Genomic DNA, 72,089 nt, shown 5'->3' on the forward strand with positions numbered 1-72,089 from the left:
TTCTGGAGTCCATTTAAGCTCACGCCTACTGCTTCAGTGACTCCATCCAGCCACCTCATTCTCTGTCGTCCCCTTCTTCTCTTGCCCTCAATCTTTCCCAGCATTAGGCTCTTCTCCAGTGAGTCCTTCCTTCCCATTAGGTGGCCAAAGTATGATTTACTAAACATGTTAAGATTGTTACAAAAACATATTTTAATAATTAGGGACTGAATTCAGTAGCTGCAATTTTGTAGGCTTTACATATATTAACTACCACCTAATATTTCACTCTGAAGTTTCTTTGGTAGTTTCCAGGCAGAGCAGCCTCACAAAAATATGGAAGATTATGTTTCAATTTTTCAGATTCTAAATAAAGACAGCTTCAGAATTAGCCCAATCTGGCCCTGCAGACAGTACAATGGAAGATCTCTTCAACAGAAGTTGAGATGTACAGGAAAGCTACTGAGAAAATAGTTGAAAAGTCCATTCATAAAACTTTTATTCCACTTACATCAACTTAATACACATGTTCTTAACAGTTATGTTTAGATTGTTCATGAAAATTTTCAGGAGACATTAAACAAAGCTAGCCATCATCTCAAGTTATTTCCCTGTTAACTATTTTTACAGCACATGCATGTTAGGCAAAGTATCAAAAAAAATCACAAAAGCAAAACCCTAAAAAAGTTAAATACATGGGTTTGTTTTACTGCTGTGCTCGATATACAGTGTAATTATGGATATCAAGCATTTCATTTTTTACTGCATCTTTACTTGTACATTTGTTCTTAGGTTGCCTAAACCATTTAAATACAAATAAATTGTGTAGCAAAAATAATGAAAGCAACAGCAGGTAACTTTACAAGTAATGGAATGTGAACCGTTTCTGCCCTTCTCTAGAGAAAGTTCATTTGGTTAGCAAGCCACTTTAAGGAACATCTTTCAGCTTTAATCGAAGATGTATTCTTGGACTGTAGATTCCACAGATTCACATGATTGACATGTAATATCCATGGGACATTAATTTTTCTTTGCTGTGCGTTCCAACGTTGAAGTACCCACATTCACTACACCTATGTGGTTGCAACCATCATCCCTTTTTTTTAACCACTGTGAAGACCAATATGCAAGCACTTTTTCATTGCTCAACATAGGAAGTTGTTTAACATTGGCTTTTGTGGGAAGCCACAAAGTACCAAGAGTACTATGCCAAACATGTAAAACTTTTATAAAAATTCCACATCCCTATATTGGCCACCTTGGATGAAACAAAAGTTCCCCAAATGTTAACTGGCTCTATTCCCCTAATATTAAACATAAACCACATGGGAAATATAGAAATCCAAATAGAAGTAACATAAACCTGTCATAAATCGTAAACAAAAACTATTTGTGGGACAGCATGGATGACAAATGGTCTACTGTGTAAATTTTTGAATGAGGCAGACAAAAATTGGAAGGCTGGTTAATTCTCCCCTCCTTCTCCTGCTTCAGCTTCATCTCCTTGGGTATCTGATGTCCACAACTGTTTTAAAAAAAAATGCAGACATGTGTTACTGTTTAACATTTTAGTCATACAAAGCATTCAGCAGGATTATCTCCTAGAAAGCTATGCTTTTAAGAAAAGAGACTCAAGAGTTAAAACAACTAAGTAAAATAAATCCAGGCCACAAATTTTTACCAATTAGACTTCAGTTTTTATTAGCAATGCCTATTTGATAACTTAGCATTAATCTCCTTATTCTTACTTGTATAAAGTATTTAAAATGTCTAAATACTTACTGTCAAATTGTCTCTCAGTAACTGCATTATTAGTGTGCTGTCTTTATATGACTCTTCACTTAACGTATCAAGTTCAGCAATGGCTTCATCAAAAGCCTATGGTTAAAAAAAAGTACATTTGTACATGGAAATCCTGTTTAAAATACTAAATGCAACGCAATAGTTAGATTATCAACTCACAGTCTTCGCAAGGGAACAAGCTTTTTCCGGTGAATTCAGGATCTCATAATAGAACACGGAGAAATTTAAAGCCAGTCCTAATCTGATAGGATGTGTTGGTTGCATCTCTTTTTTGCTGATTTCAAAAGCTTCTTGGTATGCTTGTTGCGACTGCTCCACTATCCCTGAAAAAACAGAGTAAACATCACACTAGCAATTTTATTTGGAGTTCAAAAGCACAAGCATCGATTAAATTTATTCATCACCTACACATACAAGATAATTTAGTTTCAGAAAGTGATTCTTTTTTACAGAAGTAAAAGAAGTATATTTACAGAAGTACGCTACTTCTTGGAATTTTTATATTGTTAAATTTATGTAATCTAGATGAAATTAATTTACCTACATTTTCAGATTAAAATCTTAAAAAAAAAAAACCAAAAATGTGACTTTCACAAGTTTGTTACTTCTATAGTTTTTTTGTGTGCCAAAAAAGCTACCAGCTACTCAACTATCTGAAAATGCTGTCAAAAGTAATAGTATTTAGGCTAAAGAATACCAAGAATCTTGCTCTACCTATTTCTTGCTTATACCAAGATGGTTCTTACCATCACAGCAATAGTACTTTTCCAATAGTACTTTTCAAGTGATATATTAAATCTAAATATAGAAACCTTGGTTCCATTGGTTCTAGAAAATACGGTAATTTTAAAACAAAATTTAATTTTAAAACAACACACAAAGAAAAAAAAAGTCCAAGTTTTAAAAAGGGTAAAACTGGTTAGCAAATAGTTTATTTAATTTTGCTTACTGGCCTGTTTATGCTTGGGCAGTCTTTTGAAATCCAAGGGCAGGCATCTAGATGGAATACATCACATCATATGTGGGTAGGGGGCTACAAGAGCCTTTTTAAAATTGTAATATTTTGGGATCAAACAATTTTTGTTTTATATTTTTATCCTGCCTTTCCCCCCATATATAACTCAAGCTGGTGAACATTCCCAATAATCCTTCCTCCTCCTATTTTTCTCGCAACTTGTGAGGGGCTGAGGAAGTGACTGGCTCAAAGCCACCCAGCTGGCTTTCATGCTTAAGGTGGGACTATTACCTTCATCTGTTTCTCCCTTCAAAATATAAATGATGCTGAAACTTTATGCAATCCTAATCAGTGGGGAAAGGGCTACAAAGGGCAAAGGAGTTGCTTGCAGCTCTGAACTACCTGCTGCAAGTCTTGGGCCAAGAGTTAAGGAGTTTTGTGACAAGATTTAAGTCTTGCAGTTTTAATACAGCAACATTTATTAGATAAAAAGTGTTCTAGTGCAGAAGAGGCAGATGCTATAGAGGCTAATTATACTAATTTTAAAAAATGACCTTGTGGCACAACCAGTATGGAATGATGGAATGAATGATCTAGATCAGAACATCTATTTTTAAAACAATGACAGGCACAACTTACTTCAGCCTTCCTGAGCTTGATGCCCTTCAGACTGTTGGATTACAATTCCCAGCCAGCAAAAAAATACAACAATAAAGGCCTTGTTCTAAATAGGCAGCAAATGATTAAGAACTGTATTTTATGCTGGCAAATTCTGATAGTCAAACGTATGTAGTGTAAAGCATATTTGGGATAACTATCTTATTAATACCCAGAATAAATGGTTTGCTACTCACAACAAGGAGCAACTATATTTTCATGTTATTATTGTGTCAAGTTGCACCCAAGGAAAACTTGCCTTGCATTCTATAACCCGAGAGCACAGTAGAAGAAAGCCTTTTCCTGAATAGAAGATAGATAGGCATCATGGATTTTAGGGCTTAGTCATATTTGTACAGAAATGAGTACTTGTTCATACAATCAGATCCTAAATATTTAAAATTGAAAAAACAACCATTTGAATTATGTTTAAGACACCATATGATTCCACTACAGTACTGTTAACTGACACATTTTGCAGAAACTGAAATTTCATGATTCTCCAAACCTGTTGTAACCGATTGCCCAAGTTAACATTTGTTAACTCTCCATCTCTAGAAGCAAAAGAAATTGGTAGGAAGCAATTCAAATGGTCTTAATTCTTTCATGCTTACTGTACAACTTGAGGAAACCATGTATTATCTTCACATTCTTTGTTACTCAATAATCCTGTGTGAGGGGTACAGTTATACCTGTGCTATTAATCTGAATACTCCTTAATGAACTGAGAACATCGAATCAGGTAGTTCTCAACTTACGACCACAATTGGGACTGGAATTTTGGTTACTGAGCAAAGCATGATTGCTTTGCTCAATATGGCAATCCCAATTCTCCCAGCTGTGGTTGTTAAGTGGAAGGAGTGAAAAAGTTGTGTGTTGGAGGGCACGCAGCTCCTCTCTGTGCAGTAGAGAAACAAGGTGGGTATTGTGAAGATCCCCACATCATCTTCCAGCCTGGTACACAAGTTCCTTTTCCCTCCATTTGGAAGGGAACTCATGCCTTGGGCTGGAAAGATGAGTGGGAATCAGAGAGATACAAGCTTCATTTCTGCAGCCTGATGAAGATTCCCCCCTACCACACACACACACACACACACACACACACACACACACACACACACACGTGCAGAGGGGAAATCCTTTGGCAAGCAGTAGCATGACTTTCTGGTGAATCTGGCAGAAAAGATTACAAATGACAATCACATGATCGCAGGGAACTCAGCAACCAGTTATAAGCGTGAATAGGCTGCCAAGCACTCAGATCACGATCACTTGATCACCGGGGGGGGGGGGGGGAGGGAAAGAAACCACAATATTTTATGAAGTTCCAGAAATACTTTATGGATCCTAAAGCACCTTTTCAAAGCCGCCATAACTTTGAACAGTCATTAAGTGACTGGTCATAAGTCAAGAACTACCTGTATTGTTTTAATGCATTCACCATCAGCACTTGGATCCTTATAGGTAGATTTTCAACAGGAAAACCTCTTTCTTGCCCATCAGGCATGTGTGGAGTACAATGTGTGTGTAACTGGGCTGGGGCTTCTCTAGGACATAGGAGCCATCTGCTATACAGCTCCTAGCATTTTTTTAAACACAGGAGCAGTTACTTCCTTTCTGGATAGCCACAGAAACACAAAGCATCAGAAATTCCAGTCAGTTCTATCAGAAGTATTATTTTAAAATAAACACGCTTTGTTTCAAGGTGCACCCCTCGGCCCAGATAACAAACAAACAAAAGTTGAGGTTACAGTGACTGGTTACTTTGTGGCAAACTTTTTGATAGTGCTCTCAACATTCTACCTGTGGTCACTGGTCCAGAAGAATTAAGAGACCTCTGCTCTCTACATGCAAATCTCATATAGAGTCCCCCCCCCCAGTACTGGTTACATAACCACTCTTACTTGGGCTTGCCTTCTTCTGCATCTACAAGATCCTGCAGTCTAGTCATGCAACAAGATCGGCTACATTCATCACATCATGTCATCATTACCTCGCCATTTGTCATGTAGCTCTCAAAATCTCCGATGATGTAATTCAGTAAAAGCTGGTGATTTGGCCAGTATTTGTACTAAGGAGATTTATCCCTCTATACTGTTATTCGCTCTATCAGTATTTAGGACACAACCGGAAGGTATTACAGATACACTATAGTGATACAGCAGGCTCCAATAGCCATTAGTTCTTTTTGCTCTTTTTTTCCCGTGATCTGAAAGAAGAAATCTTAATAAAAACTTTGCTTTCTGAAAGCTGTATTTCCATCCCTGAGGAACAGATTTTGGTCTCTCCTCCCATAAGCTCTGAGGCAATTATCTCAGGAAGCTCTAATTGCCTATGTATTTATCAATAAATACTACTCATTTGCACAATTATTTGGTTCACTTTTTTTACAAAAAATTTGGTGAACACACATTAGACGATGCTGTGCATAAGAAATCTAATCACACGACACAACCTAAATAACTTCAAGGTTTCATCCATCCCAGTATCTCTGCGTTCATGTGATCATTATTGGGGGTGCTTGGCAACTGGCCAACACTTATGACAGCTGCAGTATCATGCAGTCATGTGACTGCCCTTTGCAACATTCCCTGCTGGCTTTCCACAAGAAAAGTCAATGAGGAAGCTGGCAGGGAAGGTCACAAATCACTCCCATCCATTTTTCTTAAGGAACCCAGCTATGGAGCATGAGATCCCTTGTGCACACTCTTACACTTCACAGGAGCCATTCCCTGCTGGCCATGATTGTGCCATGGCAGCCACTGCCCATCCAACCATCAACCTGCTTGAAAGCTGCCCACTATTTGTAACTTTGTGGTGGATGTCCGACTTTGCTTCTTGGAAGCTGGTAGGAAGTCACAGTGACATGAGGTCCTTGCCTAACATGATGTCGTGCTTTATGGCTGCATTGCTTAGCCTTGTACATTCCGGTTCCAGTTACTGTACTTAAGCAAGGACTATGGCCATTCATTTAACAATGGTTCAAAATTACAATGGCTTTGGAAAATGACCTGTATTTGCTCAGGTTTGTTGCATGCCAAGGGAGATGCTGCAATTGTTGTAAGTGTGAAGAACGGCCATAAGTCACTTTTCTTCAGTGGTGCTGTAACTTCAAAAAGTGACTAAATGAATGGCTGTAAGTTGAGGACTACCTGTAAAGTTTTCTGATAGAATAGCCATCCATTAAATATCCCAAATCAATGTTTAAAGTTATGAAGAGACATATTATAGTAATTCAGCAATTGAACAAACCATAGAATCAGTTTGACCAGAAAGGATGGTTTAAAATTTAGGTAATTATTTCTTGTGACAAGAGCAGAATCAGATCTGTCTATAATTTCTGTCTCTCCTTCTGAGAGAGATACACGTAGTTACATACAGATACACACTCCATCATGTCTAATTGGCAGCACATGAAGACAATAATAGTTTGCAGTGGCAGGAACTAGGAAATAAAAGTTTTTATTGCCCAGTATGAACAGAAGATGAAAGCAGGGGTAGTATTTATAGATTTGTGCCCTGCCTCCCTCAAAAATCCATTTTTTCCCCTTTCTAAAGAAGTTTATTCATTCAGCTGGGAGTTGCACTGCATCCACAGTCTACAAGATATAAGGGAGCAAGAATGCTATGAATCACCAATAATTTGCCTAGTATATGATGCAGATAATCCTATTTCCAAATTCCAGCTTAAACTAGCAGCTTCTTCTTAGCCTTTTGTTCAAAAAGATGAGCAAAAAGAGACAAATCTTTGGGGAGGCGTTGCTTATGCATTTTGTATTTATTAAGAATATGTAAAATGAGGAGCTGCCGACCATAGAAGAATGGACTTTAAAGGTTTCCGACCTGGCAGAGATGGCGAAGATATCGGCTTATTTGAAAGATCACTCGCAAGAACGTTATATTATGGAATGGAGAAAGTGGATTGAGTTTATCCAGAATAAGTATAGGGTTAAGAAGTTTTATCTAGCATTCGAATAAGTCTTCTTTCGTGTTTTTTCTTTTCTTTTCCTATTTTTTTTATATATATTTAATAATGTTAAGTTTTGTTTGTTCTTATATAAGTTAGAGAGTGATGGATTTTAGAATTTATGGTTGTTAGTATATGGTTGCTTATGATTGCTTTTATATATATATACCTTGTATTTAGCTCTGGGAAGTCCGGGGGGGGGAGGGGGGTGGGGGGGAGGTAGGGGAGGGAAGAGGGAGGGGGGAAGGGGGGAGGTAAGGGGGGAGGGAAGAGGTAGGGGGGAGGTAGGGAGGGGAGGGTGGAGGGGGATGGGGGTTTTTAATGGAAAATTGTATTGTAAAACTTTTCAATAAAAAAAAAAAGAATATGTAAAATGGAGAAATTCATTTCCTGAATGTTCCATTTTCTCCTTCGGAATGGGTTGATCCAAGCATATTGGGATGATTATTTATATATATATATATATATATATATATATATATATATATATATATATATATATATATATATATATATATATATATATATATATATATATATATATATATATAAGATGCTTGGATTGGCCTGTTGTGCAGAAGAAATGGAACATCCCGGGGGTGGGGGAGGAGGGAATAATGTTCCAGAAACAAATAGCACAGTGTTTCTTAGGTCTGTGCAACACTTTGTATTTGAAGGCAAAAAGAGTTAACTTCCACTGTTTAAACCAAACGTATCTTCTCTCATAGGATAACCATGTCACCCTGGAAAAAGGAATATTTTGTTTAAGGAATATCATGTGATTAGTAAAAGTATGCCCCCAATCATATGAAAACCTTTTGAGCTTTAAATCCAAATCATTATATTTGGTAATTTTTTCAGAATTAATGATCACAATGAAGATACCACCTTGTACTTGATTTTAAGCAAAAATAATACCCTCAGTGGCTAAGCAAGACTATTAAACACCCTGGAATAGAGCTTTGAAAAAGTATTGATTCTCCAGATCTGAACGTCTGACATATCCCTTTCCTTCTCTTTTTAGAAATACTACTGAAGAGGTGGCTGTCCCATTTTCAGTCTCCCTTAAAGTTGCTCAGTTCTGCACTTTAGTTTCAGCTCTATTTGCAAAACAAATCCTTCTTTTCAACATTTTCTTCTAGATTTATACCTTTCTCATTTAGAAGAAGAAATGGTCTTGACAGTATATTTCTTCCAAATATCTTCCAACTCCTACCACTTCACCCCAATTTCAAGCAACCATAAGATCAGAAAATTTTACCTTCTGAAATAATTGAAGAGGAAAGCAGAAAAGAATTTTCTATCTCTATTTTAATTTTTTCACCAGCTCTATTTGCAACTGGCTTCTATCACAATGTCTCTGAACTGACACAGTTTTCTCTGGCTTCTGTCTGTCATCTTTCCCCTCTCCTTTCTGATCATTAAGTCTTCATTCTTCCTTTATCTTGCTATCCCACTTCAAAAATTCTGGATTAGAAATCAGCCACATTTTCTCACTGACAAAATTGTCCTGATCACATTTGATTGATCTTCTCAAGTTCTTAGTGAACACATCTCAAGTCAAAAGAAACAACCCATACCTGTACCCATTCCAGCTTAATGTATATTCATACCTGACATCTGAATTTCAGATATAATCAGCAGTTGCCATAATTTTAATAAAATATTGATAACTTTTTAAAAAAATTAAATGGTATCTATTTTCATTCAGGTGCCAAAGTCCTGCTATTATATCATTTTATGAAATGTACCTTAAAGAACACATACTGGAAAACAATATATATCTTTTGTTCATGTATAAACATAGTTCAGTTAGAGAGGACAATGAAAATGTTGCCTAAATATATCGCCTTGCAACAATTAACTGTATGTATTCATAAATCAACAAGAACATGTTTAAATCTGTATCCTTGAAGCAACTGGTACCCTCACTTTCATGTGCTGGGAATTGTATTCCAATATGTCTCCAGGAAACCAGTTTGGAGAATATTACCATAAAGCAACATTCCATTGCTGCAAAATTCAGGTATATGTTGCCATTGCTGAAAATGTTTAAAATATTTCCTTTACTGACTTTTATCAACCGCCTCACCCACAGCTATTATTCTATTAAAGATGAATCTATGAAAATGCAATGTAAAAAAATATAACACACTGTACCTTTCTTGTCATCACCAGCAGCAACCTCAGCCAAATAACGATAGTAGTCCCCTTTCATTTTCAAATAGAAAACTTTGCTTTCTGCTTGGGAAGCATTAGGAATCAAAAACTTTTCCAACAGAGACTGCAATTAAGTAAAAAAAATAGAAGGGTTTACATACAGAGAACTTTTAATATGTTATCAACTATTACAAATGGCTAAACTCTTATTAAAAAGTTTTTTATTAGTGCTACAGAAATCAAACTACTGTATTTATATACTGTAGTAATGTTAGAAATAAACTTAAAATGTCTAGTCTTTTTAAAATTAGCTCATCTGAATATGCATATTGATGTTTAGCATATTTGGCTCCAAATAAAATAGAATCAAATTAAATTTGGCTCCATTTGCTTTTGAAAGTTATAGAAAGTAAATAGTAACTAGAAGATTCAATAGCTCTATGTCTGTAGCATCTCACTGTTCTAATAAGGCATAAAGTAACTGACTGATGTTTATACAAAGCATTTAAGTGTTGCTAATCTTTCAGCAATAAAGATATCTTCAAAATGAATAACTACTTTTAATGATTTCAACTGCTTACTGTTCTCCATATTTAGATGGATTTTTATAACTTTTAAAACATCCAAATAAGCCAGTTAGTACTCTTATTTTAGAAACTTTATATGCAAGTATTTATTCAGAGGTTTTAGGATAGCTTATAATATCGTAAAATAAAATGCAACAAGCTGCATGCATGCATGTATTGTTTGGATACATCATTTCACGTTTCCCACCTTGAGTAACTTATGAAATAACAACTGTGAGGTAAAAAAAATCAAATAAACAAACAAGCAACCCTCTTATCGATTCCATTAGCAAAATAAACTATATGAAAATGAACCTGCTCAGTTTTTCTAATAATGATTTCAACCTAAGGCTAATGCTGAATTCAACTAGAGAAACAGATCTCTGGCTGCTAAACCTGCAATTTGGTCTGCTTATATGAGCAAGTTATTTAACTATTACCCCATACAGAGATATTCTAGCAGAAAAACGAGCTCCCATGTGGCCACCGTAGGGTTATGTATCAATAAATTAAGATTAAAAAATACAATAGTAACAAATATATTGATGAAAAGTCTCCCAATTTAATAGTTATTACAACTCCGTGTCATAATAATAATAGACCAACTGTTTCTGCCTTATTTTTACATATAAGTCAAGGTTGTGAACATATCCAACACAACTTACTATTTTTCCCACAACAACAGAGGGAGGTGGGTTGGGCTGCAAAAGAGTGTTTGACTGGCCACATCATCCAGCTGGCTGTCATGGCTAAGGTGGGACTTAAACTCACAGTCCTTCACTTTCTAGCTTGGTGCCTTAACTACTAGGCCAAACTGGATCAAATCAACATATACCAAAACTACTATATATAGATTTTTCCTTAAACAATAATAAACAAGCTATTATGCATTCCTCCAGATGTTTAGCATTAAAACAGAAGAAATTTTACATTAATCCTGGTCAGCAACAAAGTAATGAATTTTTAAAAAAAAACATGTTTCAATACCAACAACAGATTAACATCATACTGTACTTCCAAAAGAATGTCACTGAACTACAAGTTGTAAAAATTAGGGTATAATTAAATATAATTTTAATTGATATACTGGATATCCACCAAAACTGGGAAGTTACTCTTAATAGCTGTTGCAAAAGGTTCCAAACAGTTTGCAGGGTATACTCACAAAAATATTGCAACAGAAGGAGCCTCAGTAAAGATTTTATCCAAATTGTGCTAGCAAATCAGAAAAATGATATAATGATCAAGAGATAGGAAGAGGTCAATCTGCATTCCAATACAAAAAAAAGAGACTTAATATAATGTGAACTATTGCACAATATACTTAATATTACATGCTAGCCAAATAATGCTTAGGATCATCCATTGCAGTTCAGAGCCTAGAGTAGAAAAAGAAATGCCAGATGTTCAAGTTGGCTTTAGCAAAAGCCAAGGAACACAACGTATTATTGCTGATGCACACTGGATAATTGAGAAAAGCAAAGAATAAAAAAAATGTATTGTATTGACACTGTGCTTTATTGATTATAGAAAGATATTTGATTCTGTGACGTATATCAAGCTGCAGAATGTGCTAGAAAAATGGGAATCCCAGAATATCCTATTGTTCTCTTCTGAAATCTAGCCAGAACATGGAGAAATAGGATGACTCTAGGTTGTTGAAGGAGTAAGGTAGAGCTGATAGTCTCCCTTTGTTTTTTTTTAACTATCTGCTGAATATATATTAAGGGAAGGTAGTTTGGAAGATGTTGAATTTGTTTTTAAACTGGAGGAAGAAACATTAATAACCTGACTATACAGATGATATTTCTCTTGAGAGCTGAAAATGCAAAGGATCTGCAAACTCTAGTAAGAAAAATTAAATAGTACAATTAAAAACATGGGGCTAAAATTAAATACGAAGACCAAATAACAACATCAGGTACACCAAGCCTCAGAATTGACAATAAAGATACTGAAGTGGTGGATAGCTTCTGCCTTTCAGGATCAACCATAAACAGTAAAACAAAACAAAATGAACAACAACAACAACAAAACCCAAACAAAAAGTACACCAACATAGCACTTGGTAGAGCAGCAATGAAGGTCTTGGAAAAGATATTCAGCTGCCATGATGGGTCTACTTGGAAATAGCAGATTAGTGTAAGCAAAGGTACACTTTGTGGAAGCAGAAATTGAACTTTGAATAAGCAAATTAGGAAGAATATTGATGTTTATGAACTTTGGTATTGGGAAAGACTTCTGAAAATACTGTGAACAGCCAAGAAAATAAAACAAATGGATGTTTGAACAAATCAACCCAAAGTTCTCACTCAAGCCACAAATGACTAGGCTCAAATTTTCCTACTTTGGACAAAGTATGCGAAGACTTAAGTCTCTGGAAAAGATTCTAATGCTGGGAAAGATGAAAGGAAAAAGAAAGATTGACTAGGAGCAAGGTAGATACAGTTAGTTACCATTGAAAGACCAGGTTAGGAACAGATTTGTTATGTGTAAACAGAGTCAACAGTAATCTGATGGCACATGATCAGTAGTTACTTTAAAAAGAAAACAGAAATTGAACTCCACATGAGATCATTTTGGCGCCTTACTTTGAAATAATAAGCTGGAAAAAAGCAACCAGACCTTTATAAAGTAAATAAAAGTTCTGGAAAGTGCAAATTTAAAGATAAATAACCAGAACTTTCATACAAAGAATAGGACTGGTAAAGAATAGATGTTGCTTTCTACTCATCTTCTGTACAAAAATGAAGACACTGGCAGGGAAGAGAAATCTCTATTCTGCAATCATCTTGCAGCCCTAATAGGCTAGCATTTTTTTAAAAAAAAAGCCCAATAATTGTAATGTTTAAGAGAAGAAAGTTATTTAAGTTAAACTGACTAGCATTTCTAGTCAGAGAGAATAATTTGAAAGCAATATCACATTTTGTTTTTATAAAGACTGAATTTAATAGGACTTATTAATTCTATTAATAAGTTTCAGCTGAAGCTTTATAACATATCATCTGACACCAGACGAAAAACAAGCTTTATTCAGCAGCTTGACATTAAGGAGTCAGTTCTGCTTGTATCAGTTTTTAAAAAGGAAGCATGTGTGAAATAAGTGTTATTAGAATCTGGTCTATGTATCTGAAAGAGAAGAAACAGCTAGCATGGATATTGATAGAGCTAAGCTTACTTCTGGACACCACGTTCTGTCGCCTGTATTTATAAAAGCAACTCTATGCACTTTCTAGCTGCAGATCAAAACCCATGAAATTGTAATGGACATTGATCAACTCATACATAAACACTGTTAGTGAACAGCACTTCTTGCAGCTTGATGCTATTGTAAAAAAATACGTGTGGTTTTAAAAGAGATTCAGCTGATGGGCCACTTTCTTACAAATAAAGTAAAAGATAGGGAGCGGATATAATTCACAATTGCAAATAAGCCATGAAATTTGTGACTGAAGTTCAAGAATTTTCTCTCTACTATTCTCTTTGATGTTGGCAACATTAACATGTTTCGGAATCTTGTATTTTCTAATGCCAACATACTATATTTTCATGCAGTGAAGAATTTCTTTCTTATTGCTATAATATGCTCTTCTCTCAATAATTCTGTTTCCATACCTTTCCCAAAAGTTGGCACACAGCATATTACTTTACTTTTCAACTATTATATGGTCACTATAGCTACACAGATAAATCATGAAATGGCACATTATCAGCAGCTAATAGATTGGTTTTCCGCTATGTCCAAACTCCTGGCATGTTAAAAATTCTTGAACAATTAAGAATATATTCTTAATGATAGTGTAGCGTTTTTTTTTACTTTTAGCACCTTACTATATATAGTGTTATAACTAGTACAAGCTGGCAACTTTGTCCATGTATTCATCAAACCCCCAAATGCAACAACTCTGGCTGAAATGTTTGCTGTCACCATTCATGTTTTTTTCCTGAAATCTCACTATTTTCTCAAAAACCAAACCAAGCCATAGAAGGCAGAATATGTAGGCAGAGATGCATAGTACTTCAGAACCACACATAGTATCTAGAAATTTCTATAGTTACAATATTGATAGTTTCTTGTTTATATAAATCAGAAACAAAAAGTATATGTAACATATGTTAGATAATTCAGTTTTAAATACGATATCAAATAATTAAAAATGTGTGATATGTTTATTTATTTATTTATTTATTTGATTTATATACCGCCCTTCTCCTGAAGGAGGAGAACTATATATATTATATATAGTTTCACATTTGAGATTTTATTCAGAATTGAGTTCCTACCACTACTAAGTTGACCCATTATATAATTATATTGCAAGTTTAGATTTTTCCCCCCTCAGATAAATAAATTGCAGATGGCAAAATACTTTGTTCCAGTAAATTAACCTTCTATTTAAGATTCTTTGCTGGCCTATTATGATGAAGGAAGAAACCAATTTTTAGTATTCAGTTTCTCATATGCAGATGCTGATAATGAGCATTAAAATCAACTGGGATTTCAGTAATTATACTAATGATGAATTGCACTATTAATGTTCTACTTCCATTTTGATGAAATATTTCACTTAACCCAAACAATTGTGACTCACTAAGAGGAATGCAGCCATAAGTAAAAGTGAACAGTTCCCCCTTCCCTCCCCCAATACTGGTCTAACTACATCAAGCCAATTGTAATCTTTATATTATTTAGATGAATTCTTCACTTTTATTCCATTAGAGTATTCTGGAGGAGTTACACCTAAACAATTAGAATTACTGACTTCTGACAGAAAATTAGAAAGAGTATGTTAACTTTAGCAAAGGAAATCTTAAGTGTTCTGAAATATGTTCATTCTGACAAATACATTTGTTTTAAGAGTGTGACATCTTGCAACTTCCTAAGCCTTAGCACTATTGATCTCCAACTCAATGAAACTGGAAAGAGGAAGGAATCTCCATGTGCACTTGCAGATTACTGAGGTTTCTAGACTTCTGAAATGTTTTCTTCACAGAATCAGTTCTTGAAGTCAAAGCTTATCCTTCATCCTACAAATTATACTTTTAAGGCTGTGTTTTACCTTTGGGAGGAAATTCATTCCAGTGTAAGGATCCAGTTTTTTATGATGCTAAAGTTATCCTTACAATAGATCAGCAAGTCAACTGCCACCCTGACTTGCTGATCCTATTACAATTAAAAATATTATTTTCTAGGTCATAGCAATGCTTCACCATTGATACTACATGAAAAACATATTTACGAATTAGCAAATTCTATACAGTTATTCAATTGGAATATTTCTTCCACCTTTCATTTATTTATACTTACTAAAAATGAAATCACCACTACATGTAATAAAAACCTGTGGCAGAAACATCCTTTTTGTTTATCAGTTAAGAGTTTTTCATTTGGAATTCACTTCAAACAAACCATGATTCAATATTATATGGATGCTGTAATGTAGACTTGTCAATCTTTGGTGCCATTATGAATAGTATGTAGAAACTATAGTTTAATAAAATAAGATAATGGATTGAAAAACCTAGTTGATTTCTGACAATTACTTCATTCTGACAACCTCACAAGCTTATTTGCAACATTTTAGAATTTTTGCTCTCTGTATAAAGGAAAGAAACTAACCAATGGTAATGTGAACAGAGATAGTTCATACAATTTTATCTTTTTTTTTAGATGTTATCTGATATAGTTTAATTAACAGAGCTAGGCTGTCATTTTGAAATCTGGATCTAAATGCTTGGAAAAAATGTAAATGAAGTCATTTCAATGAAATTGCCTAATAATTCCAGGCTTAAAAACAAGGTGCCTCAAATTTTAACACACACATAAGCTCTCAATGATTCCGCAAGTTTCACAAGATATAAAATGGACTTTCTATCCATCTACTAAAATATTAAAAATGCTTTTATTTAAAAATTTCTAAAATCCACAATCAGTAACTATTAGCATTAACCACAAATGGTCAAAATTATAGCTGTTTTTATAATTTTCAGATGTCTTTCATCAAGCAATGTTAAAAACTACATGCTGTAAAAGGGGAAGAGGAAAAGAAAATATAAAAGATTGACAATATCCAGCCAAAGAATTGTATGATCAGTGTTTTAAGATAAGTCTTGCTATTTATTTAACAGATGCAGGCTTTAAAACAGTAAATTTCAACAGAACCTTTTCTGTATTATATTTATGATTGATTGTGCTACCAGGATGATAGAAATTGAAGTCAAAGCACCTAAAAGGCTTCAGGCTAATCCCTGGTTTCTAACCGTTCCCAAAACTAAATATGCCAAGTGCAATTAAATACATTCAATCAAGTCAAAACTCTTCACAGTATTGTTTAGCATTTTATAAAAATATGACCAGAAATTCATGAAATTTGCTCTGAAATCACAATGTCAATTACATCACTGACAAGAGGCAGATCATTCAGGCTTAATTATTCTTCTCTGTGCCAAGAAGTATTACAGCTATGTTGGAACTGTATGGAATTATTGATTGGAAGCTAACGTACTTGCCTAAACTTAATCAAGGCAAAATTTGTGGTCACCAGGATCCTAACCTTCCTTTCAGCTCAGACCTATGTATTTTACTTGAACTAAGGGGCTTCCAGATAGGCAAAATGGTTAGTAAGATGAGGTCAGAAAAAGACAAATTGAGTTACAAATAATTGAGCAAGATTCAATGTCAATGTTGTTTTCAGGTGTCTACCAATAGCTTGTGCTACATCACCAACATATACTATACAGTATTTTCCAACACTAAAAAATAAAAATAAAAACATCCCTCCTTTGTGATCCCTTAATTCAGGGGAGAGTTGGGGTGAATGGAGTATTTTCCAACGCTATCATATTAAAATTCAGCAATCTCATGCTGTTTAGGGCTGGAATAGGGATATTAACTTTTCGTAAGGTTGAGGATAATCTCTATTCCTGAGCTCCAATCTTGAAGGTGAGGCTAGGACTCTTCATCACAACATTAGTAAGCATAAAATATGGATTCCTAAACCCCATAATTCTTCACCAATTGTAATTGTGGGAACTGACATAAGTGTAGCAACATAGCCTGTGAAATAAAAGAGGAATCTGGAATTATGTTCAATTCATGCATGGTGATTTTAATCTCCCTGGTTTCCATGATACTCTCTACATCATCATCCCTAAGAGTGATCCCATTGAAAAGAATATCCATATAAAATAAGGGATGAACCATAAAATATTTTCCCCAGCCTATTTCATATTTACATAAGTGATTCTAAAAAAATTAGTTTACAATCTGGGATGCAAAAATGGACAAAACATAGTATACAGAAGGTAATTCTATAATTTCAACCACAGCTTACATGCCAGAATAAAGTCATTCAATTTTGAGAGAGAAAGTAATTTATACTTTAGGGACAATGCTAGAAGAATGGGAATTTTTCTCCACTTTTCAATCCCAAAAGGGATGCTCAAGTGGAAAAGGGAAACAACTACTCATCCTTTAGGAAGCAAAATATTAATTAACATTCCTTTTAACAAATACAAAACAAAAAATCTTGACTGGAGAGACTTTTTTTACTAAAGATCTAGAAGCTACATCCACTTCTTTTCAAACTCTTGATATAATAATTCTGCTTACTATTCATATAACAATAAAAATGCCCCAATTTCACATACACAGAAAAATTACACATAAAAATTGTTCCTCCCAGGAATAAATAATCACTGAAAGACCCTAAATCATATTAGTCATATCCACTGGGTCATATTTATAAAATGAGATTTCAAAAAGTTACAAGGCCCAGTAAATTTAATACTTAGCTGATGTTTTACAAAAAAGGAATTTTTCAACATAGTTTACACCAATTCAAATTATCCAACTCAACAGTTTCCTTCCCTAATTTATAACTAGAAATTCTAAGGTTTGCCATCAGTTGAAGTGTTGTAATAATCTGGGTGAACCAATTTTGACATCTGATGAAAACTGAGAATACAGCTTTATATTATAGCAGAAAAGTATTTTAAATATTCAGATTTATATAAGCTAATAGATACAAAATCATCTGCATAGCTTTAAAGGTTGTACTGCAATAAGCAGTGTTTTGAAAAAGGAAAATGTATTTTTTACTATACCAAAATAAAATTTACTTGGAGATTAACTGGCTAAGATGTTATTTCATATACGTTCTACCTCTCCTGTGATTATCACTCTTATTTCCTTAAGGCTTTATATGGAGAAAAGCCAAGGTAAATGAATGACCTTCAAATTAATATACTTCAAATATGGCTTTTGGACATACCTAAGCAATATATTAAGATGCACGTTAACTATGATAAAATGATTGATTCAATACATTAAAGGACAATTCTTACTGAAATATATCCAAAATAATATAAACCCAATGTCAAATATTTTAACACAAAAGCTACTAGAAGAAATTGCTGGTTCATCAAAAAATAAAACTTAAGCATATATGGTATTGCTAGATTTTTTAAATTCATACAATCACGTTTAAAGTCCAATGGTGCAGTTACAGAAAACTTGCTTGGAACTTATTCTTTAAAAGTGCTCTATAGGGGTGAGTCATTGCTAACATTACATCATCTTATTTAGGGAGGGACCTGATTTCTGTAGTGAAAATTACAACTTCTCATACAAAGCATATAACCTCTAAGTTACACAGATAATAGGTAAGATTGAAATATTTTACTTTTCCAAAGTACTATGATCAAACATACTTTCCATTTACCTTTAGTGAATTGTAAATTATTTGAACACTGACACTGTCAGCAAGACTTAACATGTTATTGCAATATCTAAACAACATGCTAATTTCCAGGTATAAGATTTTAGAAAAAAGAAAATTATTCTGATTTTCTAAATATGGCTGTACAACAGATGAGATTTTAAAAAACACATTAAAACATGGAGTTTGCTTAAACAAGTTTATCCACTCTAAAATGTTAAGAAAAAAATTAAAATGAATTCTTACCAACACATCATTACAGATGTCCCTTAGTTCAGTCTCAATTTTCTCTCTGTATTCTCGAGCCATTTGCTGCTTTTTCTCAGCACCTTCTGTCTTTTGTTCAATACTTGAGACAACTCTCCAAGATGACCTTCTTGCTCCTACAACATTTTTGTAAGCGACAGAGAGAAGATTCCTCTCCTCATTGGATAATTCTGCTCCTTGCTCAGTCACAGACTTCATGCAGGCTGCCATATCATCATATCTCTCAGCCTGCTCAGCCAGTTTGGCCTTCTGCACCAGCTCGTTTTTATCCATGCTGATTTCTCTACAGAATGAAAAATATCAAAATATTATCAAATATCTACCAAACAAAAGTATTTGGCATTGAGTTTGTCTCTTAGCAAGGGCATGGACAAATTGTTTAGGCTCCAATCTTGTATGCATGAAAAACACATGCAACTGAATATGATTATCTTTAGTCCAAAATGAGTATAGGATTGCAAACTGAGTTCCTATAATTTTGTCACAATAGGAAGAAAATGTATTTATTTTCTATTCAGTAAAACTATAGAAATAATTTTATAAGATCTCCAGACAAGGAATGCAAAGCATTCCCTTGGAAGCTTCAGCCTTCTATCCCTAGATGATCCTGACTCTTTTTGCTATTTTGAGACAACCATTTTGGAAGTTTGCAATGTTAAGAATTTCATTGGACAAGGTCTTGTGAAAGTCAATTCTTTTTCAAATGAAACTCAAGTTAGATAGTATCAGCTTCTTTACACTCTTACTTCCTTATACACAACTAAGAAAATTTTGATTATTTATCATTAAATCTAAAAGCATTAAATGTAACTACTATATAGCTAAATCAAAGAGATTCTAAAATACATGTTAACATTGTAATACATCGCTTTTACACTGGACAAAACTCAGTTCTATTTAAATTTCCTAGCATGAAGACGGAAGTGCTACAATCTACACTGCTCGGGTTGGGGGGGGAAAACTTTTTGATTGTAATCTTATCACAATCTTAGTATTTCAAAGAAGGATTACTTCTGCGTTTTCTGATCTACAATAAAATTTAACGCTAGAGAATTCTAAAACGGGAAAACAATATTTTAAACGTAAGCGGCTCCGTGCCTCACTTGCAAAGGACGATCGCGTACTTCTGCTTTTTAAGCGAAAGGGAAGAAGTTGCGGGGGAAAAAAAGAAACGGACCAATTCCCCGTCGGGCAGACGCTGCGACCCGACTGTATAAAATGGTGCTGCTCATGTGGCCGCGGGTACGTTGCTGCATTGGCACAGCTGGGAAGGAGAGCGAACGGCGAGGCTACGGCGCACAAAAACGAATCCGACCGAGATGTGGGCGAGGAGGAGGAGGAAGAGGACAAGATACGCCAGGCCAGACTTTGGTCGCTCCTCCCTGCGCGGCAACCGCCCGCCCGGCTCTCAAGACGTGAAGCGCCTTGTCTGGGCTCTTTGTCATGGCGGATTCGTGTCAGAGCCCAGCCCACTTCTGTGCACGTTAATTCCCCCTCACCTCCGCCCCGCGCCGGGAGGGAGATGCAGCATCTCCGCCCCTGCAAAGCGAAGAAAAGGGGAAGCCCAGGCGGCGCCTCACAGCGGGAGGACGAGCGGACACGCCCGCCCACCTGCCTTCCTGCCCCGCTCCTGCTCTGCCCTGCGGCGCCGTCCCGCCCCGAGGGGGCCTCTGCTACCGCCGCGAGGAGCTGCTCCAGCCCACCGCCTTCCTCCGGCGCTCCTTCTCCCCCGCCCAGAGAGGAGGAGGAGGAGGAGGAGGCGGCGGCGGCTGCTCCTTTCGCGGCGGCCCCGCGGATCTTTTATGCGGCGACGAGCCGCGGATCGCCCCGCTTGGATGCGCCTCTCCCCGCGGGAGGCCACACCCTAGAAGCCACCCCGCACTCAGTCACTCCAGGCCGGGAAGGAGAAGGCCGCCCCCCCCCCCGCCTTCCGAGGAAAGAGATGCGGGGAGGAATGGAGAAGCCACCCGACTCCCCAACATGGCGCCCTCACAGGGCACTCCCCATTTTACGCCTTCCGCCGCCCTCATGGAGAGGTTGCTCGACACCCGCCTCCCGCCCGGCACGGGGGAAGAAAGGGGAAGCCGGGCGGGCTAAGGGGAGGGAGGGAGGGAGCGGACGGGGGCCGCAGCTCCTTCCCCCTGCCCGCCTCATGCGAAGGCTTCCCGACGCCGACCCCCACCCCACCCCCCGCCCGCCCGCTCGCTCCAACGCGGTAATAACCCCAGCGCTCCGGATGCGTGGAGAAAGGGGCACCGCCCCGCGGCTTCACCTGCCACCGCCTAGCTCCGGGCAGAGGGGCTCCCTCCCAAAGCCGCGCTACTTCCTCCCGCTCCCCACAAGGGGAGGCTGCCAAGGCAGGTGGGGCCGGCCGCACCTGTGCGAGGGCTGAAGGAGAGGAGGCTTCCGCCGCCGGAGAATGAATGGCTCTCCCCCAGCAGGCCGCTCGGACGAGTCAGCCCGGCGGAGGGCCGGTAGCCGCCGCCCTTCTGCCCCAGGAAGAACGGGGCCGGCGAGCCACCGCCTAGCCCTCCGTCTTCCCCTTTCCTCCCTTGCGGTCTCCCGTGCCCACTCAGCCGGTCCTGCTGCCCCGCCTACGGTTCCGCAGCAAGAAAGGAGGGCGATCCACGAGGCGGGACGCCCAAGAGCGCCCTGTAGGCCGTTACCTGCGAGGTTGAGGGTACCAGAGTCTCTAGGCGGGGGGACCGGCGCCGACTGTGCCTCTATCGGAGCTCGCTCCGCTGCAGCCTCACTCTCGCTCTCTCAGCGCCACACACAGGGTCTCCGCCAATCACCGCGTCGCAACGCACGGGCAACACAGAGCCATGACGTCAAACGACACCATGGCAACCGCGCGCGGGCACGCGCCTGCGCCTACACTTTCCATCTCTCTCTCGCTCTCTCTCTCTCTTTCTCTCTCTCTCTCCTCTGACCCACCCCGCGGTTTTCTGTCCCTTCGCTTCTCGTTCCTGCCGAGGCGATGACTGCTCTAATCTAACCGCCGCCAGCGCGCGCTCCTTCGCGCGGCGTATCGGCCACGCCTTAACCCTGCTGTTACCCTGTCCCGACGGCGGGGTACGCGCGTCCGCGCGCTCTAGCTTCTCACCCCCGCCCCCCCCCGTCTACCGCAGAGCGTGTTCGCACGCGCATGCGAGAGGGCCGCGCCTCTTCCCAGCGCAGCCGGCAGGTCGGCTCCTGAGCGGGCGGAGAAGGGCGGTGGGGCTCTGCTCTGTCTTTTTCGGGCCCTTAATCTCTTACATTACCGGCTTTGCCCGGTCCTAATATTTTAATAGTGGAGGCAAAGTGGACCCTCGCGCCCGGAGGCGACAGAAACGCCCGACGCCTCCTTCCCTCAGACGCGCGCGCGGTCATCGCTCGACTCTTTTTTCCCCCGGGTTTCCAGTCTTGGAGGCCTTGAGCCAAGTCTCAGTCATTCAAGGCCACAGAGGAAGTTCTCTCAGGTCCCTTTTTCAGTGGTTTGCTTTATTTGCTACATGTTTGAAAGGGCGGAAAAAAATAATGTGCGGGCGTAACGGGAGGCTCAGGCCCAGCGCTGCGATCCGTTTTACTTTTTAAATTAAGCTGTGGAGCCATCTTGGGAAATGTACCGATCCCAGTACAGTATAGTGACCAAATACAAAAGGTGACCTTGGCCGCTTTCAGTTGTTTTTTTCAGTCTTTTATTATGTGTTGTATACGAACTTGCTCCGAAGGGCTTGGTGTTTATCGATGTGTATCTGAATATTAAAGTTCCGGTTTAAACTCTAGTGTTTTGAAGAAATTATTAACACTACTAAAGTGCATTTTGTGTTAACTTTTGTGATAGAAAACGAAAGGAAGTAATGCTTTTGAATTCCATAAATAAAAACACTGTATATTTGAGAAGCAATCCACATTTACATGGCACCAGACCTAAACTATTTCATGCTGCCATGTAAATGATTAAAAATTGTATGATGCACCAATCTTTTGTTAAATTACTTCAGAGGATTTTAAAATGTTGAAGTCCTGTAAATGGCAAAGATCTTAACAAAATGAAAAAAGAAAAAATGGACAGAAGTACAAATTAAACTGTTAGTTTTAATAAAGTATGGTAGCTTTAATGTTACAGCTTCCTAATGGATTCTTGTACACTTGTTGTGAGAAAGGTCTATTAAAAACCTCATAAAGCTTTGAAAGCAGATATTTGTTATTCCCTAACTTTCATTTGATGACAAAAAAGTGTATGCAAGCAAGACATAGGTTAACCAAGAATTTAAAAACTACCACATATAAAGGGCTGTCACTAAAAAAGCTGCTACACATATCAGAATAGTTGTTTGAAGTGGTCATTAAGCTTGATTGTTTGCATTTATGAAGGTATTCATACTTCTTACTGTGTACAGCAAGTACTTCAACTTGACTCAGTTCATGTTTGTTGGAATTCAGTTCCCAGATTTCCTAGCCAATGCAATCAACATGCCTGAAGACCAACAGATTGGTGAAAACTATCTTGTAGAAAGAAACCTCACAATCATTTGCATTTCTAAGTTCAGCTGGCATCCAGCTACTTTGAATACAGTAAGACCATTTTAATTTTCAAACATGTCAATATTTGATTTCCATTTCAGTCCTAGACAAAATTTTAAAAGTAAAAAATATTGATTTAACAGATTGCCAAAAAATTGTGTGAGGGATTTGGGGACTTTCAAGCCTGCATTGTATTTCTTATTCCATGAAGATAGTATTAAAATAATACTTGCTTAAAAGGTTTTTGGAACCACTCTTATTTGCTATTTATTTGCCCAAGAAGTGTAGTGTTCTTAGGCCTATTTTCTTTCATTCAGGTGTTGCTGTAAACAGAAAAGGAAAGAAGAATGTGATGTATTTCATAAAGAGTGTCTGAAATGATTCAGTTAAATGTCTTCATCAGGGACAAGAAATCCTTGTACCTTTTTTGGGCCCCTGAAAAGGAATTTAATCAAGAATGTGCTTTTAAAATGAATTGAAAATGCAAGAATTATAAAAAGAACCCTTTTATTTAAGTAAAGGTATTTGAAAAATGTTGAATACTGTATTATTTTTAAAATCTGGGCTATCTTGCATTTTCCTTAGCTTCTCTGAATGTGTGAATGTCATTTATATAAAGAGAATCCTTCTTATTTCATTTCCTTAGCACCTAACAAATTACTGAGGGAATATAGTTGTTCTTACAAAAACCAACACCATTTATTGATTTACAAAATATGTCACTGATCTCCATTGGATAATGTCAATGATGTTTTGAAAATATGTTATTTTTTCACCCTTACTGTATGACCTTTTCCTCAGGAAATTACTTTTCTCAAGTTACATTTGCTTTAAATTATCTTTTCTCATATGTTCTTGTTTGTATCTTAATGTAGAGTTGTCATACCTGGACTGCATGAATATAGATGACCACTGGGTGGAAACAAAGATACACAGGAAACTTTAATATACTGCCATCTTGTGGCTATCTGAATCTAGGTGTGGCTCTACTTAAATGTCAGTGCTGAGAGAGAATATTTATATCTCGGTTAAAATGAGGGGTCCTTGGTGTTCTCTGAGTTTGGTTCTTTTCTTGCAGACATTTCATTACCCAAACTATGTAACATAACATGGCCTAGGCCCGGGATATTTGCAGGACCGCCTGCTGCCGGGAACGACTTCCCATCGCCCAGTGCGCTGACACAGAGAGGGCCTCCTCAGGGTGCCGTCGGCTAGACAATGTTGGCTGGCGACCCCCAGGGGGAGGGCCTTCTCTGTGGGAGCACCAGCCCTGTGGAACCAACTCCCCCTTGAGCTCCGGATGGCCCCGGATCGCCGGTCCTTTCGCCGGGGCCTTAAAACTTTCTTTTTTCATCAGGCTGACCTGGACTGATGACAGGGTTTTTTAAAATGTTTTTTTTAATTTTTAATTGTTTAGTTTAACTTATTTATTGGGGCTGTTTATTTAATTTCTTTTAACTTTTGTATTGTTTTTATTGTTGTTAGCCACCCTGAGTCCTTCGGGAGATAGGGTGGCATATAAGTCCCATAAATAAATAAATAAATAAATAAATAAATAAATAAATAAATAATCAGTGCTATTGGAGAATAAGGTTTGCTTTCATTTTATATTCTAGGGTTTTGCCCTGTCAGTATTGGTGGGGGTAGTCTTGGGCTGTTGGTTGGGCTGTTTACTCTAGTTGGGCTTTGGTTGGGCTGTTTACTGTTAGCTTGTTTGATAGCATTATTTGCTTTTTGATTCTTAGTCTAATGCTAATCTTGGTGTTAATCTCTGCTCATCTGGGTATTTATTTCTGGTGAGGAGATATTTTGATCCAGCAGAGCGCAGACTATCAGAGCCCATCCATGAACACCAACTAGCAGTCAAAAGAAATAATGAAACCATAGTTTCGACTGGTAAGCTGATCATCTTAGACCAAGCCAAGTCTCAAAAACACTAGAGAATTCCTGGAAGCATAGCACCTTGACAAATCAGCCATCAACAGGCACATAGGAATAAACAATTTCTTCTTACCATTCAAAAGAGACAATCAATGCCAAAGTGAGACCAGAACACTTCCTTCCCAGCAATCATATTGTGAAGTATGCAGAATGACATGGCAGTCCATCTGGTAAACTCGTAAGATTCGTTTTTCTCGCCATACACATGTATACGGTACATAACCCTAACTAGACTTGTTTCTCTGTGTCATATAATATATGTGGGTATATGCATAATTCTGTATTTTTGTCATATTTATGTAGTATATATCGATGGTGACCCTTTACGAGCTGAATGCATTGAAATTTCATTTTAATGTATACCGATTATGTACATTCAAAGTAACAAAAGTTATTCTAGTCTAATCAACACCCAGATGACCAGAGATTAATGCCAAGATTAACAGACTAATAATCAAGAAGCAAACAGTATCCCAATCAAGGAATTGCCAAACCAGCTAATAATAAACAGCCCAACCGAAGAACCCAGGAGAACACTCTCACCAACGCTCATAGGGCATGCCACTATAAAATGGGAGCAAGCTCCACTCACTACTAGTGCTGATGAAGTTACCTAGTTTTGGGTAATGAAACATCTGCAAGAAAACAACCAAGCTCTGAGACCATAACGATCCCTTACATGTCAGTAAATGGAAAAAAAACCTTGACTGCTATCTAGATAATTTACAGTTCTGCTTTCCACTGTCTGAAAATCAGGTACATATAATAGAAATTTGAATTACGAAAACAGCAAGCTACTTTGTAATTGGACTAACTAGGAATATATTTTGGGCAAATGTTCCCTGTCTGCTTTTTTGAAAATACCAAAGGTTAAACCTAGTCTATTACTTTGCACTTTATCATGGTCTTATACTTCATTTTATTAGTCTATTACAACTTTTAGTTAGTAGCTGCTTGTTAACTATATGTATACTTACATGGATAAAAAAACTAATGCAGGCAGTAATTTCACTAAATATAACTCCAGGCATACTACTACACTTCCAGGAAGTTAAATTGCATAAGAATTTTGTTGGCTCAGTTCTTCATGCATTTGTATGGGAACAGTTTCAGAGACATCATATGTAAGATAGCAGGATATTCCATTCCAGGTCTGAGGTCATACTATACCAAATACTCTCAGTGTTTGCTTCAAGCTACCAAAGTCTTCTGATGCACTTAGCCAGTGAGCACTTTTTCTTGTTTGTTACAAGTTAGTCAAGTACATTTATTTCATTTACTTTTTTTGAAAAAATGACATTAAAATTTTGCCCTGAACATTAAAGACACCAGGCTGAACAGTTGTTCAGTAGTTTTTGATTTTTCAAGCCCTGATAGACATCAGCATGCCAAGACTATCTGTTAGTAAGTGCTTTGAATTCTTGTAACCTCATGCTTGTTTCATGAGGACCACACAATTTTCTACAGCAGAGGTTCCCCAACCTTTTGGACACCAGGGACCGGTTACGTGGAGAGAGGTTTTTCCACAGACCAGACGGGGTGTGGTTTTGTGCTGCCTGCACCCTGCAGATGGCGCCTTGCTTGTTTGTGCAGACCAGTTGCTGGCATGCCATGGCCCAGTGCAGTATAAACAGTACAGTATAAAAAGTTTATACTGTAGACCCTTGCTCTACAGTATAAACTTTTTTTGCAAAAGGAGGAATTGGAAAGCAAAGTAATGCAAATAGACATTAGAAAAGACAAAGGTTGTAAATAACTGTTGTGCACACTCAAGTCCCATAGAAATACAAAGAGCTTAATCACATTGATCCATTCCCCCCAAATAAGTTGTATTTGCAATTGTTACTACTTATTGTTAATCTATTAATTTGTTTTAAAATTTCAATAAAATGATTTCAAAATATGGTCATTACCGTAGCTTACAAATTGACAATGAACATACCCATTCTTCTGTCTAAATAAAGTTGAAAATAACGCTTTATACCTTTAACTCTAGAGGAAAGCAGGGAAATCAGGCTGTTCAAGTGGATATAAAGATTTATTGTAAGCCTAAGGTCTCTACAAGAATCTGAACTACAATTTGGCGGTAGATAAGGAATTCACAGTGGGCTGGACTTGGATCTCTTGTGGGCGTAAGGGAACTCGTAACTGATGACATGTTTGGTCCCTTCCTCGGGCTCAGCCTAGTCATCTCCTACATCTGTCTTCCAGCTTTTGCCCATCAAAAATGGAAACCACATTTTAGATGCTGTCAGAAAGCAGCATCTCTTGCGCAGCCCTTATAAAATCTGGTGCTTTATAAGGCATTTCTGTGTAACAGTGAGTGTGAAACCTGAATGTAGAACACACAGACTTTCAACATTTTACTGACATACCTGAGAAGGTTATTAATGAGGGGAAAGGACATTAATGAGCTTTAGCTAATAATCATGTTTGGTTTACACAAACGTATCAAATGTGATGAGAAATATAGTTGGGCAGATGTTACTGCATCATCTGCTAGCAGGTTTACCTTAAACATTTGATTGGCCTTCATGGAAAAAATGGAGGACAAACTAGGATTTTAGCTAGTATAACTGTTTATACATGTAAGATCATCAGATAATGATTTACAAAAATCAACATGTGAAACATTCCATGGATAGGTTACATATCAAATTAATGGGATCCTCAGAATAATAGAATGAATAAAAACCCAGATGCTCACCAATATTTTCTGTATAGTAAGCAAATGAGAACACTTTAGCACTTTTATCTAAATCTACTAAAATGGCAGAATATGCTTTCAATTTCTGCAGAGAAATGTTTTAAAGAATGTCAGTGTTTCAGCAATTTAAATAGTTGTCAGTATTTAACATACAGCCACTAGAAATTTTCAGAAAGGAATGGTATGATTGGCAGATTTTTCTATCCATGGGCTATTTTAAATCTGCATTTAATTTTTATATCTGAATGTTGATATAGAAATTAAGAAAATACTCTCTAATTGGATGATACGGATTAAAAGTAGAAACACATGGAAAATTAGTGCATTATTCTCAGACCAAAATTGAGCTCCTCCCCGTTTTGTTTTGTCTTTGCTTCATGCATTCTGTTTTCTTGCTCATTTCCAAATCTCTTGCACAAGAAAATAACTGAAAATTTATTTCACTGACATTTCTAAAAATATTGGGAAAGATTATTTACTTAAATTTAGAATTGGAACTAAAATGAAATACAGGTAGAAAGTTCAGATAGTACTTTGTCATGTAAATAATATTGAAGTACAGGTAGAAAAATAGAAATATTACATGACATTAACTGAATGTAAAATTATTTTACTAACAATGGCAGTAAATATTTGAAGTTCTTAGTGAAGTTCACTCAAGGTCTAAACAAATGTTAAACAACCAAATGATAATCTCTTTTTAGAATTAATTACTATTAGGAGAGAAGTAATTGTTCCATGCTACATTTGTAGGTACATTTATTTCAGAAAAAATTGAGACACTCAAATAGGATATACTTCAGAATGAATACTTTAAAATTACTCTGAATGAAATTATCTATTAAATTACAGGAACAGAATCATATACATAACATCTTGAGCAGTGAACTTTGTTATGATTGTGATTGCTACCAGTATCATGTATATCTTGCTGCCTACCCAAACAAATAATCTGGATATACATTTAAGTTATAATGTGAATAGCAGTATCATATGGTAAAGTGTTTCTTTGGCTTGCTCATGCTTATCTTTGCTGATCACATAGCACAAAGATTGCCATCTTGCTCATCCCATTAACAATACAAATCCACACTAATCTTTTTAGCTGTGTTCCAGTCTTGGGAAAGTTGAAGAAAGCTATTATTAAGGAAAGTCTATAATCTTGCTTATGTGAGACCAATCTTCTTACTGAATTCAGTGCAGACGGCATTTGTGCCATGTTCTAAAATCTATGTCTCTTGTTCTAGAGTACAAATGCAAAACAGGATTGGATCTATACTTTTGTAATATTTCACAAACCAGTTACAGAGTCATGGCACATCAAATATTGGCTAATAAAAAACTGGGTAAATAAATCATTCCCTATATGCCTAAGAGCAACACTTAGTGCAAGTCATGCCGGAAATAAAATTGAGCAATCTTGAACTTTCTACACATGAGCTGTATGTTTTAAAGCTTGAAAGTTTGAAAAAGGCTTTCCTTTTCTCCAACGTGAAACCAGAGAGTCGGAGGCAACAGAGCTTTGTAGTAATAAATGTTGAGGGATCACTCATGAAGATGTGAATTATGGTAACAGATAAGAACCAACATTCTATAACATAAAATGCATTACGCTATACTTCAGATGAACAGGGAAGCAGGATTGTATTTGTTTTAAATTTTGTGAACTTAAAAGTACATTATGAATCTTGTGAAAACATAGTTTTGAAAACTTGCCTTTTTCTAGGCAAGCAGACACCATCATAAAAAACACAGTCCACTGTTTTTTATTTTTGAAGAAAATGTGGCCATTTCGAGTCAGAAGCATTTATGGAAACTAAAGTGGTGCTAGAAATGGTTGTTGTGCAGAAGGCAAGCTTCCCATTTGACAAGAAGTAATTAAAAATGTGTAAAAGCCCAGGTGAGGCAGGCAGCCTGGAAGGTGCCAAGGGATCCATCCATCTGTTTTTGACCTGATCCCTCTGTAATATTTATGAATGAAATGGGCAAGTTAGTATTTTGTGAAATACGTTTACTGCTCTCTGCGTCACTGAAATAACACTATAAAGGAAAGTCTTTTCTGGACTTCTGTGGAAGGAATGATAATGTGCACATATTTATATCTTTGTATCATCAATGTGCTACACTGTATGTTTCAGACAAGGGGCCTCTTTGAGGAAGAAGTGCTCTGATCTAGTGGGAAAACTTGCCAGCCACTCAACCAAGGAAACCTGCTGTTCAATTGCTGTATTGAGAAACATCAGCTGGCCAGCAAGCTAGGATGCCTGCCAAAACAACCTGCAGCAGCTTGTCTTAAGCTGGAACTACTCAAACTATGAGTAGGCTTTGCAGATGTTGGCCAGCCACGTGTCCCTACTTGGCTTGCGGGACACCCAAAAGACTAGATAGTGGCTGCAGCTGCATTTCTGCTCTGAGGAGTGTAAGGTTATGCTTAAGCAGACTTGGGGCTACAGTGCAGGCCAAAACTTTTGTTTTAAATGTTGGTATATCACATTGGACTAAGGTATGGCTTAACTATGGTTTGCTGAATAAGCGACCATTGGCCAGCTGCCATAATATATGCTTTAACAGAATAAGAGAGTTGGAAGGGACCTTGAAGGCCTTCTAATCCAACCCTCTGCTCAAGCAGGAGACCCTATAACTTTCCAGACAAATGGTTGTCCAATTTCATCTTAAAAGCCTCCAGTGATGGAGCATCCACAACTTCTAAAGGCAGGCTGTTCCATTGGTTTATTGTTCTCACTGTCAGGAAATTTCTCCTTACTTCTAGGTTGCTTCTCTCCTTGATTAGTTTCCGACCATTGCTTTATAAACTATAGTTATCAGATTCATAAAACATAAACCCAAACCAAGCAAATCACAATATATAATGTGTGAATGTACACTCTGGGTCTGTTGTTTGACAAAGTCACAAACTTCGTCATCAGCAAGGAGTTCCAGAGACATATACTGAAGGCTGAATTTCTTTGATTTAGATCCCACTTTTCTCCTGGGAGCTGGCATATAGGGCAATCTCCTCCATTTTCCAGCAATAATTACCTGAGAAATAGGTTGGGCTAAGATAAAGTGACTAAGCTCCAAGTCATCAAGCAGGCTTCCATAGCAGAGAATGGATCTGAATCTGAGTTTCCCCAGTCCTAGCCTCACACTTGAACCACTGCACTAAATGGGGCTTTTTCAAATTGCAAGCTGAGTTTATCGCTCCAAAAGGAAATTCAATTCATGGCCTATTCAGGAAGAAAGACAGCATTCAAAAGCAGATTTGGCTTAAATAATTCACCTCTGCTTATTTTTTTATTTCCTGAATCAAAACTGTAGTTTTTCTCACTCCACACAGACAGCTAAAGGAGATTACGTCATCTTTTGCTAAGAGAGAAGGTATGTTCACAACCCCCTTCTCTGATTAGTTTTTCCTAAGCAGAACATTGCAGAATAGCTCTCTATTCAGGAACAATCTCCCAACAATTAGCTGTCACTGAGGGGCATAACTTTAATATCTCAGGCAATTAACATTCCTTCCTCAAGTCAGACTCCAGTCAAGAATTATCCTGAAGGCAAATCACACTGGTAATCTTTGTTAATACCAACAGCAAAACTCAGAACAATGTGTTATTGTTACAAGTGGCTGCATTAGGATGTTTGGGTGGGAAACATTACTTTGGAGAGCAGGACTAACTTAGAGAGTTGGTTTAGAATTTCATTGAAAAAATAAATCAGCAAGAACCAGTGCAAAGCAATTGGGCTAGGACCCAGGTAGCTTAGATTCAAATCTTTATTCAACCATTATTCACTAAATTTCATGTGCCCTGCTTGCTATAAACCTCTCAACCAGCCATAATATATTTGCACACAGTGCAAAGCCAAAACCATACAAATAAGATTTTGGCTTAGCAGCCAACCAAATACTGTGGGTCAGTTATTATGTGAAAGAGAATGGGATAAAAGGCATTTATTTTTTTATTTATTTTATTTTAATTCCATTTATATCCCACCCTTCTCCGAAGACTCAGGGCGGCTTACAAGCTTAGCAGTAGCCTTCATTCTATGTATATGCCTGCTTATTAGGGCTTTCACACACACCCCAAGCGGCATTATTACAAAGTCAGCTTAATTGCCCCCAACAATCTGGGTCCTCATTTTACCTACCTCGGAAGGATGGAAGGCTGAGTCAACCTTGAGCCTGGTGGGATGCGAACCTGCACTAATTGCAGGCAGCTGGTGTTACTTAAGGAGGCATTAGCCCACTGCTCCACCAAAGCTTAAACATTTTAAGATGTTTGTTGAAATGACCATTCAGTATGGGATATATTAAATGTTATCCAGCTTTTTAAAGCTACATATTTATTCCCTTGGTCAGTGGAATTTTAATAGGCTAAATTTATGGTGTACTAATTCTAAAACTTAAAAAGAAATGTGTGCTCTATGGAGTTTTAGGCTAAACATGCCTATTTCAGTCCCTGCTCCCAGTGCAAAGTATAGTGCTGCCCAAGATAAACAATTTATTACCAGGTTTCAGTGGAGGTAACAAAAATGGGCTATAGACAATGTGTGGTTCATTCTTCCGAGGTCGGTAAAATGAGGACCCAGATTGTTGGCAATATGTTGACTCTGTAAATCACTTAGAGAGGGCTGTAAAGCATTATGAAGTGGTATATAAGTGCTATTGCTATTATGAAGCATTCTCATCTAGGCCATGGTGGCTGAGGCAGCTAGGAGTTTGTAGTTCAGCAATATTCCAAGGATCTTCCATTCCCCAACTAGCTGTCTTATATTTGCAGGCTATGCACTTTGATCTAAAAAATAAAGAATTTTGGCTCCCCTTCCCTGGGTGTGTTCAAGCACAGCCTGAAGAGCTCTAAGCATCTATAAGAGGAAGCAGAGGATGTATGTTGAGTGACAACTCATGGAACATTTTATCAAACTAATACAGTTGCGTCAAGCATCACAGTGCAAAGTGATACAAGTATGTAAACAATCTCATTTGTATATGAGGATATCATGATGTTCACGGTGCAATTTTTATGTCATTGTGGTTTGTTACAGGTGTCCCTATGGACATCTATGATCCACCTCTCATGGATACCTTAATTTGGATTCCTGTTCAGAGAGAGCTGTCCTAAACCTAAATGGCCCTACCCAATTCTCCAATTCTGTTTTTTCAGGAAAACCACTTTGGTTACAACTTGTCAGCCCTTACTGAGTTTTCAATTAGAGGGAGTGATACAAAAGTTGAGCGCTCTTGGCAGCACCAGTAGGTTTCCTAGCTAAGAATTTTCAGAAACCAGGAAGAATCAAGCAAATCAGTTGCCTTGAAACCCTGCACGGATTTATTCCTCCAAACGAGTCCCCTTTAGGCTGGGTGACCTTTAAGCTGTTCAGAACCTTTAGGCAGAACAGCTGGGTAATTATCAATTCTGTCTGTTATTAATTTTCAAAATGGGAGTGTAATTTTTCAGCTCTTCCCTAGATGAGTTCAGGTTATTTTGAGTGATTCCAGTGAAAATGGGCAGAAAAGGCTAAAGCTAAGACCTGATCAAAAGTAGTAAATTTTTGCTACCTGAATTTCCTACTCCTAGAAGATGTTAGGAAATCCAAGGAAAATGGAGAAAAGATCTTCCTATGTCATTTATTTTAATCCTTTTGAGAATGAAAGGACATTATATTAGAAAAAGTTAAGGCTTGCTGATCAAAACCTTACTTGGGTTTGCAATGTTACACTATATCACAGTTTAATAATAATTTATGGAATAAGTTAGAAGTAGTTGGATTCACATCAGGCCAAGCCATAAACATGGGTCACAAATCACAATGACTATATTTGCATAGCACATGAAGCCAAAACCAAATAATATACGTGGTTTACCATGTGGTGTGACTGCAGCCATTATGTACATTATTTACTGTAGTTTCCGGCGTATAAGACGACTTTTTAACCCATGAAAATCTTCTCAAAAGTCAGGGGTCGTCTTATACTCCGGGTGCTGAAACTTTAGGGACAGGGCTGGCTGGAAAACCTGGAGCGGATCTTCCATTTAGTCTGCACAGGGAAAGCGGGACCAATTGGAGTAGAAGCTGCAGTCTGTGATTTTTTACAGGCTGGGGTCTGGGCGTCTTTCCTTCTAAAGTTGAAGAGCAGCTGTAGGCAGGTGGGGAATGCAAGAGCAACTTGAAAGGCAGGTGGGGAATGCCGTAGCCAGAGCAGCTGCTTAGCTCTAAGGACACATTTGACTCAGGAACTGGGCGGGCTGGCTAGAAAACCTGGAGCGGATCTCCCATTTGTTCTTTTTTTTTTTAATCCCATTTATATCCCGCCCTTCTCCGAAGACTCAGGGGGGCTTACAATTTAAAGCACGAATCAATGTGCTTAGCCTTCATTCTATGTATATGCCTGCTTATTAGAGCTTTCACACACACACCCACAAGCAGCATTATTACAAAGTCAGCTTATTGCTCCCAACAATCTGAGTCCTCATTTTACCTACCTCGGAAGGATGGAAGGCTGACTCAACCTTGAGCCTGGTGGGATGAGAACCTGCACTAATTGCAGGCAGCTGGTGTTACTTAAGGCTCTGCGCAGGGAAAGCTTTAGAGTGAATTAGGAAAATAGGAAACGGTTGCTGGAATTGGGTATGTGTAGTTTAACAAAGAGAAGGGTGAGGGGTGACATGATAGCAGTGATCCAATATCTCAGGGGCTGCCACAGAAAAGAGGGAGCCAAGCTATTCTCCAAAGCACCTGAAAGCAGGACAAGAAGCAATGGATGGAAACTAGTCAAGGAGAGAAGCAACCTAGAACTAAGGAGAAACTTTCTGACAGAACAATTAACCAGTGAAACAACCTGCCTCCAGAAGTGGTGAATGCTCCAACACTGGAAGTTTTTAAGAAGAGACTGGACAGCCATTTGTCTGAAATGGTATAGGGTTTCCTGCCTTAGCAGGGGGTTGGACTAGATGATCTCCAAGGTCCCTTCCTCCTCCTCCTCCTCCTCCTCCTCCTTATTATTATTATTAAGTTTAATCTACTTGCACTGTTTTATGTTTACATGTTTGATGACAAACAGCCTTATGTTTATAAGTGACAGTTTTCCTACTAAGTACCTGCATGTCATAAGCATTTGAATTAAAATTACCATATTAAAATCAAATCTGATGTTTTTTAATTTTTATTTGGTGTGCGTTGGAAGAGGGGTAGTTTTATATGGTGAGTATAGCCCAAACCCTATAATTTAACAGGAAATGTAGGGGGTCGTCTTATATGCCCAGTCGTCTTATACGCCAGAAAATACGGTAGTTTGTTTCTGGCCTGACTACTGTATATCTGTCATTCAAAATGTTGGCCAAGTGATTTGGAGAATATTAGCGTTGTGGCTTCAGTTTTGAGTTGGTTTCTTTAACCATTATCTACCTGGAAAGGAGAATCATGTTCCCTGTCCCATCACCACTGTTGTATAAATACATACATACATACCTGCTGATCCAATTTTTTATCTGCTTTCCAATGTAATGTTGCTACAAATAGGAGCAATGATTTTCCTTTTAATAGCAACATAAGATAGCATAAAATAGGATTGGGGAAAGGATGAAATAGAAGATATCTTACATTTATCTTTTATTGTAGCACAGAAATAATACTTTTAATTAACTAAGAAATTAAGCCAATTGAAAATAATTTTAAATCAGAGTTGTTCTGAAACCTGTAAGAGATTGGAACAGTTTCAAGTGCTATTTTCATATAAAGACTTTAAAATCTAATGGGAAACAAAACTTTGAAAGGACAGTTAAAATTAGGTTATATACTCAAAATGCATTACAATTTTTTTTTGCTATCCCATGAGAACAGGACAAGATTTTGCATCTGATTCAGCTTTTAAATGTTTCCCAAACCAACAGCAGCCATTTTGTGAGCATGAAAATCACAGCATTTGTGAGCATTAGTTGCATACTTTAATCTATTCTGACTAGCCACTACAAAATTTAAGATTAAAATTTAACTTTTTTATCAGGGATGCAAAAGATGCAACCTTGCTCTGCCTCTTGGTTTGTCAAATAGCCTTCCATTGCTATTTCCCCCCATTATCCTCTACATGTTATCTTTCAGACATCACCCCATGTTGTCTTCATATAATATAGGTAAAGGTAAAGGTAAAGGTGGTAGTCGTTTCCAACTCTAGGGGCCTGTGCTCATCTCCGTTTCAAAGCCGAAGAGCCAGCGCTTGTCCGAGGACGTCTCCGTGGTCATGTGGCCGGCATGACTAGACGCCAAAGGCGCATGGAACGCTGTTACCTTCCCACCGTAGTGGTCCCTATTTTTCTATTTGCATTTTTTACGTGCTTTCGAACTGCTAGGTTGGCAGAAGCTGGGACGAGTAACAGGTGCTCACTCTGTTACACGGCACTCGGGATTCGACCCGCCAAACTGCCGACCTTCTGATCAACAAGCTCAGCGTCCTAACCCACTGAGCCACCGCGTCCCTTCTTCATATAATACCTATGCATTAAACCATGGTGAAATAAACCATGGGAATAACCTTCGGTAGTAATTTTGCTTTTTTCCTCCCTGTATCCAGTACAATTATACTGAAGTTGCCAGATGCTTTTCAACAGGCAATTAATGTTACAGGTTTTTTTTTTCTATTCTTAGAATATTATAGAAATATGGGAAAACCTATACTTTCCTAACTTCTCACATTTATTCTCTTTTAATAAAAGCAAATTTGGAAAACTCAACAGTGGCCACAGGATTGGAAAAGATCAGTTTACATTCCAATTCTAAAGAAAGGCAGTGCCAAAGAATGTTCAAACTATCGCACCATTGCACTCATTTCTCATGCTAGTAAAGTCATGCTTAAAATCCTACAAGCTAGACTTCAGCAGTATGTGGATCGAGAACTACCAGAAGTACAGGCAGGATTTCGAAGAGGCAGAGGAACTAGAGATCAAATTGCCAATATACGCTGGATCATGGAGAAAGCTAGGGAGTTCCAGAAAAACATCTACTTCTGCTTCATTGACTATGCTAAAGCCTTTGATTGTGTGGATCATAACAAACTGTGGCAAGTTCTTAAAGAGATGGGAGTACCAGACCATATTATTTGTCTCTTGAGAAACCTATATGCGGGTCAAGAAGCAACAGTGAGAACTGGACACGGAACCACTGATTGGTTGAAAATTGGGAAAGGAGTCCGGCAAGGCTGTATAATGTCGCCCTGCCTATTTAACTTATATGCAGAGCACATCATGAGAAAGGCAGGGCTAGATGAATCAAAAGTTGGAATTAAGATTGACGGAAGAAATATCAACAACCTAAGATATGCAGATGATACCACTCTAATGGCAGAAAGTGAAGAAGAACTAAAGAGCCTCTTGTTGCGGGTGAAGAAGGAGTGTGCAAAACTTGGGTTGAAACTTAATATTAAGAAAACCAAGATCATGGCATCTGGCCCTCTCAATTCCTGGCAAATAGATGGGGAAGAAATGGAAGTAGTGACAGATTTTATTTTCCTGGGCTCCAAGATCACTGCAGATGGGGACTGTAGCCAAGAAATTAAGAGACGCTTGCTCCTGGGGAGGAAAGCCATGGAAAATCTAGACAGCACACTAAAAAGCAGAGACATCACCCTGTCAACAAAAGTGCGTATAGTCAAGGCTATGGTCTTCCCAGTTGCAATGTATGGCAGTGAAAGTTGGACCATAAGAAAGGCTGAGTGCCAAAAAATTGAGGCCTTTGAACTATGGTGCTGGAGAAGACTCCTGCAAGTCCCTTGGACTGCAAGGCGATCAAACCGGTCAGTCCTAGAGGAGATCAATCCTGACTGCTCTTTAGAAGGCCAGATCCTGAAGCTAAAACTCAAATACTTTGGCCACCTAATGAGAAGGAAGGACTCACTGGAGAAGAGCCTAATGCTGGGAAAGATCGAGGGCAATAGAAGAAGGGGACGACAGAGAATGAGGTGGATGGATGGAGTCACTGAAGCAGTAGGCGTGAGCTTAAATGGACTCCAGAAGATGGTAGAGGACAGGAAGGCCTGGAGGAATGTTGTCCATAGGGTCGCGATGGGTCGGACACGACTTCGCAGCTAACAACAACAATTAAAGTCCAGCCCATGAATACAATTTCATAAAATGAATTCTTCGTTTGCTCATGTGATTTAGCACACATACTTTTTTCCCAATTACAGTGATCTTAGAAGTCCGATCTGGGACAGAGGGAGCTTTTATTGATTTAGCCAATAAAGCTGTAGATCAGGGGTGTCAAACTCAATTTCACTGAGGGCCGCATCAGCATTGCGGTTGCCCTCAGGGGGCCAGGTGGGTATGGCCAGGGTGGGCGTGGCCTACTGGGTGGGTGTGGCCAGCTCTACATCGTTTGCACCAAGGGTGCCTATGGGGGCCCGGGCAGGAGTGGGACAGATCTGAGGGTCTCTGGCAGAAGGAAGGTCTCTGGGCCAGGGCCAAGGCAGTGGGGGCCATTCCCTCACTGTTTCCAGCATGGCTTCGCAGGCCACATGAAACCACTTCGCGGGCCGGATCTGGCCCCCAGGCCTTGTGTTTGACATGTCTGCTGTAGATGGAGATTACCATTATGTGATCTCTCTCCCTCTTCCACCTCTCTCCTCTCTCTTCCCTCCCTCTCTCCTCCTCTCTCTCTCTTTCTCCTATTCCTAATTTCCTAATGCCGTCTGTGCTTCACATACTCACTTACCGTACTACATGAGATGTTTTATTTTTTTCTTCAAAAACCTTTATGAGTAGATTGCTCTAACAATGGCTGTGTCCACATATTGCATTTAACCATGCTTGACTGGATTAGTTACAAGAATTCACATGTTGCACTTAGTAATATGCCAGAGATGCACAAACCTAGGCCCCGGACCTTCATGTTGGCCCCAACTTCTAAAAATTATTTTAAATCATAATTTTAATTGTGATATATGAAGGTTATTATTAATGGGCAAATAACCTCACCAACAGTATTGAACTGAAAATGAAATTGTATCAAAATAGTTTTTGTTTTGGTCCCATCCATTAGTTTTAAAGTGCCCTCCCCCAAGGACATTCAAAAGATATTTAAAGTCTATCCCTTATCTTCTTAGAAATGGTGCACCTGTGTGGCAAATCATAGTTTATAAACCACAATGAGTGTTTCACACAACATTCCAAGCCAAAACTTCAAAGTAGATTGGGCAGGTTTTCAAAGACAGGATGGTCGTCTGCAAAATTAGATGCAGAGCTATGATGCACATCAAGTAGGAAGGGAAATTGGTTACTTGAGAGGAGCCATTGTGCTCATTCCTATCAAGAAACAGCATGCTCATCTGCAGATGTACTGTAACTAGAACCCAAATAAATAGATAAATAAGCCAAGTGGACAGAAACAGTTTAATTTATTTAAATAAAGTTTTTTCCTAACTCATGCATTTCTAGAATGTATATGGACACTAACTGGTTGCTATAACAATGGAAACATATTTGTGAATTAATTGTGCCTTTATGCCGCAGATGAGAATAATCTAGAATCTCTGATCATGTATGTATTTTTTGTATGACAAAATTTGAATGCCATTACTAGAGAGATGGGAGAAATGAATCATTTGTGCTTGATTATCTTTCTAAAGCAGCTTTGCCAATATGATACCCTACGGGTCTATGGGGCTTCAACTTCCATAATTCCAACTCCACCTATTATGAAAGCTTAAGAACTTGTGCAAGGTCATTTAGGTCATTCCATAGAAATGGCTGGGAAGAAGCAGTCTGTGAGTGGAAGAGAAACCAAATGTGGGAGAGTTGCTTGTTCCCTTTCTGATGGTTTATATTTTTGCCTTTTGACACCTCTCTCTCCATAACACTCTTTTATTTCTCCCGTTCCACAGACAGCCAAAGAAGGGACAGATCACTTTTATTAGAGATGTTAAAGCTTGCTTGCAGACAGCTTGGAGATCAGGCTAAGAGAGTCTTGTGACTTTATTGTTACTTATTGGATGATCGCATACAGTGGCTCTTTAGATGTGGCTCTCCTCATTACCAGTGTGATGCCCAGTTTCTTTTAATTGCAGAAAAGAGCAAAGAAAAGGTTGCAAAATGAAATTTCAGTAACTTACTTGATATCTTTTTGTTTTCGCCTCTTATCAGCAATCAAAGGTTGCTGGAAGATGAATGAGCAGAAGCAGAAGCAGTAAGATGGCTTCTTTGGGTGCCTGTTGTCTTGATTTTGGCAATATGAGACACTCCAAAGTTTCTTAGGATTTGGTGGGAGTTTTCCAGGATTCTCTGTGGACCAGATCTCCCCTTCTCTGTGTTGCAGAAAGAGAAGACACGATATCTGATATTTTATTAAAGAATAGGATGAGATGCCAGACCCTGTATCAGGGCCAGAAAAATGGTCCCTTTATCAGGAAATCATCTGGGATCTTTTTAGCCTTTCTGATGTAGAATAAATGGCAGTTATTACTATTATAATGGAGAGGGATTAGTGCCCTAGGATTTTTGTGCTAAGTCATCACTTTAGTCTAGTTTGACTGTAGCTAAGTCAGACTGGCAATGTTTGCTGGCATTGTGGAGCTAGAAAATCTTTCACTACGCAGTGACACCAATGGATTTTGTCAGAAGTGATGTATTTTACAAAGGTTATATTAGACAAATGCTGCACAGAGACATCTTCCCTTGTTTTATCTTGAATCTGAGATCCAGTCTTTTTAACATTCAAGCTGTTAATAGCCAAGCTGTCTGATATCCTGTCATTAGTGAAGACAATGCAGCAATCTGCTCTTTCAAGGTTTCTGCACTGTCAGCACAGCATTTCTCATTGATCTTGCCATTCAAATTTGACTGATAAAGTCAGCATTTTATTCATTTTAAAACCCTTCAATCATTTCCAGGGTGCCCAAGATAACACATCTTGATCCCCCTAACCCCAGGCTCAGCAAACTTGCTCCCACTACAGCAGAGAGAGACAGTGTTGTCTTGAAACCAAGTCAGTTTTCATCTTAATGTTGTTCTAACCCTAACCCTAGCCCACTCTGAAAGTAAATAGCAGAAACATGGGTTGTAAACTTTTGCATATTCTGGAAAGGGTGACATCTCAAGCAGGCTGTATTCATGTGAACCCAGTGAAGGTAGGTGGTATGTATGTATATGGGGGAAGAGAAAGAGCAGATTGTCCTCTTGTCAATTAAATGTTGCCTTGTGTTTTAAGGCAGGTTTCAGCATGTCTTTGATACATGAGTGCATGGCACTAGTCTGTAGTTGGATGTACTCCCCACATTTGCTGTGGGCGTCTGCTCCCACTGTATCTCTGAATATCTATTGGACTGTCAAGTTACAGTAGCTTAATGTCATTTGTGGAATTGCTTTTCAGCGGTCAAACCAGATATAAGAAAGAAAGAGCTTTGCACATGACCTGGCTGTAGTTCTCACCATTCATAATAGCTACTGGGGATTCACAAGAGGTGAATCCCAACATAGTTGCAGAATATTGTTTTCCTTTTCTTGGACAATCTTCTACATTGTTCTGATTATGAAACTGGAGTAGACGGAACCTTGGAATGATTTGTTTTCATAAATGCACATTCAGACTCACGGAAATAAATTCTGTCTTGTGTGTCCAGAGCTTCTAGAAACAAGGTTTGCAGCAAGAGGCTGATCTAGAACAGAAACAGTCTACAAAAGAATCCAAATACGTAGGTTCCTGAAGTTTAGAACAGAGTGAGGTAAGTCATTGCCTGCAGTTGCCTGGGGTTTCCAGTAGCATTTCTGTAGACCTCTAGCTATACAAGATTGTTTTATCAAAATTGGAGGGTAAAATGCTGATTTTGGTGGTATGAATTTTGCTGAGATTTTTTCTACCCAACTCCTTTAATAAGTGCATTAAACCTGCACTAGATTTGACAGGCCTGTTGTGCATTTAAAAGCCCCCAGAACACTTTTCCAAATTCCCCCAAATGGGTTAAAACATTAACTTTCCCCTCACTGGTAGAGTAGAGTAGAGTAGAGTAGAGTAGAGTAGAGTAGAGTAGAGTAGAGTAGAGTAGAGTAGAATAAAATAGAATAGAATAGAATAGAATAGAATAGAATAGAATAGAATAGAATAGAATAGAATAGAATAGAATAGAATAGAATAGAATAGGCCAAGTGTGATTGGACACAAAAGGGATTGTCTCTGGTGCATAAGCTCTCAGTAAACATACAAGCCACAAGTGATAATCATGATAATCATAAAATACAATCATCACAAATCAAAAGATACAACACTCAGTATATCCAGGATGTGAGGGGCCTGTAGTTATATATCATTGGTACTGTCATATCCCTGTAATGCTTGGAGGCCAACAAAGAAAATGGTAGTCCCTGGTTGCAAAACAATTGCCCAGGTCATTATTTTCAGAAATAGCCATGCTCACATAAACTTTGAAGTGACGGGGCATTCAGGAAGGAGACAGGAATTCAACAAGTTGCAAAAAGCTCTATGTATGGAGGGATTCTTGCCACAACCTTAGAAAAAGGAAGGAGTAAATTTCTCCATGGTGATGTTGCTAACCTGAAATTCATAGGTCTCTGCCTTGCAGCTGCTAATTTAATACTCTGGGAGAAAGTCTCATAAGTGGAAGTTTGACTCCCAGAGATATGAATCATAGAACAGAAAGATTGGAAGGTACCTTGGGGCTCATCTAGCCCTACCACACCATCCATCTTTCTTAAGGAGTCTTTTTTTCTGTCCTGCTGCTCCTTTGGCCAGTAATCCTCAGCCAAAATATCTGCATCTAACCTGTCCTTCCAACCCTTTCTCTGAATCCCTCGTTTTCCTGAAGACTTATTTGGGTGTATTGGGGGGGTGGGAGGGGTAGGGGGAAGAAGGAGAGAATGGAAACCCTAAAGTAGTTTCAGGAAGGAAACATCCAGATACAGAGAGCTAGGCAGTACTTCATTGCAATTGCCACTTAATATTTTCTTCTTCAGCAACAACCAGGCCTTTGTTGCTTTGCAGATAGATTCTGCTACCCTATCTTCTTCCGGCCGCTCTGCTATCACTTCTCCTGGTGCTAAGAAAGCAACTTCCCGCATCCTGCAAGCCACTGAAGGGGGAAATGTTGTCTAACCTGGCTCTCCACTGTGACTTTGTCAGAGAAAATCAAGGTGCTTGCATCTCCTGGCGTAAATAGAGGCAATGGATCGAGAACAGTGGAGATGTGTGTCTTCTTCAACAGTTCTCCTGCTTCAGAGCTGGTGGTTGAAGTCTGGGTGGGGTAAACATCTTCCAAAAAGCAGTGACTAAGAATATCAATGCAGAAGTCAGCAGCCTATAATTGCTCTTTTCCTTTGTCTCTTTTATCAGCCAGGTAAGTTGACAAGTTGCGTAGGACCAATAGCAAGCAAATGCTTCTAGGATCTTCTCAGGGACATCTGGGTTTAGTTCTCTATCGAATCTGATGTGTGGTGTGGATAAGGGCTTTCTGCACCCTCTGGTTTTCTGTGAAGCCGCTACTCATTCTTGGCATCAGGTGAGGCACCACATACTCCCCATGCAGAAGAAAGAGTATCTGTCCCTTTTACTCTCACACAGTCTCTTGCTTGCTTTTCTCTCTTGGATCAGATAAAATGAAGGTAGTCAGCCTCAGCCATAAGGTGGGGGTTGAGACGAGGGTGCATCATGAGGAGATGATCAGCAAGCCATGTTTGAGGCACAGGTAGGGGGACTTAGGGATAAGCTTTAAGTCAGTGCAGTGGTAATTCAGTTGCGATGGTATAATTCATTAAAATTCTGCAAATCATTCAGTAATTACATACTTGCAATTGGTGTGGGGGAGGCATAAAATTGTTAAAAGGGAAGAAATTGCTTTCAAATTCTAATAAAATGCACAGTTGACACTTTCCTTTGGTATGTACCACATATCAGTTACATCGGGTGTCAAACTGCGGGCCCACGGGCCAGATGCATCATGGTGAAACCACGCCCACCCCATTGCCAACAATGGGGAAAAAGTCACAATATGTCGCGACATTGCAAGTTTGATACCCCTGAGTTACATGAAGAGCTGTTTTCTTATTGCCTGAGACAAAGAGAAGAAAGATCCTGGAATTAAACAACATATTTGGGGCTTAATAGTTTATAAATCATTTTCTCATATTTAAATAATTTCACAGCACTTGCATGAATGAAATGAAAATTGCTAGAGGCCTTACAAGCAAATGCAGCCTGGCAGGGGTTGTGATATTTCTCTTCCTTCATTCAGACTTCATCTGTGCCAGTTCCTTTGACAACCCCAGGGGCTGTCAAATAACTGATTTTAAAATAGTTATAATTCAGGTCAAACTTATTCACTGAAATCCCAGTCTGTTCAAAGAGATGTGTGCAGGAACCAGGGTCTCCGATACAGCATCCAGAAGCAGCGATGTGTGTGGAATTCTCACAAGTCCTATCAAGCTGATGTTCTTCTTTTTATTTTAAAAAAAATAGATGCAAAGCAAAGCGTTCAAAATTACTTTTATTTCCAGAAATGTCCCTGGGGTCCAAAAATGCTCGGTAACTTTTAGATTTGAGATTCAAAATGATGGGCAGTTTAAACCACAATGATTTGCTGCGATGATCACCTCCTTAGAAAAAAAGAACAAAAGTAAACAAGGGCGCCATGGAGCAGTGTGCAGAAGGGGAGATTAGAGTGTGTACCAGGACTTGTACCTGGTTCTGATCCGCCTTCCAAGCATTTTATGATTGTGCATACAATATGTTCTGCAAAAAGACGGAGGAGACTGATGGATGAAAGTTGCTAACCCTGCCCTGCCCATCATTTCTGTACTTTTACTCCAGCACTGTTTTGTTCCTTGCTCTTAGGCTGGGTTCCAGATCACACTCAGTTGCTGCAGAGGGAAGAATACAAGCAAGCTGCCTGAAGTATTTGTTGTACAAGCACAGTTGTACAACCTCCCATTCCTCCAAACACATTGATCAAGATGATGGTCCTGTTTTTCCTAAAAAAAGGGCTGGCTTTGCCTAGTGAGGTATTTGCATTCCTATTTAAATTATAATAATTCCCAATAAAGAGGTAACATTGGACCTTCAAAACTGATAGTCCTTGATTGGCTTGTCCTCCATGAAGGCATCCAATCCTTTTAAGCCATCCAATACATGGCACATTTGCATCAGTGACAACAATTCTTTCCCAAAATTGTTAAGCTGTTTTATGTTATTTTAAATAGAGCAAAGAGATTTGTGCTAAAGAAATCCAGACTGCCACTATATGGCAACAAAGAAATACAGAAAGCTCAAACTACTAATCTGGATTGCTGCAACCCAGATTTGGCATTCATACTAATGAATTACACCATTTTTTGAGGTCCTTGTAAAGTAACTCTTTCTTTGTCTGTTCTAAATCTCTTTATAATCAGCTTCTTTGCCTGACCCCTGATAATCTTTTGTTGAGAGAGGGGAAAAAAATCTTTTCTCTGTCCATTTTCTCTATCCCATGAATGATTTTATACACCTTGGTCAAATTCTCCATTATAAGGAGTTATAATCCATCCAACCTTTTCTCTTGAGAAATGTCAGTGAGCACTAATATCATTTTGCACTTTTTCCAGCTATATAATATCCCTTTTCAAATGAGGTGTATCTGTACCAAAGCCATTCATAACATTACTGGCATGGATATGCCATACATTTGTACAATGGCATTCTAATATGAGTAGTTCTATGTTCACATTCAACACATTTTGTGCTATGATTTGGCAAAATATAGAATGAGTCACAATCTAAGATCTGAAATATGTTCCAGAATGATACCTTGCAAAGCCAGGCATTCACCGACTTCCAGTGCTTATTCCCTCTCTTCCCCCTATTAAATCTCACCCAGTTGCCACATCAGATGAATGGGCAAAGGATCCTCTCTTTTTTCCTGTAATGAACACTAACTATAGTGTCTTGGCAGGCAGCCTGGCAAAGCTGGAAAGCCAGTCATTGATTAACTAAGGTGTTTAGAACCAGAAGTAGCACCCTAAACTTTTTGATCCTAAAGGAAAAACTCTGCTGCATTTACCTGCCTGCCTGAAAAAAAAGGCCATTATGCTGCTCATTTCTGGGTGTGAACGAGAAAGTAAATATAGTATGGATTTTCCATTTTTATGAGTTTCTTATGTGTTCAAGTCCTCTCAAGTTTAAGAATGCAAATTTGGTATTACAAAAAGCATTTCTGATAGAGAAATATACATGTATTTGAAGATGGTGGCATAATCTGAGCTGAATGAGGCTTGGGATAAAATACCCTTCCCCCTTTCCAATTTGCTTCCATCAAAATTTCTCCCAAACAGGTATAATCTTATAAAGCTGCCTTGTCCCCATTAGCGGGGAGCTACAGACAAAAAGTTACGTGAATAATTTTTTTATTTTTTATTTTGTTTTGCAAAAAACGCTTCAGTCCATCAATTAGTTGCCCTTATTTGTACAATTCTCGTGCCATAATACATTGTCATCTTCTGACTCAGTGACTCCTTTCCGTAATGGATTTAAAACTGAAAAATACCTACCACACAAAAAAGCTTCGTTCTCTGAAATGGAATGCAGTTTTCTTCTAGTAATAGCAGCAGAACTGGTGCATGGCAACGGGGTTACAGCTATTTTATGAAAGTTCATTTTTACTTCTTTGCCATGATTGCAAGCATTTAGAGAATCATCTGAAGATATACATTTATTTATTTATTTATTTTATTTATTTTAATTCCATTTATATGTTACATATTATATTATATCCATTACATATTACATATTATATTATATCCATTACATATTATATTATATCCATTATATTAATTACATATAAGAGGTATTGAGCTGGCCCTGATTCTGATGTTTCTTTGCAAGCCATTCTTGCATTCCCTAACTTTGCCATCCTGAATTATAACATATTTGCTTGAACATCATTAGAATTCTTTGGAGCCCTGATTACATAGAACATGGATCCCCATCTGTCACCTTCTAAAAGGCACACTGATAATTTTCAGAATGTATTATTTGCACTGTGAAAATATGGCTGCCTTGGTGGTCATAGACATTTACAAAACAGAATGCAGCCGTGTGAGTTGTGATGGGAGTCTCCCGATACTCCCATGTAACACCTCCGTGAGCTGCATTGGCTTCCAGTTGCCCTCCGGGTGAGATTCAAGGTGCTGGTGATGACCTAGGTAAAAGGTAAAGGTTCCTCCGCACATGCATGCTAGTCGTTTCCGACTCTAGGGGCCGGTGCTCATCTCCGTTTCAAAGCCGAAGAGCCAGCGTTTGTCCGAGGACGTCTCCGTGGTCATGTGGCCGGCATGACTAGACGCCAAAGGCGCACGGAACGCTGTTACCTTCCCACCGCAGTGGTCCCTATTTTTCTACTTGCATTTTTACATGCTTTCGAACTGCTAGGTTGGCAGAAGCTGGGACGAGTAACAGGCACTCACTCTGCTACACGGCACTCGGGATTCGACCTGCCAAACTGCCGACCTTCCGATCGACAAGCTCAGCGTCCTAACCCACTGAGCCACCGCATCCCTGGTGATGACCTATAAAGCCCTAAATGGCATGGGCCCGGATTATCTGAGGGAGCACCTGCTGCCAGCATCAATTTCCCATCGTCCTGTGCGCTCCCACAGGGAGGGCCTCCTCAGGGTACCGCCGGTCAAGGATTGCTGATGGGTGATCCCCAGGGGGAGGGCGTTCTCTGTGGGCGTGCCTGCCCTATGGAATCAACTGCCAACGGAACTCCAGACTGCCCCTGACCTTCGTTCATTTCGCCGGGACCTAAAAACCTGGCTCTTTGAGCTATCTGGTCTGGACTGAGGGGTTTAATGTTTTTAAATTGTGATTTTAATTTTTTGCGGCTAGACTTAATTTAATTTAATTTTAATTTTATATTGTATTGTTTTTAAATTTTGCCTTGTAAACCGCCCTGAGTCCTTTGGGAGTAGGGCGGTATATAAACCGAATTAATAAATAATAAATAAATAAATAAAACATCCATTTATTGGAAGGCAATCTGAGGCGATTGGTCTCTGTCTCTCTCTAGTAATTGAAGATGTTCTCTACCATTTCTTTATGGTTTTGCTGGGCAGGTGGGCACATTTCTAGTGCTGACTGCAGCCTGCTATCCTTTTAATTTGCTGAGAAGACCTCTGATGTCTATGTGGGGCCTGCAGGCATTGTTGGGAATACAACTACCATAAAATAATGTGTGATGCTTGTGCTTTTCTTTCCAACATACTACCTTCATATTTATTTTATAATTAAAAGAGTTTTTCATAAGTAAAAACAAGTGGGGAGCTTAGCTTGGCAGATATCAGGAGAGGTGTTACCAGATTACTGATGTACCTAGGTACCTTGTTAGGGACTTAGCTTCAAAATGTTGAATATGCACACAGCTGACTCTACATATAGTGGCTTTCACACTTTAGTGCTCAACTTGGCAAGGTTAGGAACTGAGAAGATGGAGAGTCGGTGTGCTTGGCCATCTCTTTTTTTACCTAATACTCCCAAAAAGCTATAGAGTGCATAAGAAAGGGCTGAAAGCAAGGTTTTGCTTATAACAGAAGGATAGACTTAAAAGCTATTGGATCAAATCCCTTAAGACAAGGCTTGTGTTTTCATGGCATGTACAAGCAGATGTTAGGCTTGCAAGATCTACTGTCACTTATACTAGAACCCTGAGGGTTAATAATCTAAGCCAGATGCCAAATAATAGCTTTAGGGAAAATAAATCCATTTACTTTTTACCCTGAATACCCATATGTTAAGAAAATTTGCATGTATAAATTCAAACCTATGTCTGACTTCTATCAGATAAGGAAATCTGTTACCTTAATCTACTATAAGTGCTGTAAATCATTCAACAATCTTTTCTTAGATCCTTATCATTCTTAAGTTTGTTCCAATAACAAGGAATCGATTTGCTATTTCCATTTTTATCTGGTTAACAGAAATCTGTATACATGTTTTTTTCTGACTGACTGATCGCACTAAGTCATTGTTTATCTGATTTTAGTTGTAGGAGCACCAATTGGCTGAGCTGATACAATATACTAAGCCATAAACCATGGTCTTCCGTTTTGCCACCCCCTGCCGTGGGTGTGTGGAACCAATTAGATGGTACCGCCCCAGACGCTTGATGGATTCCGAGAGGTTCCGGGCAGCGCTGGGGTCCCCACCTGCCTCCTTCGCTCACAGCTCGGCAGATGCCCTAGTGGAAGCCTGGGAAAGGGCAGCCACTGAGGCTCTTGACCGAGTTGTACCCTTGCAGCTCCTGACCTGGTGCAGATCCCGTCGAGCTCCATGGTTTTCCGCGGAGCTCCGGGAGATGAAGCGTCGGAGACGGGGCCTAGAGAGCGGTTGGAGATCCAGCCGATCCGAATCCGACTGATTGCGACTAAGAGCCTATATTAGGTCTTATCTCGCTGCGATAAGGGTGGCGAGGTCTAATCACTTTGCTACCCTTATCGCGTCCGCAGATAATCGCCCGGCTGCCCTGTTTAGGGTGACTCGCTCCCTCCTTAATCAAGAGGTGAGGGAGGAACCCTTGCAGGGTCGTGCCGAGGAGTTTAACCAACATCTGTCGGACAAAATCGCTCGGATTCGGACCGGTCTGGACTCTGACTGGGCAGAGTCTGACGATCAGGACATGGGCGGTCTTGTCGATATCACCTGGGAGGAGTTTGATTCTGTGACTCCGGAGGAAGTGGACAGGATTATGGGGAGGCTGAGCTCCACCACATGTTTATTGGACCCGTGCCCTTCCTGGCTGGTCTATGCAGCCCGGGAGAGGACACGCAGCTGGTTCCAGGCAGTTATATCGGCTTCTTTGAGTGAGGGTAGCTTCCCTGCCTTGGACCCAGCTGTATTGAACAACTTTCATCCGGTCTCCAACCTTCGCTTTCTTGCGAAGGTTGTTGAGAGTGTGGTGGCGCATCAGCTCCCTCTGGTCCTGGATGAAGCGGATTATCTAGACCCGTACCAATCGGGTTTCAGGCCCGGGTACAGCACGGAGATGGCATTGGTCGCGCTGGTGAATGATCTCTGGAGGGCTCGGGACAGGGGACATTCCTCTGTTCTAGTCCTATTAGACCTCTCAGCGGCTTTCGATACCATCGACCATGGTATCTTGCTGCGGCGTCTCAGGGGACTGTGAGTGGGAGGCACGGTTTTACAGTGGTTCTCCTCCTATCTCCAGGGACGTTCGCAGTCGGTGTTGACTGGAGGGCAGAGGTCGACCGCGAGGTCTCTCGTTTGTGGAGTTCCTCAGGGGTCGGTCCTCTCGCCTCTCCTGTTCAACATCTATATGAAACCGCTGGGTGAGATCATTCGTGGCTTTGGAGTTTTCCTTTCGACCCCAAACCACCCCAGTGATGCCCTCACCGTGACGTCCCGTTGCCTGGAGGCGGTTCGGGTCTGGATGGGGAGGAACAGACTTCAACTCAACCCCGACAAGACTGAGTGGCTTTGCATACCTTCATCCCGGGCCAATTTGGATATTCCATCTCACTCCATGGGGGGTGAACTATTACCCCCCGTAGATAGGACTCGCAACTTGGGAGTCCTCCTAGATTCACGGCTTACCTTGGAAGATCACATAGTGGCTGTGACTAGGGGGGCTTTCGCCCAGGTTCGCCTGGTGTGCCAGTTGCGGCCCTATCTAGGCCGGGATGATTTATGCACGGTCACTCACGCACTCGTGACCTCTCGTCTGGACTACTGCAACGCTCTCTACATGGGGCTGCCCTTGAGGACCACCCGGAGGCTCCAACTGGTACAGAATGCAGCCGTGAGAGTTGTGTTGGGAGTCTCCCGATACTCCCATGTTACACCTCTGCTCCGTGAGCTGCATTGGTTACCAGTTGTCTTCCGGGTGAGATTCAAGGTACTAGTAATGGTGTTTAAAGCCCTACATGGCAGGGGTCCAGAGTACCTCAGGGAACACCTGCTGCCGGCATCAACCTCCCTGCGCCCTGTGCGTTCCCACAGAGAGGGCCTCCTCCGGGTGCCACCGATCAGAGAATGTCGATTGGTGGCCCCCAGGGGGAGATCCTTCTCTGTGGGCGCTCCGGAACTATGGAATCAGTTACCGGTAGAGCTCCAGATGGCGCCCGATCTTCGCTCCTTTCGCCGCGATCTAAAAACATTTTTATTCGAACAAACAAGCCAGCCTGGCCTGATGGGGGATTGGTGGGGTTTTTATTGCTGTACTTTTGGGGTTTTTATAAATGTATTGTATTAATTGTTTTTTAATGGGCAACTATTTAATCTTTTAATATTTGTAACCTTCGCATTTTATTCTTGCCCTGTTCACCGCCCTGAGTCCTTCGGGAGAAGGGCGGTATAGAAATATTAATAAACTAAACTAAATATACAATAATGGCTTTGTTCATAGAGCATTCTAAACAAGTTCTAAAGAAAATCTAGACAAATCAAGTTATGGACTGGTATAATATGCAAACTGGCTTGGAAGAATTTCTTTGAATATCACAGGAGGTTTGGCATATCTTAAAATGCATGTACATATATCAGATCTGGACCATGAGCATTTCACTTAGTTCAGAAATCTGATATGTCTTATTACAAAATTGGATTTTCATAGGGGAAAGTTAATGAGAAGATGGAGTGTTCTAAACCTATTTGTTAGGTACATGTCACTGATATGTTGCCATGTGAACCAAAAATCTAAGTGTTGATTAGATGAGATGAATTAGTCTGATTCCTCCAGCCCAGCAATGGGAAAGGTAATATATCTTTAGATGAAAAGAACAAATGAGTTCCAGTTTGGAATTAGTCACATAGACAGAGAGAGCTGGATTTTACCCAATAAGCTAAAATTGTTTTGAGCACCAGACATTTCTCTGGAGTTCAGATATGGGAACAATAACTTTTGGACTACAGATAGTCCTAAACTTATTATCACAATTGGGGCCAGAATTTCCATTGCTAAGCAAAGTAGTTATTAAGTTAGCTACTCCTAATTTTTTTGCTATATGTTTGTTAAGTGAATTATAAGGTTTTTAAGTGAATCCAGCTTTCTCATTGACTTTGTCAGAACTAGTTGGGAAGGTCAAAAATGGAGATCACATGAGCCTGGGATGCCACAACCATTGTAACTTAAATGCCAGTTGCCAAGTGCTTGAATTTTGATCACATGACTATTGGGATGATGCGCTGGTTGTAAGTGCAAGGAATGGTTGTAACTCACTTTTTCTAGTGTCATCGTAACCTAGAACAGCTGCTAAATGATTGTTTGTAAGTTGAGGTCTACTTGTATTGGAATGTTGCATCTTTGTTTCCACCTTTGCTGAACCTGTGTATTTGCAAGGAAAAACCAGACGTGGGTGATCTTGTACTGTGGGGAAGCAAAACCTCTTGACTTACTATTGAAAGAGCTCTGCTGGATCACACTAAAGGTAGATGCACCCTATTATTCTTACAGGCCTTCCTCCATTGTTGCTTTCCATCAGTTTAGAGCTTTGGATACCAGGGGTAACATACAGCTGTTAAAACTCATAGTTGCTAACAACCTACTTCCATGAAATTATTTAATTATTTTGTAAAGGTAAGTAGTTGCCAATATGGCAACAGTTCCAAAATTCAATCCTGCCTCCTATGAAGAACAATTTGATCGGTCCTGAACCTCATCAGTTACCTACAGCGATTATTTCTGGGTGCTAATATTGTGTCCATGAGAAAAGAAAGAAAAAAAAACCCTATAATGCTGTCGCTATTGTCATATTATGCATGATTTCCATACTTTTATCTCTGCTCCCAGCTAAAAAGCAAACAAAAGAAGGTTTGCAGAATCTATGGATAAATAATGCCTCAATACCAGCCTATTTCCGTATTGCACATTAAACAAAGCATTGTTTTTGTGTATGTGTTTGAATCAATTTTTGACTCATAGCAACTGCCTGGACTAGTCTCTTCAGTTTTCTTGGCAAAGTTTTTCAGAAGTGCCGTTGCCTCCTTTTGAGAACTGAAAGAGAATGACTGGCCCAAAGTCATCCAGTTGGCTCCATGACTAACCTGGATCAGAACTCACCAGTTTCTAGCCAGAAGCCTTAGCCACTATATCAAACTCGGTGTTGAACAAAACTAATACATCAATATTATCTTCCCTAATCTGTTCCAGTGCTAAAGTAAGATCCCAACAAGTTTGACCGAGATAAGCTTTAGAGCAGAATTCCTCAATTTCCACCACTTTAAGATGCGTAGACTTCAACTTCCGAAATTATCCAATTGAGCATGCTGTTAAAGCCCCATACTTCTTAAAGTTGTTGAGATTGAGAAACACTGCTTTAGAGGAAAAAGATGTCTTATTTCTGAAAAAAGGGGGTGGCAATGCAGTTTTTGTTTCTGTTTCCAAAGGATCTATGTAAAGCAGATCCCTCAGGGGTATTTGGTGGACAACCCCTACGATTTCCAATCTCCCTCATTCATATAGAATTTAAACACACCATTTTTAATGTACTTAAAAGCTAAAACCAATGGAAACTATCCCTTTCCCACTTTAGTTTTAACAGTGGAGGAACATTCCTTAATTTTTATCTGAAAGGATAGGTCTTATAGAAGCTAACATTATTTCAGATAAAGCCAACCTGGGTTGCTGGGCAAGATCCTTTGGGACCTGTGACTTTACTATAGAAAAGAATTTTATAACAGCCAGGTTCAGACAAACCCTGGGACAGTTCTCAGGAGTTACAGGTTGTTCCAGTAAAGATCGACTACATCTTCATGAACCTGTACCCACAGTGGGCTATACACAGACACCAACCCACCTCCTCGGTGGTTCTGGCAGGTTGCAACCATATTAACTGGGTTAAAGTTTGCCATTTGGAGAAAATTCCCACCACTTTTCCCCAGGAAGAGCCATGACCACTGGACCAGGACTGTATAACAAAGGTCCATTACATTTCCAACTCCTTACCGTCTACACAAGGAACAGTAAGCATGGTTTAGTTACTGCATTGAGCCAATGTTTGGGGGAGATATATTCTGTATTGCCAGGCCTTGACAGTGAGTTCTGTAATGAAAGAGCTTGCTTGAGCAGGCATTCTTTCTCTCCAGCTCTTTTTCTTGGAAGACTAGTAAATTGTCAAGTGACTTGATTTAAATCTTCCTACAAATGATGGACTGGGTGGACTTAGTGTAACCAAACATGATTGAATCTGTTGTGGGTGAAATTTAGTTTCCTTAGGGTTAGTTGACAGGATCAATTGACAATTGTGTTGGAGATCCCAACACAGTAAGACTGTAGCCACTTCCCCTCTCTTTCATGAATCTGTTAAATGTATTATTGAAACAGAATCAAAAACAAAATGTATATAATCCTGAAAACAAGTGTTTTGCCTCATAACCTTTGGGAATGATGAACTAAAACACTTTTTAAAAATAACATTTTTCCTCTGCTGCACTACACCAAGTTGAATGACAATATTTTGCTGTTTGCAATATGAGGGAAAATGCAGTTAATGCTGGGATTTTTTTTTGAAACAAAAAGACAGTCAACCTTAAAAGAACACATAATAAATTAACCTCCAAAACCTAAACTACATATAAATGCATGCATTACACAGTCTTATAGGGCATAATAATTATGCATTATGCATAATTGTGGTACAGTCTAAGTAAGAACAGGCTTTCTTTGTGCTAAGCAATGGGAAAATACAGTGTGATATTTCCAGGGTCCCAGAACAGTTCCAGGTTTAGGGAAACATATAATAAATGATTTTATGGTTAACTAACACTCAGTGTTTTGTTTTGCCCAGAGGAAAAGATAAACAGGCAAAGTTGATGGTGGGAATAGAAATAGACTTCATTTTTTTAACACTCCCATTTTAAAATGGTCTGAGTGTGAAGCAAATCTCCCTGGATTCTGTAGAAAAATCCTCTTCAGTCTGGAAATCCTGTATTTATTTTGGGCCACAGATTCCAGCATTCCCAACTTGGCTGTACACCTGGCTTTCTTCTACCATTTTTCAAAGCACATTACTCTCAAAAAATCATTGTCATAACTTTATACTTATTAAATGAGGTTTGGAGAAAATGCTTTTCCTTCCTGTTTTCAATCTCTGGGTTCTTCTGGGGGCCATAAAAAGAATGGAGTTGGCATTAAATATTGATTGGCCAGTTACATTTTGTAGCAGTGAGCACTTCTAGGAATACTACATAGGCAAATGTTAATATTGTCAAGACCTTTCCCCAACCTGCTATGATCCAGATATATTGAGCTACTACCCCATTATATCCAGCCAGGCTGTAGAGGGTCTATTTGTTTATCATTCAAGTATTCAACAATAATGATTACAATTCAATCCCTTCCTTTCCCTATTTTTTTCAGAGTTCATGCTGGGTTGACTGACTTCCATTTTGAAACATTTGCAATAGGACTTTTGTCAGGGTGATCACTGGTGTTTGTCATTAAAAATCTCTTCTCTGCCAGTGGCAGGCTAATTTTCTTCCTAACTAATTTATGTTGGAGGAATAACAGTAATAGAAGTGCTAAAATTAATTACATGACGCTGTTAAATAGTTTTTCTTCAAACCAAGGTTTGTTCCAATTTTTTTTATAAGCATTACTTTGAAATAAAAAACAACATCTGAGTTAACAATCGGAATATTTTTTTATATTGGAATATCTTCATTTCCCAGGAAAGCCATCCTTATGAACAGCTTATACTTATTTTGAAAACTACGTCAACTTGGTTAGAGAGCCAGTTTTAGGCAGTGGTTAAGGCATCAGGCTGGAAACTAAAAGACTGTGAGTTCTAGTCCCACCTTAGGCACAAAGCCAACCAGGTGACCTTGAGCCAGTCACTTTCTGTAAGGAAGGAGGCAATGGTAAGTCACTTCTGAAAAACCTTGCTAAGAAAACTGCAAGGACTTATCCAGAGAGTTGCTAGGAGTCAAAAACTGACTTGAAGGCATAAAAAAAGTCAACTTGAGGATATCTTTACATGTTAGGAAGATGTACAATTCTCCATTCATTATTTTGCCTTAATCAGGAGGCATCTTTTCATGCTTCCTAAGAGAAATCTTATTGCATGTCTTTGCTTCTTGTGAGGCTTACTGGAGGTGGGCCAGGTAACAGGAGACCTTGGAGATATGGATGGCCCCTATTCTAGAAATATTTCAAAAACAGACCAACGCAGCATTGTTCCAGGAAGAGTTTAGCCCTAAGGTGAATGGCAGTGATGGGATTCAGCCAGTTCGCACCACTTCGGCAAAACCGGTAGCTAATTTTTTGTTGCCCAGGCCAAGAATGGACTTCCAGAAGGGGCATCCACAAGAGAACCGGTTGTTCACATATTTGAATCCCACCACTGGTGAATGGCCCCTTTGATATACTAGCTTTTTTATTGCTTATTTCTATTATTTATATATGTTTTTAATGGAGGGAGGGTAATTGGAGTGGGACTTTGCTTTCTCCTGCCCTGAGTCTGTTAGGATTGGGAGGATTATAAATGCTGTAAAATAAATGAATAAATAACCTGTGAGACAAGATTACTATTATAACTGACAAGCAAGGGGAAAGAATCACCTTCCCTTCCCTTTACTAAATTAATCCGTGGGCAAAATATTTTTCTCATTGCCCTAAGCCACAGGTCTGCAACCTGCGGCTCCGGAGCCGCATGCGGTTCTTTCAGCCGTCTCCTGCGGCTCCCAGTCCTCTGCCATGTGCAGTCCCCCCAAAAAAAAGTAGGACCAAAAAAGTTCAACCAATCAATTCAAATATGCAGGATAGGTGCATATCTCGCCTTGCCTCCACTCTTCAGTCAAACCCTGTTCTGTGCATGCGCGCATGTACGTGCATGTGCACACATTTTTTGCGGCTCCCAGTTTTTCCTTTTGTGAGGGAACCGGTTCCGAGTGGCTCTTTCACTGTTTCAGGTTGCTGACCCCTGCCCTAAGCAGATAAAGGGCAGAAAACTCATTCTTTTTATTAAGCATATTACTCTTTCTGATCACTAAAACACCCAGTGGCTTTGTGGGTTTATTTAGTTACCAGTTTGAAACAACAGGTTTATGATCCAGCACTATATGGTCCAGGGTATAAAGTTTAGAATCCATGTGACATAGATTTTTGGTGCTGTTTTCATTCTTTAAGCCTCTTCTAAATCCAAATAGATGACAGAATTCTGTCCTAAACAGAAGGATTGCCACAATAGATTGGATTCAGAATATGTGAAATAAATCAATGGAAAAGAGATAGTTACAACTACATCAAGTCCTATGGATTTCAATGAAAATTTAGTACAATTAACCTTATTAGTTGCAACCCAGTAATTAAAATAAGCACTGCAGTGATCCTGTTAAAAGTGCAGATTCTACCCTAGAGGAAGGGGTGTCCATGGGGTGAAAAATCAAGGAAACATCTGTGACCCTGCGACTAAAGATTTGCTTCTTTTTAAAGTATGTTACACATGTTATACTTGTAAAAAGAAGGGCAGGGCTTCAACTATATGATTGTAGATATTCTAAATTTTGACACCCCTGCCTTGATGCAGTGTGAAGTAGAGAAATTACAAATTAAGGGAGCAGAGAAGGCATAGATATTGCAACTGGATTGGATGATCCAGATTAAGTTAGATTTTGAGTAGACACTTTGAGTCAGTAGAAATTGAGTTAGTCATTATTACAATGGTTGGAAACTGACCAAAGAGAGAAGCAACCTGGAATTAAGGAGAAACTTCCTGACAGTGAGGACAATTAACTTGTGGAACAGTTTGCCTTCAGAAATCGTGGGCGCTCCATCACTGGAGATTTTAAAGAAGAGGCTAGACAGTCACTTGTCTGAGATGGTATAGGTTCTCCTGCTTGAGCAGGGGGCTGGGCTAGAAGACCTCCAAGGTCCCTTCCAGCTCTGTTCTACTCTTCTATTCTATTCTATTCTATTCTATTCTATTCTATTCTATTCTATTCTATTCTATTCTATTCTATTCTATTCTATTCTATTCTATTCTATTCTATTCTATTCTATTCTATTCTATTCTATTCTATTCTTCTATTCTACTTTAAGTCCCATTGTCCCTAGAAGATAAGCTATATAACTAAAGTAGATCAAATTAACTATGGTTCCTTTACCCTTTTCTAGCAGTAGATCATTCTAAAGAGAAGAAGCCTTTGGAACAGTACAGGATATATCACCATATCTATTGTATTCCTGATGTGTTAAACCATAATTCCCATCTTCCTAGCTAGCAAAGTCATATAGCATTGGATTAATGGAAATGTAGTCTCAAATTATCAGGTTAGGTAGAAAGATCAGGTTAGGAAAAAAATGGATGAAAGTGCTCTTAAGGGAAATGATCTTCAGAACCTTCCTTCCATCTTATATAGCTAAGCATAGAGACTGAGATAGGTTGATTTATTTTTTGTGGGAATCATAAACACAGAAGACAGCTCCATTTGCACATTATGCTAAGAGAGAATTTCTTTTAGCCATGGTTTATTGAACTAGTCAAGAACACAGTGAAACAAAATATGTGTTTCTTATTTGGTCAATTTCTGATTTGCTGAAAAATATTAAATATAAAATATTTGAGAATTAAGCAAAGATTCTGGATTCAGATCTAACAATCAGACTTTAATTAGCCAGGATTCATAAACTAACAAATAAGGGTTAAATGATGGTTTATTGCCAATAACGAACAATTTTCCCCTTGGGATAAAGCTACAGACCAAGCTAAGCCAAATATAGAAATAGAGAAATGAACATATTATGATTTAGTATCATATTCAGACCAGACTACAGATATTCCTCCCATACCTACCTCCCATATTTTATTGCTATGCAAATCCTGGGAACTGGTTGCGATGATAAACATATACAATTTCTGTAGAGAAAACATTCATCAGAAGGCTGTGTGCTGAATTATATATGCAAGTTTAGTAGCATAAGGGATGCGGTGGCTTAGTGGGTTAGGATGCTGAGCTTGTCGATCAGATGGTCGGCAGTTTGGCGGGTCAAATCCCGAGTGCCGTGTAACAGAGTGAGTGCCTGTTACTCGTCCCAGCTTCTGCCAACCTAGCAGTTCGAAAGCACGTAAAAATGCAAGTAAAAAATAGGGACTACGGTGGGAAGGTAACAGTGTTCCATGCACCTTTGGCATCTAGTCATGCCGGCCACATGACCACGGAGATGTCCTCGGACAAGCGCTGGCTCTTCGGCTTTGAAACGGAGATGAGCACCGGCCCCTAGAGTTGGAAACGACTAGCACGCATGTGTGGGGGAACCTTTACCTTTACCTTTACCTTAGTAGCATATCAAAGGTTCAGCCTTTTATGATGTTCATTGCTTTTGTTATCTCACTAAACAACAACAAAACTCTGCTGTTGTTTTTGTGAGTTAAAATTCTATATCTATTCTGTTTCATCCCCACCCTGATTCAGTACCCTAAAAAAAGAACCAAGGAAATAATGTAATATTTAGCAGCTTATTAGCACCAAATTAAATTAGGTGAAAAAAAATCATTTATGCAAGGTGTTGTAGAAAACATGAATGTAGCTCTGCAAAAGAAAAGCTGTGTATACAGAAAGGTTTTAGGGGGGAAATCAATTTTGGATAACTTCTTCAAAACGTACTGTATGGTTTAGGCCTGGCAAATGCTACACTTTAATAATTTTCACAGCAGTAAAAGGAAGCTTTCTGTGCTAAATGCATATTATTAGCATGACCTTTAAAGGCAACAATAATCCATCTAGGGCTACACTTAATGCATTTCAAATCCTGTTTTTGGAAATAATTTTTAGCGGGCTGCAATGCCTTCTGAATAGGTCCTTCAGGCTCAGGTTTGTGTTTGTAGATGGGACCCACCCATGTAAATTTCCTTGTAAAGTAGTGTGTTGTATGGAAACTTGTTCACAGCATGTGTCTTTCCTATTTCTTCACTAGTCACCTGGAAAGCATCAGCATGCATGCGGATTGGTTGGAAATCAGATCCATCCCACAGGGAATGGTTGAGGATGAGGTAATGTGAAAACAATAGGAATCTGGACAACTGGTTGGGATGGAAAGGGGAAACTGCTCATTCCTTGTTTGGAATTAATACGGAATTACAGTCACTCACAGTTGTTCCTCAGCTAAAGAAAGGGATGGGCCTGCAGCCTGTCAGTGAGAGATGATCCCTGGCCACAGGGACCCAAGTGAGATTTTGTGCCTCTTTGAGAGTCTAGCTGTTGCTGCTAAAACAAGGTGCTGTTCATAGCTGAACTTTGCCAGTGCATTTGGCCATACTGAACAATACCTTTTAAGCCACAGAGGCTAAAATTTTAAATTTTCAATGTGAAAATTATTTTTCACCTAGTTGAACTGAATTGTCTTGGAAGTTGGTAAAAAAAGGTGCTTGTGTACTGAACTATTCCAGGTGTTAAATGTTGACTTAATGAACTGGGTCAAGTCTCAGCCTTTGTAGCAACTTCGCACTGACACAGGTAAGACTGGATGATGTGATTCCATATGGCCTAAATTCAATTTATTGTTTAAAAATTGAATCACAACCTTGAAAAATGAAAGAAAGCTAGATGATTTAAAATCAGTTAGTTCTCCACTTACAACAGTTCACTTAGGGACTATTCAAAATTACAGTGTTGAAAAAAACTTATGACCGTTTTTCACATTTACGACTGTTGCAACATCCCCATGGTTACGTCTTCAAAATTCAGATGTTTGGCAACTGACTCATATCTATGACAGTTGCAGGCATACGATCAACCTTTTGCAACTTCCTGACAAGCAAAGGCTGATGTCGTCAATCCATCTTGTTTTATGGATGCTTTTTATCTTTTATCTTTCATGGATGCTTTTTATCAAGTGGAATCCATTCTATGACTGCTTTGGCCTACCTGTCATCAACTACTACATGACCAGCACAACTCTATTTCAATTCTTTTACTCTCTTGTTGATATCTTATACTTTCATTTGTTCTCTAATCCATGTGTGGGTCTTTCTATCTTGTGTTGTAATGCCGAGCAAGTATCTTTCCATGGCTCTTTGCACCACTTGTAGCTTTTGTATTGATTGTGAGGTTGCTGTCCATGTTTCACCCGCATATGTTAGAGCAGGTAGCACACACTGATTGAAAACTTTTCTCTTTAGGCATAAAGGGAGGTTGTTCTTGAAAATGATGCTTAGCTTGCCGAATGCCTACCAAGTGCATTTAATATTTTATATTTAAATATTATATTTTAATATTGTATTTAAAAATGTTTCTAAATACATAAATAAAGGAATAAAAAAACATGTACTATACATGCCATAAATCAATTGGTGGGATTGTAAGCCTAAGAAATAATGTGACCAAGATCTAACACATCAAAATCAAAGACTTGTTTTCCGTATTCCCAAACAATATCTCTGTTTTTTTAAAAACAATTTAATATACAATATTTGTTGGGTACTTTGCTCTAATATACCCTATTGCTTGGCAAGTCCAAAATATTTCTGCTGCACATTCCCTCCCAATATCCTGGATGACACTGTGTATGCTGTCTATAGGCTTATTTACTCATAGAAGTAGAGCCTAACTGATTCATGCTGCATACACATCATTCACAGCCTTGTTTGATGATTTACCAGACTGTGATTTGTAGCCAAAAGTTAGACTTCCCTCTATTTTAAAGAGATGCATTTGGAAAGATGCTAGGTTTAGGGCCAAAATGTTATTTAATTTCTTGATCTGATTTGTGTGCCAACAAGTCATTTTCAACTCCTAGTGACCACACAGATAGAACCTCCTTAGGATGATCATATTTAGAACAATGCTATTTAATTTTTTAGGATATTCTTTTAATTAAAAATGAAAAAAGAGCTAGCCTGCTGTTCAGAAACACCACTCTCAACTTATCTTCTGGTTCCAGCAATGTTTCTTGACCTCATAGAGGGCATCAGAGCCTTGGTGGTGCACTGGGCTAATGCCTCCTTAAGTAACACCAGCTGCCTGCAATTAGTGCAGGTTCGCATCCCACCAGGCTCAAGGTTGACTCAGCCTTCCATCCTTCCGAGGTAGGTAAAACGAGGACCCAGATTGTTGGGGGCAATAAGCTGACTTTGTAATAATGCCACTTGGGGGGCACTGAAAGCCCTAATAAGCAGGCATATACATAGAATGAAGGCTACTGCTAAGCTTGTAAGCCGCCCTGAGTCTTCGGAGAAGGGCAGGATATAAATGGAATTAAAATAAAAAAAATCATAGCAAATAAATTGCTAAATTTATTTTGTTTTAGTTCTAGTATTTGGTTCCTTTGGTCACACCCACCATGGCAACCATGTTTTGAGAACAGCCATGGCATGCTCTCAAACCCCCAAATATTTAACTAACCAATGAATGAGTTTTCTGGATTTACACAACACAATGAACCAGAAACAAACTAAGTAAACAGGGTCATAAAACACGCTTGGCTAAAATGAGATTAACAAGTTTGTGGCTAATGCCTCATAGAAACATATGTATTTATCTTTGGAGCAAGAAGTAAGTACCAAAAGGAAGTTACGGCCACAGCAAGATACGTGGTTGCATAAGAATATTTCATTAGTTAAGCAAAGCCAAACTGAAATTTAATATTAATTTGGCCCTGAAGAATCCACCAGCCAACTTAGGTGGATGGATCATTCCAGGTCTGAAAAATCCTTCCCCGGAAAGTACTATCTGCAGTGCAGACTATCAATGCACAAGGCAGCACTGTGCAAGGAAATTTTGCTATTTTCTTTTTATATTTCTCCCTTCCTCCTTTCAAATTTTAAATAATCACAAGAGAACAATGGTTTGGTTCAGTTTAATTTGAGGAATAGCTGCCCAGAAATCTAGAATCAAACAAAACAGAAGAATATGTAGTCTATGCCAGTGTTTTTCAACCTTGGCTCCTTGAAGATATGTGGACTTCCACCCCAAGAATTCCCCAGCCAGCAAGGCTGGATGGGGAATTCTGGAAGTTTGAATTCCACATATCTTCAAGCTACCAAAACTGAGAAACACAGGTCCGTGTGGTAGACTATGCTTAATGGGCATTACCCCGAAGTCTTTTGTGCTGGTACGTATAGTATTTCTTATTCAATGCCTGTAATACAATCAATTTCTAAAATAAAGCTATTGGTCCATGTTCTTTGTTTAGCTCAGGTGTGGCTGGTTGGCATGATTCCCAGGTTTCTTTGTGGAGAATGGCACTTTGTGTTTGCATCAATGAACCTGATCATGCCAGATATGAGCTGTATTGCCTAGCTAAGAATCTACTTCAGTCCAATGGTTCTACGATTGGGTGTGAAGACCAAAACCAACTTTGATAAGTGCATATTTAGGTCTGCCTTTGCTGCCTCCCCTGGTCTCCCCTTTTGGTTCCTTGTGAAGTTGAGACAATCTTGAGCCAATCTAGCCATAAATAATGTGGCAGTTAAGCCACCTGAGGCAGCAAAGAGGTAGATGAAAATAAGGAATTCACCTCTATGAACCTGGAACATTTGGATCTACATCTCTATTTGAGGTAAGAATTCCACGTTTTTGGCACTTCCACTGAAAAGGTCCTGCCTTGCCCAGATACCAAATGTATTTCAGGGGATAGGCGATGCATGATGCCCATTTAATTGGAGGCACAAATTTATTTTAATGTTTTTAATTCTATGTTTTCTGTTGCAAAGCATAGCCACTTTGTAGAACCTTGCAGGATGGAAATGAGGAATACAAATGCATTTAAATAAAAACAGTTCAATCTGTTGAATGTCCTAATGTCCTAAAGTATCCTTATCCCTATCCCATATGGTTACATGTATTTTCCCTTTGTTTCTGCTTGTCATGAGCAGCAGTCCAAAGGAATAAACTTCTGCCTGTTGCTGTGATAGATGTGTTGTTCCCTAAATACTTTGGGCATTTTTTGTGGAAAGACAACCCAGTGGTAGGAAGTTGGCTTGCCTATCTGCTCCCTGCATCTCAGCTCAGCTCACTTTGCACATATCCTCATTCCCTCTCTCTTTCTTCTTCTGCCAACCTTATTAACACAGCTCTCTCACAAATACAGTACCTTTCAGCAGAAGTTGCAACACAAATTAGGTCAAGTTGCTCTCTCTCTGTGTGTTAAAATTAATAGCCAATTTTCTGTAAGCACAAATGAAGCTTTTAGAATGCAGTCAACCTGTCTCCAACATGAAATTTTGAGAAATAGTTTGTGTTTTCCATTTGAGGCTTCATTCTTGCCGAATGCTTAGCCTGGTTTTCAGTTAACCCCTTTTCTGAATCCTCACAATACACTGAATCACTCATTAATCAAGTAGGCTGGTTGCACACAAAACACAGAGTGGCATTAAAGGTTATTAAACTTAACGTGTGGCTCAAGTCCATCTGCTTTATCTGACCTGGCCTTTAGGGGAATGAGAATATACCAATAGCATGAGGACCATAAATCTAGGTTTACTTTCTTTCTTTCTTTCTTTCTTTCTTTCTTTCTTTCTTTCTTTCTTTCTTTCTTTCTTTCTTTCTTTCTTTCTTTCTTCCTTCCTTCCTTCCTTCCTTCCTTCCTTCCTTTTTCCCTTTTTCTCTTTCCTTATTTGTTTGTTTCTTTGTTTGTTTATTCGATGGCCAGGAGATTTTCCCATGAACTGTTCTGAAAGCCCTCTTGGGAAATATAGCATCCTGCCATACTATGCTCTTGAACCAATTGCATATCTGTGGGCTTTCTTTTGAGAACCTGCAGAAGTGTCATTGTAACAAAACTCATGCAGCGATTACATCGGGTGCTATTTCAAGGCAAGATTTGAGCCCTTTCTAAATCAAGGGCAATGGGGAAAATTGCTTTGGACTCCACGCAGGGAGGGATGCAAAATAGGATCAGTATTTGAGATGACCTGAGAGGTCAATGCTTTTTGTTTAATTTGATCATAGCTCCAAGAATTATTTCGCGATCTTGGATTTTCTCATACAGTTTTTTTGTTTGGTTTACATTTTGCCTTTCCTCCTGGAGCTCAAGATAAGGTATACTACTTCCAATTTTTCCCTTCAATAACTGAGAGTGACTTTGATGAGCAATGGTCTTGGTCATCTGTAGTCTTGCTGGTGTTAATATATATACTACTATAGTTTGTTTATAACTTTTAATATGCCAAGATGGTGTATTATAGAGCAACAAATTTTGAATCAAGGTACTTCAGATCTGCTAACTTAAAGAATAAATAAAAACTGCGACTCATTATCCTATGGAACTGAAATGTCAAGGATCTTCAGACCACTTGCATTTGCAAAACTGTGACCGCTGTAGTGTCTTTCCCGCAGTCATGCGATCATGATTTCCCATTTTCAGGTCTGACATGAGTGTCTCAGGTCTTCCCAAATATAAATATGAATTAGTATTCATTAATCTTTTCCGAGAAAAATGGCATCATAATTTAAGAGAAGCTGGAAAACTCAATGAATTTCTCCGTCTGGTCACGAAGAGCAGATCAACAAAGCAGGCAAAACCAAAGGAAAATAGCTACCCAAGCATTCCTTTAGACCAGGGGTAGGCAACCTTGGCTCTTTTATGACTCGTGGACTTCAACTCTCGGAATTCCTGAGCCAGGTGGCTCAGGAATTCCGGGAGTTGAAGTCCACGAGTCATAAAAGTGCCAAGGTTGCCTACCCCTGCTTTAGACCAACATGCCTGGCATCGTCTGGGCATGTTGGACTATAGTATTCATCTCTCCCATTGGCTATGTTTGCTGGAGAAGTAGGACCTTGCAGTTGTCTGTTCCCAAAGAGCATTGGGTTGGAAAAGGTTGCCTTAGTATATCAGCTATGAGGCTGTCCCAGCAAGGAGTTATAAGCAAACAAGTGCTTAATATGCAGGCACACATAATGGCACGGGGGTGGCGGGGAGAAAGAGTGAGATACAAATAATATAGCACCCTTTGGCATGAATACTGCAATAAGCTTCAGTTCCACATGGCAGGTGGTGCAGAATACAATGCAGATGTCCTATTTACTGCAGAAGCTGGGTGAGAATTTAAGGCTGGTTTGGAGAAAGAGAAGACCTTGAGAAGACGGGGAGTGACTGATGCTGTCCTCACTAATGGATGTGGAAGGCATTTATATTCAGAACCACCTATAAGAACCACTCTACCTAAATAAATAAGTAATTTTCAGGCGCCACTTTCTGCAAAACCATTTAAATCAGCCAGCTGCCTGATGGTTTGTGATACTGTCACCATTTATAGGTGACGTTGCTATTTTAATGTTGCTTGCTGCTGGTATTCTTTACCAGGCATTTAATTTTATTCATCGATTGACACGCTACTGCTATCTTATCAAGCTATTGCCTTCCCTTGTTTTCATCTTATGTTGCATAATAGTTGGTTGTCTGCTGATTTTGGAAGCCATTGGTAAAATGATCTCTTAGTAATCTTTCTTAAACGGGGTTTAAAATTCATTTGTGGGGAAAATGATGCAAAAATGGGCCTGAATAACAACATTTTGTGTTCTGAAAATAACTTTGGAAAGTGGTATATTTATTTATTTATAAGACTTTTATCTCCCTTTTATTACTTTACAAGTAACTCAGTGCAGCAAACATATCTAATACTCCCTCCTCCTCTTTAGTCCTGTGAAGTGGTTTGGCTGAAAGAGAGTGACTGACCCCAAATCACCCAGTTTTTCATGCCTAAGGTGGGACTAGAACTCACAGGCTCCTGGTTTCTAGACCACCACTACACCAAAGGGGAAATGATGTGGAATCATTGTCCAAATATATGCTAAAGTGAAATACCAAGCAGACTAAGAATGTCAATTACAATTGGATCTAGTAAGTAGCTAACATTCAACACATAAACTCTCAGATATGAACTCAACATCTCATGGTTGGATATTTTATTCTGTTATTTGTGGTTAATATGACTGTAAAGTCCCTCACTGTTTTTCTTTGGGTATTAAAAATAGGTTTCAAACAATGGCTTTATAGACTGCAAATTAGGGTGGTTACATTCAGCACATCTGGAAGATACTGTGCTGGAACAGACTTCAATAACACATATAATTTGCATGCCACACAAAGAAAAATCCTGTTTGTCTTTATTACTCTTGGGTTACTGTTTTTTTTAACATAGATTCATACATTTTATTTTAAAATGTTTCCCTCTGCTCTTGACTTTGTATAAATATATTATAATGAGTCATGCCATTATGTTACAGATAATGAAGAAAATGATTCTTCTTTAGATAATAGATGTTAATGGATGGCAAAACTAGATGCCAACAAACTGCACACTCTATAGCAGCCTCCCCCAAACCCATCATCCTCCAGAAATCTCAGTCTTGGCAAAAACTGGCTGGGTAGTTTTGTAAGATGAAATTCACAGATCTAGAAGACATCGGATGTAGGCATGCTGATGTTTATAAGCTCCTACAACTGTATCATTAATAATTAATGATCAGGAGTGGCATGGCTAAGTAATCCTCTATATAAATCCTACACATCAGAAACTGATGATTTACCAGACTGTGATTTGTAGCCAAAAGTTAGACTTCCCTCTATTTTAAAGTGATGCATTTGGAAAGATGCTAGGTTTAGGGCCAAAATGTTATTTAATTTCTTGATCTGATTGTGTGCCATCAAGTCATTTTCAACTCCTAGTGACCACACAGATAGAACAATTAACCAGTGGAACAGCTTGTCTTCAGAAATCGTGGGTGCTTCATTACTGGAGTTTTTTAAGAAGAGGCTAGACCAGGCATGTCAAACTTGCGACATCACATGATGTCGCGCAACGTATTGGGACAGTTTTGCCACTGCCGGCAATGGGGTGGGCGCGGCTTCTGCATGACGCATCTGGCCCAGAGGCCGGCAGTTTGACACCCCTGGGCTGGATGGTATAGGTTCTCCTGCTTGAGCAGGGGGTTGGACTAGAAGACCTCCAAGGTCCCTTCCAGCTCCATTCCATTCCATTCCATTCCATTCTATATTCTAAGGCCTGTAAAAAGCTAATGTATTGGTATAAGAGGGAAAGCATACATGTTAGCTGCACATGCTAAGTAATTGCTATAGTCCATGGATAATTGCATCCTTTTAGTTGAAAACTAAAGAAGAACTAACTCCTAAATTCTTCCATAATCCTAATGAATTGACTACCGAGATTTAACATAATCTAACAGGTAAGAGTGCTTTAGCTATAAACTTTATCTCTGTGTTAAGCTGTTTCTTAACCTCAGCCTCTCTTCTGCATAATGGGAAAAATAAAACTGGCAGACTTTACAGAGGCGTTATAATAGATCCCTCAAGTAACTTATACCGTAGGAAGCCCTTTTGACAGTGAAACAGCATTAAGTACCACACATTGTTGTTATCCCTTTGTTTGGGGTTGCTTTCTGGTTTGGGAGCTGTGACTTGGTAAGGGGAAGAATCAGTGTAAAGGGATTGTTGCTGGGTGTTAAGCTTTATATTTATGAATTTTAACTATAGCTTTAGGCAGATGCACAAGAAACAATTACTTTCAGCTAGACCATTTCACCAAGTTGAAAGTCCAGAAAAGATACCTCAAATACGAAAGAAAAATTCCCATTAGTCTTAATCAGAATGTGAAAGCTTAAGCTTCTGATAACACAAGCACACAGACCAAGATATTTACCAAATTGGATAAATTTTAAACACATCACTAGTAAACTTGTGCCCTGTAGGCAGAGATTTTTCTTTAGCTAAACAGAGGAACCAAATGAACACAGGTGGGCAAAAAAATGAACTGCTGTAAGTCAAGGACTACCTGCACATATATATATATATATATATTAGCAGAAGTGTGATTTATGCAAACATACTTCTTGGTTTGCCCCATCATTTTTTTTAAAAAAAGTAATGTCCTTTGGTTTTTTTTAGTACCAATTTTTGGTAGAATTCCAGACATAAGGTAAAACATATGGTCAAATTTAAGGCAGATAAAAATCTTCTGGAAGATAATTAGATGGTTTGCAGTAGATAGCAAGCTCATTCTCTCCCAGGTGTTTGCCATAGCAACAACATGAAGCTTCCCCAACTCTAGTTTAACCTAATATAATCCCTGATTCTAGAATAAGGCATATGTGATTTATATTGAGGTGTGTATACAAAATGCTGAACTATAAAACTGTCTACATTGTTAAAGCCATCTTAAAGTCACACACAGATACAACTCTACCCATGAAGGTGTATTCACTGAAGCAAGCTAGGCCAAAACAAACCACGTTATAGTTTGATTTTTAATTATATTGACTATGATTAATGACATATAACTCATATTTAAACATTTATAATTTAGCATTAAATATAATTTATATGTATTATTAATTATACTTTGGGAACAATTGTTGAAGATGGTGTGACTATTTTTTTTAATCCCATTTATATCCCGCCCTTCTCCGAAGACTCAGGGCGGCTTACAATCTAAGCACAAATCAATGTGCTTAGCAATAGCCTTCATTCTATGTATATGCCTGCTTATTAGGGCTTTCGCCCCCCCCCCCAAGCAGCATTATTACAAAGTCAGCTTATTGCCCCCAACAATCTGGGTCCTCATTTTACCTACCTCGGAAGGATGGAAGGCTGAGCCTGGTGGGATGCGAACCTACACTAATTGCAGGCAGCTGGTGTTACTTAAGGAGGCATTAGCCCACTGCTCCACCAAGGCTCTTTGGGTCTTTAGTTTGAACAATTCTATCTTATGGGAACATTCATTTAGATCAGACATGTCAAACTTGCGACGTCACACAACATATCGGGAAAGTTTTGCCATTGCCGGCAGTGGGGTGTGCGCAGCTTCCAGATGACGCATCCGGCCTGCGGGCCAGCAGTTTGATACCCCTGGTTTAGATGATTAAAAACACTTATTCAACTATGTGTTCCTTCTTAAACCTCAAGAACACTATAAAATTCACTCCTCCCCAGTTCACTCCTGTAAAAATTGTCCTGAAATGCAAAACATTATTTGTCACATTTTTTAAGAATAAAGACGTTGGTGCCAAAGTCCTTACTAATCTTGATTATCCTTTTGGATTTAGTAACACGCCCAGGAGGCGATTCTGATTTTTCATGTACATGTTCTTTAAGTGATGTGCTTTGAAATGTTTCTACTTTTTCTCCAGAAGCTCCAACATTTTCTTAATAAAGGAAGTAACAAATGAGATTGCTGGATAAAGCCTTTTCCCCTTACAATGGTTAGAAGACAAAACAACTTGCTTGGCCCAAATGCTCAAGAGCAAATTGGCTATAAATGAATCCAGAGATAGTTGGAGGATTGGAGGATTTTCCCATATTGTTAAAAGCACATGCTACTCAGTTATAATTCTGGTATACACCTATGTAGATACTTAATGGCTTAGGTACAAATATGGAACTTACATTTTTTAAAGGGATGGCTAACAAAATTTTCACCTATTGGCATCAATTCCAATTTGGACCAGTTAATAGAGTATACTGCTATTTTACTAAAGGCATCTCAGCAATAGTGTGATATTTAGAAATAAACAAAAGAATGTTGTCTGCAAATAAACCTGTTTAGGTTCAACCAAGATATGTACTACTTGTAAGTTCTCCAAAGAAGAAAGCTTGTTTATTTCGAATTCATAGTTTAACCATAAATCTACTTAAACTTATATTTGAAAAAGGAATAAATATTAAGCATGACTGATTTTGGTGTCTTAGTTTGGGTTTTATATGCAGATGATGCCAGGATGTTGGCTGAAAACATGTATGATTTTTAGTGAATGATATAGATTACATAATGCAACAAGGACAAATTCTTTCCCAGAGAAAATTGAATTAACATTTGCAAGTGTAACATAAATGATGAAATGAATTTGTTTACTTTGATAGAATATTTACTCCAGATGGGAAAATGGATGGATAAATTTTAAGACTTGCAAATGCTGATAGAGAGATAGTATGCAGTCTGTTGTGAGCAATGATTGTTGAAAGAAATGAAAATACCTGTGTATAAAAGAATGCTTCTACCCACTATTATATGGAGATGAAAGTAAACAAAAAATGGAAATGTGATACTTCAGAAGCATGTTTAGTAAAATAAGGAAAGATGCAGTACAAAATAAATGGATGCTGAATGAATATGGACTGAACACAAAAAGGAGAGGCCAATCTGAAAAAGGTACATTGAAATGGATTAGTCATGTAGTGAATAAATGAGGATTTAATAGCGGAACAAGAATGAACTAAGAATGAACAAGTATGAAAAAAGAATGAACTAAGAGGAAGAGGTAGCCCAAGAAAGTGACATTCATAAACTCTTCAAAAAGAAAGAGACGGGAAGTTTAAAGAACAAAAGTAATCCATGAAGCAGCTTATAGATGTGGTGGAAGAAAATGTGTTCACAAAGGCAGAAGATAGGGAGAAGCATAATAAACACTGATGGCGTAAATTACTTTTAGCCACATTTCCTTTGTTTTTCTTAATAGTTCACAAAACACCTCCACAAGGGAACAGCACTATCCAACGAACGGCCTATATAACCTGACTTCCCACAACATGGGAAATCCAATCAGGTTACAGGACCATATGGGTCAGTGCATGAGCACAGCAAAAAAAAAAAGGGCATTGGGAACAACCCCAGAGGTTCAAAAAGCCAGTTATACATAGACAGGGCAGTCGCCCAAGATTCAAGGTCTAGAGTCAAAACAGATCAATCTGAGCACAGCCTGGCTTGATTACACAAAAGCCTGGGGTGGGGGGTGGGGACCGCTGAGTCAGCGGTTCCTGTTCCATTGGACGGCCCTGGGGTTTCAGGTGTTGGATCCCTTCCATTATCCCTCCAGTTGCGACCCCAGGTGTTGTGTCGGTTGCGGTTTCCAGCTCTCTCCTCCCTTAGTGAGCTCAGGGTTGTTTTCATCAAGTCAATAGCTTTTTCCAGAATCCTCTCTTCCTCACTGGCAT

At 39.0% G+C, this 72,089-nt stretch overlaps 1 protein-coding gene and 2 long non-coding RNA genes across 4 annotated transcripts in view; 1 reads left to right on the forward strand and 2 right to left on the reverse strand.

The window, feature by feature from the left end:
- Positions 1-461: 461 nt before the first annotated feature.
- Positions 462-21,977, reverse strand: YWHAZ (tyrosine 3-monooxygenase/tryptophan 5-monooxygenase activation protein zeta). 2 transcript variants are annotated; one of them, XM_083357890.1, is made up of 6 exons: positions 21,741-21,977; positions 19,054-19,357; positions 9,522-9,645; positions 1,942-2,105; positions 1,762-1,857; positions 462-1,504 (listed from the first exon to the last, which is right to left on the reverse strand). In XM_083357890.1, exons 2-6 carry the CDS (start codon positions 19,345-19,347, stop codon positions 1,445-1,447), a joined length of 738 nt encoding a protein of 245 aa, XP_083214016.1. In that variant the 5' UTR covers positions 19,348-19,357; positions 21,741-21,977; the 3' UTR covers positions 462-1,444. The 2 variants fall into 2 exon arrangements, with proteins under 2 accessions (XP_083214016.1, XP_083214017.1); XM_083357891.1 differs by lacking the exon at positions 21,741-21,977 and adding an exon at positions 20,178-20,514.
- A 283-nt stretch (positions 21,978-22,260) lies between these two features.
- On the forward strand, positions 22,261-27,409 carry LOC310637455. Its single transcript, XR_014491927.1, has 3 exons — positions 22,261-22,717; positions 23,503-23,634; positions 23,901-27,409. It is a non-coding gene; the product is annotated as an uncharacterized lncRNA (long non-coding RNA).
- Positions 27,410-69,530: 42,121 nt separating this feature from the next.
- The window catches only part of LOC310637933, a 191,556-nt gene continuing 188,997 nt past the window's right edge, over positions 69,531-72,089 (reverse strand). The window contains exon 2 of the long non-coding RNA XR_014491999.1: positions 69,531-69,728. This is a non-coding gene — a long non-coding RNA (uncharacterized lncRNA). The remainder of the gene's footprint in view (positions 69,729-72,089) is intronic.

Source organism: Vipera ursinii, assembly GCF_947247035.1.
Source record: "Vipera ursinii genome assembly, chromosome: 3".
Lineage (NCBI taxonomy): Eukaryota > Metazoa > Chordata > Lepidosauria > Squamata > Viperidae > Vipera > Vipera ursinii.

Coding starts and splice junctions, on each gene's coding strand:
- YWHAZ (XM_083357890.1), bottom strand. CDS start 19,347: ATGGATAAAAACGAGCTGGTGCAGAAGGCCAAACTGGCTGAGCAGGCT. Junction 9,646..19,053: donor ACATCTGTAATGATGTGTTG/GTAAGAATTCAT, acceptor ACTTAATTGCAG/TCTCTGTTGGAAAAGTTTTT. Junction 1,858..1,941: donor CTTGTTCCCTTGCGAAGACT/GTGAGTTGATAA, acceptor TTTTAACCATAG/GCTTTTGATGAAGCCATTGC.